We start from the raw sequence: 60,948 nt of genomic DNA on the forward strand, positions 1-60,948 counted from the left end.
ACAATATTGGCCTGATTGGGAAGCCATAGGGGGATCAGAAAGCCATCTCCACATACACTATTCCAGAAGACCGACAGTGCAATCGAGAAAATATTGTAGAAGCCATTATCCACTCACCTGGGCTTATCAGGGTACAACTTATTACATGTGTCCATCATACCATCAAACATAAATATCCAAGCTGCTGGACTGCCATTGTGGACGAGATTGGTTTTTATCTTCAGTCTGATAACAGTGCTTGTTGGCTGGGAATTCTTCTTTGCCTTTATCAGCTTGTGAAAAATTATCAGTACAAGAAACCAGAAGAGAGAAGTCCATTAGTGGCAGCCATTCAGCGCTTCCTGCCAATTCTGAAGGATCGCTTTATCCAGCTGCTCTCTGATCAATCGGACCAGTCTGTTCTCATCCAAAAGCAGTTTTTCACGGTTTTCTATGCTCTTGTTCAGTATACACTGCCCCTGGAGCTGATAAATCAACAGAACCTGACTGAATGGGTGGAAATTTTGAAGACTGTTGGGAATAGGGGTGTACCTAATCAAACACTGCAAGTTGAAGAAGATGATAGACTAGAGCTACCCTGGTGGGAATGTAAAAAGTGGTCCTTACATATTTTAGCAAGACTTTTTGAAAGATATGGAAGCCCTGGAATGTTTCTGAAGAGTATAATGAGTTTGTTGAAGTCTTTCTGAAGACATTTGCTGTTGGTGTCCAGCAAGTTTTATTCAAAGTGTTATATCAGTACAAGGAGAAACAGTATATGGCCCCTCAAGTTATACAGCAGACATTAAATTATATTAATCAAGGAGTTTCCCACGTTCTTACATGGAAGAACCTGAAGCCTGACATACAAGGCATTATCCAGGATGTTATTTTTCCATTGATGTGCTTTACAGATGATGCTGATGAAGAACTCTGTCAAGAAGATCCTTATGAATATATATGGATGAAGTTTGATGTGTTCATGATTTCATTTGTCTTACTACTGCCACTCAAACACTTTTGTTCACAGCCTGTAGTACAAGGAAAGAGGTACTGCAAAGGACTATGGGATTTTGTTACCAGATTCTTACTGAGCTGAGTGCTGAACCACGTGTCCTCATTTGTGGTGACTTTCAGTGTAACAGCATCATCTGACCAATAGTTCACACAGACGCAAGGTGTAACTGGTACTTGAAACAGATTATGTTAACAAAATAACCGAGACTCAAAGATTATTTTGGTACACTTTCTTTTTAGTGTCTTATCAGTGGGTTGATTCATCTTCTACATAAATCAGTGTTTTATGACCAAGAATATTGCTTGGATTGTTTTGAAAGTACAAAAGAACCACATAGTTTCTACTGATAGGTTTCAGAACTCCAAAAGATTAATTTCCAACTTTGAGGTCTGTTTTTATTTTCAACCTATGACTTGACTGGTCCTAAAGCTTCTATTTGATTAATACGTTGTCATTGATAGAAGCCTGTTGGTTCCGCAAACTGAAATGATTGCCGCAGACACTGTTTCCTTTTTCTTGTTGGTGTTGCTGATTTGTGAGCATGCTTTCTGATTACAAAAGCGTGAGTGGCGACCTCCGTGAGTCACGGCATCAGTTCGTACTCTGCTGTCCTGATTTAAGCTGCCTAGTATAGTGCTATTACAGTTTTGTTCAGTTAACTTTCTTTTTAAAAAGTTGTTTGCACATTTTTAGGGTGCCCTTACTTCAGTAAAGGAGACGGAGTAGGAGAGCCTTAGAACTTTTGAGGGGAAAATAAAAAGCTATAACATATAACGTACTGTATCAAACTATTTTACATGAATGACACAAATATTCTGAATAAAAAATTGAACATTGTTAGAAATAAGGTGTTGTGTAATAAATTTATTTTTCATAAATCAAAAAAAGATGGAGCTTTGCATATAATTGCCTGTTTAGCTAAAATACTTCTGAAGAAAAAGAAGTACAAAGATCAAAAGGAATACATGCTGCAAAATCATGTATTTCCTTCCTTGAGCAGTGAACTAGGCTACATGAGAGCAAGAGCTTTCTGGGTCCTTCACTATTTTCTGAAGTGAAACTCAGAAGTGATCAAACCTCCAAACAGCTTTAGAACTGACAAGAAGATGTCTGATTGATGATTGAGAAATGCCTGTAAAAGTGGAAGCTGCCATTGCACTACAAGTGTTGATCAGCAATCAAGAAAAAGCTGAAGAATACATCACTCCATTTATCAGACCTGTAATGCAGGCTCTTCTTCATATTGTAAGAGAAACAGAAAATGATGATCTTACAAATGTAACTCAGAAAGTGATCTGTGAATATAGTGACTCATGGTCTTAATGAAGAGCAAAGAAAACTGTTATAAGATGTAGCAACTCTGACTGATCAAAGAAGAGCAGCGCATGAATCCAAAATGAGTGAAAAGCATAGAGGATATAAATTCAGTACTCTGGTTGTGCCAAGTTCTTTCAATTTTGGAGGCCCCACACCAGGGATGAATTGATCTTCCACTTTCTTTCCTGCTGTGTGAGTGTAGTGAAGAGCTTGTGTTCCTTCTAGTAGTGGTTCCAGAAACGGTTCATGTTATGTACTAACTGATCAATAGAAGGACAGAAACCCCAGGAGGTGGGAGCTGATCCTGTAACCTGGCACTGGATGAGAAACTACAGGGATTTGGGGAGGGGGTAACTTGGCGGGTCATTTTCTTTATTTTTTGAAGAAAGTAAGACCCTGACTTTGAACCCTCAAGAGACACTGGGGAAATCTGAAATGAGGGGATGTTATGAAAACAGCTTTTCTTTTTCTGAGGAAAAAATAGGCATGGGCTACAGGACTGTTTAATATGTCTCATTTACAGTATAAAGTTCAAATGTAGATGTAATTTTATACCTCTAAGTATTTGTCTTATTTCTGTCTCTTCCTTACTATTGGGTATCCTTCGTATGTGAATAAGACAAGGTAATCAGATAGCCTTATTTGGTCTTTACCATTTTCATCCACCAGATTGTTCCTATGTAGATTGGGCATTTATAGTAGCACTACATAACTAATTTTAAAATCTACAAATGAACTAGTGCCTTCATATTGAAACAAAACCTGCTAGCCTAGGTATAAAAGCAAAACTGTTTGCTGTTTATAAAGAGATGTAATGCAGTTGGGGCAAGGGGTAATTTCAGGTTTAATTATTCATTTAAAAATGAACTGGCAATTTTGTATCTGGTGACTTTCTGGTGCACTCACCTCTGGTAGTGACTTGAATTTGGTTTGTAAAAAGAGTTAGTGATGTTTCATTGCTGCTAAAAATGGCAACTCCCTCTGTGTCCTTTTTGGTTCCTTAAAGCTCTCAGTGTACAACTGGACATTTGAATACAAGACCATATGTAACAAGCAGAGGTGATACCTGAAGCATGTAAATTGGATATAAAATTCTACTCTTAAAGAGTTGATCTAGAGTATGACTAAACATTGATATATGCAGTCTATTAAAAGAACTTAATTCAACAATTATGTCTTGATATGATTGCAATTTAGTCCTAATTAATACCATCTTGTACCAGACAGAGTGAAAATGTACTTAAGAGTAATACCTGTCCATTCCCCATTTCTTCTCCTGTCTTGATTATGGTACCTTATTATAACTCTGAAGACTGAAGGCACATGGTTCCCTCTAAAAACCACTATTGCTACCACTGCAGAAATAAGCCAGCAACAACAGGGTAGCAGGGTGGGCTTCTCCTCTCTCTTCCTAAATGTATGTTCAAAAACTTTATTGATCTTAAACATCTGTCAGATAAGTCATACATTGGATTATTTTTATATACATGTATACACAATATTTCAAATTGAAAGCAACACCTCAGTGGACTCAAAACTACTACATACTGTTGTCTAAAACAAAATTTATAATTGTCCAAATGAAATGCACATATTGGTAATTAAAATACATAATTAAGGGGATATAGAAGGACATACATAACTTGCTTAAGGAAATATAGGACAACACAGGTAAGCAAGTAGAAGCCCTTAGAGAGGAAACACAAAAATCTGTTAAAGAATTACAGGACAACACCACTAAACAGGTGAAGGAATTGAACAAAGGTACCCAGGATTTAAAAGTGGAAATAGAAACAATAAAGAAAGCACAAAGGGAGACAACCCTGGAGATAGAAAACCTAGGGAAGAGATCAGGAGTCATAGATGCCAGCATCACCAACAAAACAAAAGAGATAGAAGAGAGAATCTCAGGGGCAGAAGATACCATAGAAAACATCAACATCAACCATCAAAGATAATGTAAAATGCAAAAAGCACCTAGCACAAAATATCTGGGAAATCCAGGACTCAATGAGAAGATCAAACCTGAGGATAATAGGTATAGAGGAGAGTCAAGACTCCCAAATTAAAGGGCCAATAAATATCTTCAACAAAATTATAGAAGAAAACTTTCCTAACCTAAAGAAAGAGATGCCCATAAACATATAAGAACCCCACAGAACTCCAAATATGTTAGACCAAAATAGAAATTCCTCCAATCACATAATGGCCAAAACACCAAATTCACAAAACAAAAAAGTATTAAAATTAGTAAGGGAAAAAGTCAAGTAACATATAAAGGCAGACCTATCAGAATTACAAAAGACTTCTTACCAGAAACTATAAAAGTCAGAAGATCCTGGGCACATTTCATAGAGATCCTAAGAGAACCCAAGTGCTATCCTGGGCTACTATAACCAGCAATAATCTTTACTAACATAGATGGAGAAAACAAGATATTGCATGATAAAACCAAATTTCCACAATATGTTCCTACAAATCCACCCATACAAAGGATAATAGATGAAAAACTCCAGCACAACGAGGGAAACTACACCCTAGAAAAAGCAAAAAAGTAATCTTCCTGGAACAAGCCAAAAGAAGACAACTAAAGTAACATAATTCGATCTCTAGCAACAAAAATATCAGGAAACAATCAATATTCCTTAATATGTTAACATCAATGGAATCAATTCTTCAATAAAAGGACAAAGACTAACAGACTGAATACTGAAGGAGGAAAGGGTATAACATTTTAAATGTAAATAAATATCCAATTAAAAAAAGTGATTGGAACAATGTAAAAATAATAATAAATAATATATAAAATGCCTTTAGTACATAATCCCTGTATAATTTCTTATAATTTTACTATATCCCCCATTTTTTCTTTTCAATTTCTTTCCCTTTATCTAAGAAAGAAAGATAGAGAAGAGGAAAGGAAAGAGAGAAATCCCTGAGTCTAAGCCCTCTATTTAGTTTCCTTCCTGTCCAAAAGTATAATTATTTGTAAATTTTCCCTTAAAATGACAACATATATATAATTCATAAAATGACCAAAACCAATTATCTATCTATCTATCTATCTATCTATCTATCTATCTATCTATCTATCTATCTATGCATTCATATCACATGAAAGTATGGCATGATAAATTTTGAGGATTCTGCAACCAACAAGATTTATAGACTATTTATAGCTGAAGTTTTGCCTAGAGACATTTTTATGTCTCAGCCAGTTTCAGGGCTATTCCCATGTAGAAGGATCAGCAAATCATGTTTTCTGTCCTGTTTGGTTTTCTTGAATTCTTTCCTTCCTGTCTGTAGCTAAGATCTTTGGGGAGAGTGGTCTTCATTTATCAAATCTAATCCTTATTAGTTTAAAGGAGTCCAAAGCCTTTTATTCTTTCTGTCAACTTAAATACAGAGCCTCTTTCCCAATATAGCATGTCCATGCTCCAGCAGCTCAGAGAAATCAAAAGTATAGATTAATACAATTTGGCAGTCTGTTTTTTGTTTGTTTGTTTTTGTTCTTTTTTTTTAATTTAGGCTTTGACCTCTGTCCTAGAGGATATGTAATACCTTTATAGCCACCAAACTTATGACCGCCTTTATTTTGATAATTAAAACAATTTAAAACAATTAATATATTTATTAAAAAAGGGTTTCTCTGTGTAGCATAAGCTGATCCAAATTCGTTTATAGATTAGGTTGGCATCAGACTCATAAGAAACCTAACATTGTCCATCCCTTTTTCTCTAAGCAATTGACAGGTTTAGGTTTGTAGCCTGTGTTTATTTTCGTTTTTCATTTTTGCTCGTGTGTGTTTGTGTGTGTGTGTGTGTGTGTGTGTGTAAGTTTCATTAATGTCAATTTTTTCATTTACTTTTTTGTATAAAGTGAGATATAAGGCATTGAATCCATTTTCCATCCTGTGTTTACTCTAAGTAATACCTTGGGGATTTTTATACTCTTTGCTTATTGTTACTTATTGAAAAATAAATATAGTATATAAATATAAATATAATGTATAGTTATATAAATTAGATACTTTAAAGCATATGGTAGAAATTGTTAAGTGGCTCACAGTAAGTTCCTAGTAAATACTAGTTGTCATTATTCGTTTGGTTACAATCTCTATATCAGTATAATTTATTTTTACTTTATTAACTTTTGTGTGCCTTAAATCTTGTAATTTCTGTAAGGATTAATTTTTCCTGCTTACCTTTTATTCCATTCTAGTTCTAAATAGCATACAGGGTACATAATGGGAACTTCTGAAGCATTTGTTGAAAGTATGTGTTATAATTGGCACATCATTATCAGTGGGATGATGCCATTACTGTTCATATTTTTTTTCTGCTTCAAGGAAAGACTCAAAGTATTATTTAGAGATTATGTTCTAAAATTCAATCATCATTCCACGAACATTCAGGCACTGAATTTCAGGCACTAAGCTGCATTTATTTTCATAACCTTTCCCATGCTCCTTGTATGCTTTGGAATGAGTAAAGAAGCATGATGCTTACCACCTTCTATTAGGTACAACACATCTTCAGTTATTTTTATTTTCATGGTCTAAATGAGCAAATCTGTATGGACAGAGTAAAGTGCTTGCTTAGGGTCTTGGAAGTTTTAACTGAATTGTGTTAGTGAACTTCACAGTCTAATAAAATTCATACATAAGACTACTAATTTTTTAAACAGTATATAAGAATTCTAATGAATAATTTAGAAGAATTTCAAGAAATAGGGTTACAATAATTATAATTGCATAGCCATATCAGAGAGAGAGAAAGAGGAAGAGAAAGGGAGAGAGAGAAAAAGAGAGAGAGGGAGAGCATAAGAGAGAGAGAGGGAGAGAGAGAGAGAGAGAGAGAGAGAGGGAGAGAGAGAGAGAGAGAGAGAGAGAGAGAGAGAGAGAGAGAGAGAGAGAATCATCTCTACCACTACTGAAACAAAATGTGGTATGGATTTAATGTCAACAATAAACAATAAGACCTGTATAAGGAAACTAGAGGGGGAAGTGTTTAGGGCCTACCATTAGGCAGTGACTATGGGATGGCATTAAAATAAATATCTATGAAGTACAAGTAGACACATTTAATACTATCAGATTAGTAAATTAAGAATGACAGTATGAAAAAATGAAATAATAAATGTCATTGGATGAACAGGATGATCAGAATATTTAAGTAAGTGTTTATAAGCAACTTGGTGAACCCAGACTACAGTCTGTGGGCAGTTTACACTTAACTGCAGAAAGGAATAGATGAAGCATCTAAAACACACATTTTCTACAGATCTCAAGATGATTGGGGAAATGAGATTCTATCTTTCTATGTCCACTGTGGGATGGATTTACCATAGAGTGAAGAGAAAATACACGAGTCCCTGAAGATCTAAAGACAAATCATCACCCAGGCTGTAACACAACTTCCCAAGTTCACTCTTCTGTTTAAATGCTATTCTCAGGGGAAGAGGCAGACACATCTCCACACTGTTTATAAACAACTGTATTCTGCAGGTAAGCCCACACAAAACTCTCTGGGTCTTACCATTGGCAGTGGGATGATATCATTACAGTTCATATTTTTTCTGCTTCAAGTAAAGACTCAAAGTATTAATCAGTGATTATGTTCCAAAACTCAACCATCATTCCAGGAACATTGAGGAACTGAGTTTTGATTACATCTTCTTACACTGACAAGATATGGAATGGATCCATGGAATCAGAAGTAATTCTACCAGGTGCATATGTATAAATAGGAACTCAGGAAATCTTCAAGGTTTGGATTGAGACATCTAACAGTAGGAGTGGGTGTTTCTCTGACTCTTTAGCTGCTTCTGGGACTCCTTTCCTCATATTGTACTGCATCATTTAGCCTGTATAAGACTTTTGCCTTTTCTTATTTATCTTGTTTTGTCATGTATGCTTGTTATCTCTTAGAGGCTTCTTCTTTTCTAAGGAGGAAATAGGAGATGAGTGAATCAAGTCAGGAGGGTAGGTGTAGGAGAATTGGGAGGAGTGTAGAGAGGGGAAATTTTCCCCAAATGTATTGTAATAGGAAGTTTATTTTAAAAAATATATAACACACACAAGTGGAGGAAGGGAGAGAGAAAGAGAGAGAGAGGGAGAGAGAGAGAGAGAGGGGGGGGGGAGAGACAGAGAGAAATAATGAGGTTCTGAATACCAAGTACAGTAACAATAGTTCTTGGTGTATGAAGGTCTTTAGCAACAGTTTCTTTTTTATCCTATATAACTGGAGAGACTAAGAGAAAGGAGCAGAAGAAAGCCATTGGGTAATCAGAGATTGGTCATAGGCCTAAGTAGCCACTGGAGTTGCAACATCTGTATTATGGTTCTTATGAATGCTCAGGACCCAGACTTCAAGATTATTCACTCTGTGACATAGGGTAGTAGTTACACCACTCTTGTTCTTATAGTTTTTGACTAAACATGTTTTTCACTCAGACCATAACAGGAAAATTTGTCACTGCGAAAGATAACTCTGCAGTGCCAAGATATCTGCTTCAGATTTCATTAACGTAGAGAGGGCTCTAGTGAAAAGAAAAATTAGGTGGGAAAAGTTGAATCGTATTTTGTACTTTTTCTTCTTCATCCTTTGCATGTATTTTGTTTTTCAGGAATAATATTGAAATGTGGTGCCACGGGCCTTGTGACTGTAAGGCAATTTTCTTGTGACTACACCAGCTGAATCTGTAGACACAGTGGGAGCTAGAAGAAACATTCCCAGCATTCACATCACAGGTGGTATTGACCCATGACTGAATGTGGTTCATCTCTAGCATAACTCCTTTTCCTGATTTGACAGATTCCCTTAGAATATCATGGACTTAGAAAATGTCACCTTGGTGACTGATTTCATTCTAGTAGGGTTAACACAGCAGCCTGATTTCCAAATACCCCTGTTCATTCTTTTCCTAGCAATGTATCTAGTCAGTGCGTTGGCAAATTTGGGTTTGATGATTCTAGTTTTGCTGAATTCACATCTTCACACACCCATGTACTTTTTCCTCTTTAACTTGTCTTTTATAGATTTTTGTTACTCTTCTGTGTTCACTCCCAAAATGTTGATGAACTTTACATTAAGACTGAATGTCATTTCCTATATGCAATGTATGACTCAGCTCTACTTCTTTTGTTTTTTCGTTTCTTCTGAATGCTATGTGCTGACTTCAATGGCCTATGATCGATATGTGGCCATCTGTAGGCCACTTTCATATAATGTTGTGATGTCCCCTCAAGTGTGTTTAAACCTAATGATTGGTTCATATTTGTTGGCACTTTCTGAGGCTGTAGCCCTCACTGTGTGTATGTTGAGACTGACCTTCTGTGATTCAAATATCAATTATTATTTCTGTGACATCCTTCCCTTGCTTCAGCTCTCCTGCACAAGCACTGATGTTAATAAGCTCGTAGCTTATGTAATAGTTATCATCAACATCATTGTTACCACTCCTACCATCTTTATCTCTTATGGTTTTGTCCTCTCCAGCATCTTCCACATCAGTTCATCTAAGGGCAGGTCCAAAGCCTTTAGCACCTGCAGCTCCCACATCATTGTTGTTTCTCTGTTCTTTGGTTCAGGTGCATTTGTGTATTTCAAACCCTCCTCAGCTGGGTCTATGGATGGGGCAAAAATATCTTCTGTTTTTTATACCAATGTGGTTCCTATGATGAATCCATTAATCTACAGTTTGAAAAATAATGATGTTAAAATTGCCCTAAGAAAAATGTTTACAAGGTGGACAGTTTGATTGGAAACAAGTGTCTTCATGCTTGTACTTTTTGTTTTAAGTATATCTTGTATTTAGTGACCATATTTAATTGGTAACTCTGTATTCCTTATTTACTTCTTGTATTTTTTAATTTAATTTTTACAATTTATCGAATTAGCCAAAAATAATGCCATAAAGAAAAAATTTGAGATACAGCATTATATGTTGAAATGTGTATGTATGATATAACAATAAAAGACTTGTCTTTTCTTTTTAATCATATTATGAGGCTGAAATTAATTAAGAAATCACAGAAGGGGACTGATTCCTGGTCTTAAGCAATCAAGTGGTGCATCTTCTGTTGTCAGAACAAGGTCAAGGAGAAATCTGAGTGCTCGTGAGAAAAATCCAAGGCAAGATAAGACAGGACAAGAAAAAGACAAAGGTCGTCTGACACCAGTTTCTTCAAAAACATTGAATTGTTCTTAGAATATGCTGTTGTGCCTCTCCCAGGTATCGCAGATAAGAGTGAGTTATATTGTTATCTGTTTATATGACTCTATGAAAAAACATTTTTTGCCCCATGTGGCTTGTCCTTGTGATTATACATTTTACTTATGTAACACTTCTTAAACATCAAAGTATAAATTATCATAATAGTGGTTATTGCATGAGACTTTATTCCACCTTAGTTTAAGGTCCATTCTCCCGGCTTCCACTATGTTAAAGCATCAGTAGCAACAGATGGAATAGAAAGCCTATAAACAAGATCTTAGGTGAACGTTTCAGAAATATTTGAAGAAGGTCCTAAGACCGTCTATCAGGAGAGAATGGACAGTGTCTTCAATTGGAAAAATTGAATGTAGATAGGCAATGAAATTATACTGAGGTTTTACAGAAAATGTACATCATACCAAGTGGGACGAATCACCAGAGTCAAGATTTAAAAATAAAGAAAATACCAGGCCAACAATTCACAGTACCACATGTGGTGATGACATCTTTACAATAGCATGAAAAACACAGGCAGCCATAAAAAATAAATAAAAAAAGGGCTCTCACTGTTTTCTCATGTGAGTAAATACTGTCCGTTTCTGAGGGTTAATAGTGTCAACTGGTCAATACAATCTTGAGTGAGTCTATAACCACCTGAGAGGAGTTTCTAGATTAAGTTAATGGAGGTGGAAAGATGCACTATGACTTTAGTTTGCATTGTTTCATGGGAATGAAATGACTTTTAACGATATTATCGTAGACCAGATTCTAGCATAATGGTAATCAGAGAGGCTTTATCCAGCAATATATAAGAGCAGATACTGAGACTCATGGTCAAACATTAGACAGAGCTTGGGGAATCCCATGAAAAAGAGGGAAGGATTGTACAATTAAATAGGGGCCAATGTCACTACAAGTAAACTACCCACAGAATCAATTTAGCATGGGTCCTAGGAGCTGACAGAGCCTGAACCTACAAAGCAGAAAACATGAATAGGTAAGACCTAGGTCCTCTACATATCTGTTATGGTTGTGTAGCTTGGTGTTCCTGTGAGACTACTAGTAGTTGGGGAGGGGCCTTTTCTGCTGCTTTTGCCTGCTTTTGGGAGCCTTATCCTATCAGATTTCCTTAACCTTAATAGAGGTAAAGTGTCTATTCTTAATGTAACTTGATATATAATGTTTGGTTGGTAACTATGGGAGGCCTACCTTTTTCTGAAGATAAATAGAGAAGAAGTGGATCTGGCAAAGAGAGGAGGTGTCAAGGAGGGACTAGGAAGAGAGGAGTGAGGAGAAACTGCAATTAGAATGCAACATTTGGGAGAAAAATAAATTGAAAATATAAGAAAATAAGCTGAGCAAAAATAATATCCTTTCTCTTGCCTGTGGACACAGTATCTGGTCAGCTATCTATCACTTCTGTACCCTCAATTCCTTACCAGAATTCTCTTTAATGTAGTCTGTAAGACAAGATACATCCCTTTTCGCTAAGTGGTTCCTGTTGCAAATTTTGCCACAGCAATGAAATAGTAACTGCTGAAGCACCAAGGAGGAAATACTTTGCAGTCATAGAATATACAGATATCTCTTCTCACCTCACAGTTGATGACTTACCGATGAAAGGACCCATGGGTCACACATACATATCTACAAAGACACATGTAAATTTTCAATGAACTCATTAGCATTGCTCACCATAATTAGTCACTAGGAATATTTATATCAAAAGTACCATCAGATTTTAATTCTGAAGATCTTGGTGTATATTGAAAAAAAATCAAGCAGATGAAACAAGTGTTGGTGAAGATTTAGTAATTTAGAACCTCATCTCAATGTTTACAAGTGTATAATTGGTACAATCATAGAAGCTATGCAAAAATTAAACACCAGAGATGGAGAGATAACTGGATGGGAGAAGAGTTCTGCAAGAGTTTAAGATCCCAAGTTTTATACCCTGTATCATAAAAATTAAAATATAAAGGATTATACATTTTCTAGCAGTTTGTTCATGATAGACAAAAAGAAAAAGAAAAAATGGGAGAATACTGTATATTCTTTCATTAATAAGTTAGGAAAAATATATAAAATGTAATATTTTACAGCCTTAAAGATCAATAAAATTTTATTTTTAATATCTGTGTAGTATACTAATGTATGTACATACCATGTTTTCACTATTTATCAGGTGATTAAAATCTAGATTGATTACATTTCCTAACTATGTCAAAAGAGGGACAATGAATGTGAATTTACAGGTATCTCCCTAGAAAGAAATAAACATCTTCGGAAAAACACCCCGAGGTTTTATATAATCAGTCATATTATGTATCTGTGTCTAGTCTGATGAGAAACCTTCTGACTATTTTGCACATTGCTTGGTTAGAGTTACAAATGTTATAAATAGTGATCATATATTCTGAAAGATGTTTAATTGCTGAGGACAAAGAGAAGAGTCAGAACTAACCTGACAAAAACTTTTTAGACACCGTAGATTTGGACGGATCCAGCACATATACATACAGCTACCAAACACAGACAATATTGATGATGCCAAGAAGTGTATGCTGACAGGAGCCTGATATAACTGTCTAATGAGAGGCTCTTCCAGAACATGACAAATACAGAGGAAAATTCTCACAGCCAACTATTGAACTGAGAAGGAGGTCCCCATTGGAGGAGTTAGAGAAAGGATTTAAGAAGCTGAAGGGATTTGCAACTCCATAAGAACAACAATGCCAAGCAAACAGAACTCCCAGGGACTAATCCACCATCCAAAGAGTACACATGGACAGACCCATGACTCCAGCTGCATGTGCATAAGAGGGTGGCCTTGTTGGGCAACAAAGGGAGGAGAAGCCCTTGGCCCTGTCAAGACTGGAATCCCCAGTGTAGTGGGATCTCAAGGGTGGGGTGGCTGGGTGGGAAAAAGGAGATAATATTTGAAATGTAAATTTAAAATATCCAATAAAAAATAAAAAACAAACAAAAACAACAAAAAGAAGAAGAAAAAGAAGAAGGATGAGGAGAAGGAGAAGGGGAAGAGGAAGAGGAAGAGGAAGAAGAAGAGCAAGAAGAAGAAGGAGAAGAAGAAGGAGAAAAAGAAGGAGAAGAAGAAGAGGAAGAAGAAGAGGAAGAGGAAGAGGAAGAAGAAGAGGAAGAGAAAGAAGAGCAAGAATAAGAATAAGAATAAGAATAAGAAGAAGAAGAAGAAGAAGAAGAGGAAGAAGAAGAAGAAGAAGAAGGAGAAGAAGGAGAAGAAGGAGAAGAAGAAACCTCTCCCTACTTATTCAACATAGTTCTCGAAGTTCTAGCCAGAGCAATCAGACAACAAAAGGAGATCAAATGGATACAGATTGGAAAGGAAGAAGTCAAAATATCACTATTTGCAGATGATATGATAGTATATTTAAGTGATTCCCAAAGTTCCACCAGAGAACTACTAAACCTTATAAACACCTTCAGCAAAGTGGCTGGGTATAAAATTAATTCAAATAAATCAGCAGCCTTCCTCTACACAAAAGAGAAACAAGTCGATAAAGAAATTAGGGAAATGACACCCTGCATAATAGTCTCAAATAATATAAAATACCTTGGTGTGACTTTAACCAAGCAGGTGAAAGATCTTTATGACAAGAACTTCAAGCCTCTGAAGAAAGAAATTGAAGAAGATCTCAGAAGATGGAAAGATCTCCCATGCTCATGGATTGGCAGGATTAATATAGTAAAAATGGCCATTTTACTAAAAAAGATCTACAGATTCAATGCAATCCCCATCAAAATTCCAACCCAATTCTTCATAGAGTTAGACAGAACAATTTGGAAATTCATCTGGAATAACAAAAATCCCAGGATAGCTAAAGCTATCCTCAACAATAAAAGGATTTCCGGGGGAATCACTATCCCTGAACTCAAGCAGAATTACAGAGCAATAGTGATAAAAACTCTATGGTATTGGTACAGAGAAAGCAGATAGACCATTGGAATAGAATTGAAGATTGAGAAATGAACCCACATACCTATGGTCACTTGATTTTTGACAAAGGAGCCAAAACCATCCAATGGAAAAAAGATAGCATTTTCAGCAAATGGTGCTGGTTCAACTGGAGGTCAGGCTGTAGAAGAATGCAGGTTGAACCATGCTTATCACCCTGTACAAAGGTTAAGTCTAAGTGGATCAAGGACCTCCACATCAAACCAGATACACTCAAACTAATAGAAGAAAAAGTGGGGAAGAATCTTGAACACATGGGCACTGGAGAAAATTTCCTGAACAAAACACCAATGGCTTATATTCTAAGATCAAGAATTGACAAATGGGATGTCATAAAACTGCAAAACTTCTGTAAGGCAAAGGACACTGTTGTTAGGACAAAATAGAAACCAACAGATTGGGAAAAGATCTTTACCAGTCCTACAACTGATAGAGGGCTTATATCCAAAATATACAAAGAACTCATAAAGTTAGACTGCAGGGAGACAAATAACCCTATTAAATGGAGTTCAGAGCTAAACAAAGAATTCATAGCTGAGGAATGCCGAATGGCTGAGAAGCATGTAAAGAAATGTTCAACATCTTTAGTCATAAGGGAAATGAAAATCAAAACAACCCTGAGATTCCACCTCACACCAGTGAGAATGCTAAGATCAAAAACTCTGGTGACAGCAGATGCTGGCCAGGATGCGGAGAAAGAGGAACCCTTCTCCATTGTTGGTGGGATTGCAGACTGGTACAACCATTCTGGAAATCAGTCTGGAGGTTCCTCAAAAAAATTGGACATTGAAAAAACCTAAGGGCCCAGCTATACCATTCTTGGGCATATACTCAAAAGGTGCCCCAACATATAACAAAGACATATGCTCCACTATGTACCTAGCAGCCTTATTTATAATAGCCAGAAGCTGGAAAAACCCAGATGCCTTTCAACAGAGGAATGGATACATCTACACAATGGAAAACTACTCAGCTATCAAAAACAATGACTTCATGAAATTCATAGGCAAGTGGATTAAACTAGAAAATATCATCCTGAGTGAGGTAACCCAATCACAGAAAAAAAAAAACATGGTATGCACTCACCTATAAATGGATACTAGCCCATAAGCTCGAATTTACCAAGATACAATCCATAGACCTTATGAAACTCAAGAAGAAGGATAACCAAAGTGTGGATGCTTCACTCCTTCTTTAAAGGGGGAACAAAAATAATCATAGTGGGGGATATGGAGGCAAAGTTTGGAGCAGAGAATGAAGGAATTGCCTTTCAGAGCCTGCCCAACATGTGGCCCATATATATACAGCCACCCAAACTAGATAAGATTCATGAAGCTAAGAAGTGCATGCTGACAGGAACCTGATATAGATGTCTCCTGAGAGACACACGTCAGAACATGTCGAATACAGAGGCGAATGCTAGTAGCAAACCACTGTACTGAGGAAAGGACCATTGTTGGAGGAATTAGAGAAAGAACTGAAAGAGCTGAAGGGGCTTGAAACCCCTTAAGTACAACAGTGCCAACAACCAGAGCTCCCAGGGTCTAAACCACTACCCAAAGACTATACATGGACTGACTATGGCTCCAGTTGCATATGTAACAGAGGATGGCCTTGGTGGGCACCAAAGGAAGGAGAAGCCCTTGGTCCTGCCAAGGTTGGACCCCCAGTTTAAGGGAATGTCGGAGGGGGGCAGGAAGCGGTGGCAGATTGGGAGGGGAACACCCTCATAGAAGAAGGGGAGGGGAAGGGAGAGTGGGCTTATGGACAGGAAACTGGGAAAGGGAATAACATTTTAAATGTAAATAAAGAAATATCTAATAAAAAACGTGATTGGAACAATGCAAAAAAACAATAAATAATGTATAAAATGCCTTTGAGTAGATTTAGTAATCCATGTATAATTACTTATAATTTTACTATATCCTCCATTTTTTCTGTTCAATTCTCTTCCCTTCACCTAAGGAAAAAAGAGATATAGAGAAGAGGAAAGGAGAGAGAGAAATCCCTGAGTGTAAGCTCTCTCCCTATCCAAAAGTATAATTATTTGTAAATTATCCCTTAAAATGACAACATATCTATAATTCATAAAATGACCAAACCAACTATCCCAACTTAAGGGAATAGGAGTTACAGTCTTTGCTTCCTGTTGAAAGGAGGAAAAGAATTTCTACCCAAAAGGAAATTGAAAAAAATGGTTAAGCCATAATAAAGCTAGCTGGCGTTAGTTATTGTCTAATCTTTATGTGTTAAGAAAGTTCAGGACTTAACTGAAATACTGACTGGAACCATCTGAAAGGCTGGATGAACCTAAATCCCTGGGGATTTGCAGCCGTTTTTGAAGCTATTTTCAAATCAAGTCTTAGGAAACAGCATTAGTTGAAGAAGGATCAGATAGGAAGATGAGAAATCAGGTCATTTTAGCATCCCCATTGGTGAATCTTGTTAGAGGTGCATTTTTGGTATTCCATTATATAATATATAAACCTTATAATTAATATATAGTTCCATAAACGTATTTGTATGGATTAAGCAGGTGAATAGATCAGTTAAGGATGAATTTTTGTTCCTTGTTTGAGCAGGTGAAAGACAACTGTCTTTTTAAGAATTAGTTCGATCAACCAAATTCTGATATAAATATACATTCATATCGCATGAAACCATGGCATGATAAATTTTGAGGATTCTGTAGCCAACAAGATTTATAGACTATTTATAGCTGAAGGTTTGCCTAGAGACATTTTTATGTCTCAGCCTGTTTCAGGGCTATTCCCATGTAGAAGGATCAGCAAATCATGTTTTCTGTCCTGTTTGGTCTTCTTGAATTTTTTCCTTCCTGTCTGTAGCTAAGACCTTTGGGGGGAGTGGTCTTCATTTATCAAATATAATCCTTATTAGTTTGAAAGGAGTACAAAGTCTATTTTTCTTCCTGTTAACTTAAATATAGAGCCTCTTTCCCAATATAGCATGTCCATGCTCCAGCAACTCAAAGTCATCAAAGGTATAGATTAATGCAATTTGGCAGTCTGTTTTTTGTTTGTTTGTTTTTGTTCTTATTTTTTTCCTTTAGGCTTTGACCTCTCTCCTAGAGGATATGTAATACCTTTATAGCCACCAAACTTATGACCACATTTATTTTGATAATTAAAACAATTTAAAACAATTAATATATTCATTAAAAAGGGTTTCTCTGTGTAGCATAAGCTGATCCAAATTCGTTTATAGATTAGGTTGGCATCAGACTCATAAGAAACCTAACACTGTCCATGCCTTTTTCTCTAAGCAATTGATAGGTTTAGGTTTGTAGCCTGTGTTTATTTTCGTTTTTCATTTTTGCTCATGCGTGTGTGTGTGTGTGTGTGTGTGTGTGTGTGTGTGTGTGTAAGTTTCATTAATGTCAATTTTTTCATTTACTTTTTTGTATAAAGTGAGATATAAGGCATTGAATCCATTTTCCATCCTGTGTTTACTCTAAGTAATACCTTGGGGATTTTTATACTCTTTGCTTATTGTAACTTATTGAAAAATGAATATAATATATAAATATAAATATAATGTATAGTTATATAAATTAGATACTTTAAAGCCTATGGTAGAAATTGTTAAGTGGCTCACAGTAAGTTCCTAGTAAATACTAGTTGTCATTATGCATTTGGTTATAATCTCTATATCATTATAATTTATTTTTACTTTATTAACTTTTGTGTGCCTTAAATCTTGTAATTGCTGTAAGGATTAATTTTTCCTGCTTACCTTTTATTCCATTCTAGTTCTAAATAGCCTACAGGGTACATAATGGGAACTTCTGAAGCATTTGTTGAAAGTATGTGTCATACTTGCCACATCATTAGTGGTGAGATGATGCCATTATAGTTCATATTCTTTTCTGCTTCAAAGAAAGAAAGTATTAATTAGAGATTATGTCCTAAAATTCAGCCATCATACCAGGAGCATTCAGGCACTGAGTTTCAGGCACTAAGCTGAATTTATTCTCATAACCTTTCCCATGTTCCTTTTGTGCTTTGGAATGAGTAAAGAAGCATGATGATTACCACCTTCTATCAAGATACAACACATCCTCAGTTACTTTTATGTTCAAGGTCCAAATGGGCAAATCTGTTTGGACAGAGTAAAGTGGTTGCTTAGGATCTTGGAAGTTTTAACTGAATTGTGTTAGTGAACTTCACAGTCTAATAAAATTCATACATAAGACTACTAATTTTTTTAAATAGTATATAAGAATCCTAATGAATAATTTAGAAGAATTTCAAGAAATAAGGTTATAATAATTATAATTGCATAGTCATATCAGAGAGAGAGAAAGAGGAGGAGAGAGGAAGAGAGGGAAAAAGGGAGAGAGGGAGAGCAGGAAAGAGGGAGAGAGAGAGAGAGAATGAATCATCTCTACCTCTAATGAAACAAAATGAGGTATGGATTTAATGTCAAAAATAAATAATAAGACCTAGAGGGGTAAGTTTAGGGCCACCATTAGGCAATGATTATGGTATAGCATTAAAACAAATACTTATGAAATAAAAGTAGATAAACTTAATACTATCAGATTAGTAACTTAAGAATGACAGTATGAAAAATGAAATAATAAGTGTCATTGGATGAACAGGGTGATCAGAATATTTAAGTAAGTGTTTATAAGCAACTTGGTGAACCCAGACTACAGTCTGTGGGCAGTTTACACTTAACTGCAGAAAGGAATAGAGGAAGAATCTAAAACACACATTTTCTACAGATCTCAAGATGATTGGGGAAATGAAATTCTATCCTTCTATGTCCACTGTGGGATGGATTTACCATAGAGTGAAGAGAAAATACACGAGTCCCTGAAGATCTAAAGACAAATCATCACCCAGGCTGTAACACAATTTCCCAGTTCACTCTTCTGTTTAAATGCTATTCTCAGGGGAAGAGGCAGACACATCTCCACACTGTTTATAAACAACTGTATTCTGCAGGTAAGCCCACACAAAACTCTCTGGGTCTTACCATTGGCAGTGGGATGATATCATTACAGTTCATATTTTTTCTGCCTCAAGTAAAGACTCAAAGTATTAATCAGTGATTATGTTCCAAAATTTAGCCATCCAGGAACATTCAGGCACTGAGTTTTGATTACATCTTCTTACACTGACAAGATATGATGTGGATCTATGGAATCAGGAATAATTCTACCAGGTACATACGTATAAATAGGAACTCAGGAAATCTTCAAGGTTTGGATTGGGACATCTAACTGTAGGAGTGGGTGTTTCTCTGACTCTTTTGCCTGCTTCTTGGACTCCTTTCCTTGTATTGTACTGTCTCATTTAGCCTCTATAAGACTTTTGACTTTTATTTATCTTGTTTTGTCATGTATTATTGCTGTCTCTTGGAGGCTTCTTTTTTTCTAAGGAGAAAATAGTAGATGAGTAAATCAAGCGGGGAGGTTAGGTGTAGGAGAATTGGGAGGAGTGTAGAGAGGGAAAATGTCCTCAAAATGTATTGTATGAGGGAGTTTATTTAAATAAATATAGCACACACAAGGGGAGAGAGAGAGAGAGAGAGAGAGAGAGAGAGAGAGAGAGAGAGAGAGAGAGAGAGAGAGAGAGTTAAATAATGAGGTTCTGAATACCAAGTATAGTAACAATAGTTCTTGGTGTAGGAAAGTCTTAGCAACAGTTTCTTGTCTAACCTATATAACTGGAGACTAAGAGAGAGTAGCAGAAGAAAGACATCAGGGCAATCAGAGAGTGGTAATAGGCATAAGTAGCCACTGGATTTGCAACATCTGTATTATGGTCCTTATGCATGGTCAGGACCCCAGACTTCAAGATTATTCACTCTGTGACATTTGGTAGTAGTTACACCACTCTTGTTCTTATAGTTTTTGACTAAACACGTTTTTCACTCGGACCATAACAGGAAAATCTGTCGCTGAGGAAGATAACTCTGCATTGCCACGATATCTGCTTCAGATTTCATTTACATAGAGAGGGCTCTAGTGAAAAGAAACATTAGGTGGGAAAAGTTGAATCATTTTTTGGACTTTTGTTCTTCATCCTTTGCATGCATTTTCTTTTTCAGGAATAATATTGAAATGTGGTTCCACTGGCCTTGTGACTGTAAGGCAATTTGCTTGTGAACTGAATCTGTAGACATAGTGGGAGCTAGAAGAAACATTCCCAGCATGCACATCACATGTGGTTTTGACCCATGACTGAATGTGGTTCATCTCTACTACAACTTTTCCTGAGTTGACAGATTCTTTTAAAAATCATGGACTTAGTAAATGTCTCCTTGGTGACTGATTTCATTCTAATAGGATTAACACACCAGCCTGATCTCCAAATACCCCTGTTCCTTCTGTTTCTGGCAATGTATCTAGTCAGTGCGTTGGCAAATTTGGGTTTGATGATTCTAGTTTTGCTGAATTCACATCTTCACACACCCATGTACTTTTTCCTCTTTAACTTGTCTTTTATAGATTTTTGTTACTCTTCTGTGTTCACTCCCAAAATGTTGATGAACTTCACATTAAGACTGAATGTCATTTCCTATATGCAATGTATGACTCAGCTCTACATCTTTTCTTTTTTCGTTTCTTCTGAATGCTATGTGCTGACTTCAATGGCCTATGATCGATATGTGGCCATCTGTAGGCCACTTTCATATAATGTTGTGATGTCCCCTCAAGTGTGTTTAAACCTAATGATTGGTTCATATTTGATGGCATTTTCTGAGGCTGTAGCCCTCACTGTGTGTATGTTGAGACTGACCTTCTGTGATGCAAACATCAATCATTATTTCTGTGACATCCTTCCCTTGCTTCAGCTCTCCTGCACAAGCACCTATGTTAATGAGCTCGTAGCTTATGTCATAGTCATCATCAACATCATTGTTACCACTCCTACCATCTTTATCTCTTATGGTTTTATCCTCTCCAGCATCTTCCACATCAGTTCATCTAAGGGCAGGTCCAAAGCCTTTAGCACCTGCAGCTCCCACATCATTGTTGTTTCTCTGTTCTTTGGTTCAGGTGCATTTGTGTATTTTAAACCCTCCTCAGCTGGGTCTATGGATGGGGCAAAAATATCTTCTGTTTTTTATACCAATGTGGTTCCTATGATGAATCCATTAATCTACAGCTTAAAAAATAAAGATATTAAAATTGCCCTAAGAAAAATGTTTGCAAGGTGGACAGTTTGATTGGAAACAAGTGTCTTCATGCTTGTACTTTTTGTTTTAAGTATATCTTGTATTTAGTGAACATATTTAATTGGTAACTCTGTATTCCTTATTTACTTCTTGTATTTTTTAATTTAATTTTTACAATTTATCGAAATAGCCAAAAATATTGCCATAAAGAAAAATTTTGAGATACAGCATATGTTGAAATGTGTATGTATGATATAACAATAAAAGGCTTGTCTTTTCTTTTTAATCATATTATGAGGCTGAAATTAATTAAGAAATCACAGAAGGGGACTGTTTCCTGGTCTTAAGCAATCAAGGGGTGCTTCTTCGTTTCTACGATAAAACATTGGCCAAGAACAAGTTGGAACGGGCACTGCTCTCTTTGCTTACAAGTTGCAATCGGTCAGTGAGGGAAGTACAGAAAATAGAGAGGTGCTTCTCACCGGCTTGAATTCATCACTTTTCTCTGCTTCCTCTTGCTCAGGACAAGCTTCCTACAGTGGGCTAGATTCTCACACATAATAATGTACCTAAAAATTTCCTCCAAAGTCAGCCAATATGATGGAAGTTAGCCGCCAGTTGAGATTCTCTTTTCACAGGTGACTTTAGTTTGTGTCAGGTTGATATAAAATAGCCAGCATATATTAATTACATAATTATAGATGTTGCTCATGCAACTATACACTAAATAAGGGATTCTTAAACTTTATCCGAAAAAATTTTTTTACACAACTGTAGACATATATGTATATACAACATATAACCTAATATTAATAATTGCAGTGGAATTGCTGGTAGTTAGTTAAAGAAATTTATTTTAATACAATTTGTTTTTTTTTTTCTTTATGTATGTGGTTCTACTATGTGGGTTGAGAAAGAGAAACAGGGAGAGAGAGAGAGAAAGAGAGAGAGAGAGAGAGAGAGAGAGAGAGAGAGAGAGAGAGAGAGAGAGAGAGAGAGAGAGGTGCAAATGCATCATGAAGTACTCATCGAAATTTATAGATATTTGGTAGGTCAGTTTTCCTTTGCCACCTTGCTTGGGTATAGGATTTCTAATGTTTACTGATGGGTTTCCCAGACCAGTGGCCAATTCACTTCCAAGAGTTGTTCTCTCTTCTCTCCTCTCACTTCCCCTTCCCTTAGGAACATTGAGATGACAGATTTGAGTTACACACCCAGCTTTATATAAATTCAGGTGATCAGAACTCAAGTCCTTACCCTGAGCAGCAAGGGCTTTACTCACTGAACTAATTTCTCAGCCCCTGAAGCAGTTCCCAGAAGATAAATATACTATTCTTCTCAGTTTTAAAATGGCAAATTCACATATTTATGACAAAGGTATGTTCATTTACATTACAAAATGAATTATACCTTGAGTAAGTAGTTTCTATTCCAAGACAAGGCATCGTCAACACATTAAGGTGTATAAGTATTTTTATTGTAAAATAATCACCTTTTTATTTAAAGTCTACAAGTTTGCCAAAGTTTCTCTAAATCATGTTCAGAAATTGTTTGAAATTCTACCTAAAATCCAAGCCAATGTTCATTTATATTATTTTACATAAGTATATATGGAAAAAGGTGCTCATGGGTTTTCTATTTTAATGAATAATTTCAGTTGAATTTTGATTGGGATTTCACTGAATCTGTAGGTTGCTTTTGGTATGATGGCAATTTTCTTAATATTAAAGCTAATAATATCTGAACATGGGAGGTCTTTTCATTGTTTGGTAGTTCCATTTTGTCTTCATGTTACATATTACATGCAAAGATGTTAAATGTATAACATAATGACATAAAGATTTTAATCTTTAAAACCAGAATCATATACAGAAACATGTGACATAAGATTTTTATGTATTTCTGGGTAGGCACAGGAACGCTTAGAGGAAGAAGAGGGAGCTGAGTAAATGATGAAGTTACATTTTACATTATTTTATTTTTGTAAAAGCTTTTAGAGTTTTATTTATATATTTTAACTTATTTTACTTTATATTTATTTGTATTTTAATCTATTTTGTTTTATTTCTTGAAATAAAAATATAATTGCATATTTTTCTTTTTTTCCTTTCCGGCCTCCAACCGTTCACATACACTCCTTTTGTTGTCTCTAAAATTCAGGGTCTTTATGCCTTTAATTGCTGTTACATATGTATCTCTATTGACTCCTAAATATACAAATACAACCGTTTGGTTCATATAATGTTACTTCTTTGTATAGGAGTTCACAACTGAACACTTGGCATTGTTTAACTACTTTGGGTAGTTTTCATTCACACAAGGCTATTTGTTACAATACAACCTTTCCAAGTTGTCTTCACTCCTATAGGTTTGAGGCCCCTTATTCTGTTAACATTTCTTCTGCCGTCATAATTGCTAATATATATATAATTTCTAATATTCATATATATACATATATGTATATATATATATATGATTTGACTTGATATAATACTTTACAACTTTCAGACACATAATTCAAAGGTCAGGAGCAAGACTTATGCATGATAACTGCAGGAAGCAAGAGAGAAAGAACTCTAAAGTCAGATTTCCCATCTGAGCTCAGTTAATTGGTGATGCACGAGTCCATCTATACTGTGTGTGTGGACTCTCTAGAGTGATTGGAAAGTATGAGTATAATTGTGGGTCCCTGAGGAAATAGGGATGATGATCCAGGTTACAACACAACCCCTTAGCTCCGTTTGTAAAGTAAATACTCTCCTCTGTGGAAAAGCCTAACCCTGAATATAAGCATACATATCCCACATTTAAAGAACCATTTTCTCTTCTTCCAGGAAAGACACAGAGCCTTAATCCCAAATAATGCTGTGCTTCAGAAAAATTAAATTTTGTGTATTTGTGTATATCTTTGAATTGCAAGATCTGAATCCTTTGTATCTGAAATATTTATCCAGATAAACAAGGATGAATGATATAGTAACAGACCTTTAATATTTGGAGTGAAAATTGCGACTCTCTGAATTCCAGGTATACTAACACCTATCTTTTATTCTTCCTGTTTTTTAACAATGAATATTTGGTTTTTATTTTTGTTTTATTGACAAGAGTTTTTTTTTTCATATAATATATTCTGATTGAAGATTTGTCTTTCCCTACACCTAGGAGATCCTCTTCAATTCTGTTTCTATCTGAATCCACACTCTCTCTTGCTATATGATGGGTTTCAAAAAGTTTCTTCTGCACAAAATGAGACCCAAATGAAACTATCAGAAGAAAGATTTTTGGGGATCAGAGCATATTAAGAGGTGTTGGTGGCCACTGGAGTGTAGCATTTCCATTAGGGTTCTCCTGCATGGCCAGAACTCAATCCAGTCTTCCAGCTTCATGACACAGGGGCAGGAGATAGTCTCTTCCATCCATCATTCTTGTTCTTTTAGTTTTAGCAAATGCGCATGTTTTTCATTCATAAAACAGGAAAGACAAATCTGCAGCAGCAATCAGCACTGTACTGTGTTGCTGAGCTTTTAAGGCTCCCACCTGAAGGTTAATAATAAAGACACAGAGGCATCTATATAGATTAACTGTCTTAACCATTTTGCTAAGGGCAGTCTATTGAGCTAACCATTCAGACTCAACCTGACTGACTCTCTTACCACTTTGTCTGCATGGCTCTCAGTCTGCCTCCCTACTCTGCCTTCTCCCAGGTAAGCCTCAAGCTCTTGTTAATGTTACACAAAAGGCCTCTTTAGCAAGTCAATTTATGCATACCAAAACATTTTATCTTATCCAGGAGTTGCCTGGAAAGACCTATCACCTGGGATTGTCTTGGGCATAGGTTATGCAAAGACCCTGAAACTCTTTCATAAGAATAACCCCATAAAAATCTCAAATACTCACTGACAAAAGGCTGCTTCAAAGCTTAGGTGACATCATTTCAGATTCATGTCAGATACAGCTGTTATTCTAAAATTCTGCTACAATACTGCCCAGGTACTTATTTCCTATTTTATTGTTATAGGGAGAGCTCAAGTGAAGGAAGGCAAGAGATGGAAGACAGTTGAGTCTTTCTTAGATTTTTATTCTCCGCTCTATCTTGTGATATTTTTCATAAATCATCCTGAAATTCAATCAATGGCTTTCGTAAGACAAATTGTGACTGTACCAACTGATTCTGCATACATATTTGTGGCTAGGAGAAACATTTCATCACAGGTGGGAATACTCATAACTGAGTGTGGATTGTCTTCTAATACAACTCTTTTTCTTGTGTCCACAGATTCCTGTAGATAAGAATGGACTCAGTAAATGTCTCATTGGTGACTGAATTCATTCTCGTAGGATTAACAGAGCAGCCTGATCTCCAAATACCTTTGTTCTTTCTGTTTCTTGCAATGTACCTGGTCACTGCATTGGGAAATTTGTTTTTGATAACTATAACTGTGTTGAATTCTCACCTTCACACGCCTATGTATTTTTTTCTCTTTAACTTGTCTTTCATAGACCTCTGCTATTCTTCAGTGTTCACTCCCCAAATGCTAATGAACTTTATAATAAGGAAGAATACAATTTCTTACATGGAATGTATGACCCAACTCTATTTCTTTTGTTTTTTTGTTATTTCTGAGTGTTATGTATTGACTTCGATGGCCTATGATCGCTATGTGGCCATCTGTAACCCACTGATGTATAATCTTGTCATGTCCCCTAAGTTATGTTTGCACCTTATTCTTGGTTCATACTTTGTTGCATTTTCTGATGCTGTAGCTCACACTGCATGCATGCTGAAATTGAAGTTTTGTGATGCTAACACCATCAACCACTACTTCTGTGATATTCCTCCTTTGCTTCAGCTCTCCTGTACAAGCACATATGTCAACGAACTTGTAATCTTCATTGTTGGGTGCATTAACATCATTGTTCCTTCTTCAACTATATTCATTTCCTATGGTCTCATCCTCTCCAGCATCTTCCGCATTAGATCCTCTGAAGGCCGATCCAAAGCTTTCAGCACCTGTGCCTCCCACCTCATTGCTGTTTTTCTGTTCTTTGGTTCAAGTGCATTTGCATATTTCAAATCCTCCTCAGCTGGGTCTTGGGATGAAGGAAAAATCTCTTCTGTCTTTTACACCAATGTGGTTCCCATGATGAACCCCTTAATCTACAGTTTGAGGAACAAAGATATTAAAGTTGCCCTCAGGAAATCTCTGAGCAGGAAGAACATTTGACTGTTCAGTGTTTTCTTCTTAAATTTTATTTTTGCATAGCGATAATTTATATTATTGGGCAATACAGAAGATATCTGTGTTTGTCTCTCTTAGACAATATTATCCTATTTTAAAATTTCAGATTTTGAACATGCAGAAAATTATGGTGTAATCCTGAAAGCTACTTATTTTTCTCATCAAAGGAAGTTTGAGGCTTCCATATTTGGTTTTAATATTTCCAAAGTTTATCTTCTTTTGTCATTTCTACAGTTTTCTATGCTCTGTCTTATTTAAAAGCAATATCTTAAAGCAATCTAACTTTTCATTCCTCTCATTGCCAACTTAACTTTTTCTTTCTAATAATACTGTAAAACCGGCTATTATAAATAAGGCTGATATGAACATAGTGGAACATGTGTCTTTGTTATATGTTGGGGCATCTTTTGGGTATATGCCCAAGAGAGGTTTAGCTGGGTCCTCAGGTAGTTCAATGTCAAATTTTCTGAGGAACCTCCAGACTGGTTTCCAGAATTGTTGTACCAGTCTGCAATCCCATTAAAAATGGAGGACTGTTCCTCTTTCTCCACATCCTTGCCAGCATTTGCTGTCACCTGAGTTTTTGATCTTAGCCATTCTCGCTGGTGTGAGGTGAAATCTCAGGGTTGTTTTTATTTGCATTTCCCTTATGACTAAAGATGTTGAACATTTCTTTAGGTGTTTCTCAGCCATTCAGCATTCCTCAGCTGTGAATTCTTTGTTTATCTCTGAACTCCATTTTTTAATAGGGTTATTTGTCTCCCTGCAGTCTAACTTCTTGAGTTCTTTGTAAATTTTGGATGTAAGCTCTCTATCTGTTGGAGGATTGGCAAAGATCTTTTCCCAATCTGTTGGTTGCTGTTTTGTCCTAACCACAGTGTCCTTTGCCTTACAGAAGCTTTGCAGTTTTATGAGATCCCATGATCTTAGAGCATAAGCCATTGGTGTTTTGTTCAGGAAATTTTCTCCAGTGCCCATGTGTTCGAGATGCTTCCCCATTTTTTCTTCTATTAGTTTCAGTGTATCTGGTTCGATGTGATCTTGATCCACTTGGACTTCAGCTTTGTACAGGGTGATAAGCATGGATCGATCTGCATTCTTCTACATGTTGACCTCCAGTTGAGCCAGCACCATTTGCTGAAAATGCTATCTTTTTTCCATTGGATGGTTTGGCCTCCTTTGTCAAAAATCAAGTGACCATAGGTGTGTGGGTTCATTTCTGCGTCTTCAATTCTATTCCATTGGTCTATCTGTCTGTCTCTGAACCAATACCATGCAGTTTTTATCACCATTGCTCTGTAATACTGCTTGAGTTCATGGATAGTGATTCTCCCTGAAGTCCTTTTATTGTTGAGGATAGTTTTAGCTATCCTGGTTTTTTTGTTATTCCAAATGAATTTGCAAATTATTCTGTCTAACTCTTTGAAGAATTGGATTGGTATTTTGATGGGGATTGCATTGAATCTGTAGATCGCTTTTGGAAAAATGGCCATTTTTACTATATTAATCCTGCCAATCCATGAGCCTGGGAGATCTTTCATCTTCTGAGGTCTTCTTTAATATCTTTCTTCAGAGTCTTGAAGTTCTTATTGTACAAATCTTTTACTTGCTTGGTTAAAGTCACACCGAGGTACTTTATATTATTTAGGTCTATTATGAAGGGTGTCGTTTCCCTAATTTCTTTCTCGGCTTGTTTCTCTTTTGTGTAGAGGAAGGCAACTGATTTATTTGAGTTAATTTTATACCCAGCCACTTTGCTGAAGTTGTTTATCAGCTTTATTAGTTCTCTGGTTGAATGGAAATATATAAATGAACATGTGTGAATCTGTAAATGAATTTATGTGAGCTTATGCATATTTTCTTAAGTAAAACTTTTTCCTTCTGCAAGCATTTTTCTCTTCTCTTGGTTCAGTGGAAGTTTATTTCTCCAAATGTTCCCTAGTCTGACAATCAACAGGCATCTCGCTAAAAGGGATAAGCTTCTAGTAATTAATCCTTTAATTAATCTCCAATTGTTTTAGGATAAGGGACTAAGTGCCAGAGATTGCAGTGTCTTGTCTCAGAGAAACACAAAAGGCAGGTCAGCTATAGTAGCAAAGTAACTTAGACTTAGACAAGTAAACTTTTTATTATTTATACAGCAACCCTAAATATCTTGCAAGACAAATTCCTACTTCCATATCTTGAAAGAAAAAAGTCTCATCCTCTGCTGATGCTTTTCCTCTTCCTCTGCATAAAAACAAACAAACAAACTAACAAACAAACAAACTAACAAACTAACTAACTAACAAAAAAGTTAGCAAGATAGAAGACTCTACCTGGGGATAGGCCCTGGCAGAATAAGTCGGGAGAGTTTGGGCAGCCTTGTCTCACTGGTGATTTTAGTGGAGTTGTTTAAGTTTCTCTCCATTTAATTTGATGTTGGCTTTTGGCTTGTTGTATATTGCTTTTATTTTGTTTAAGTATGTGCCTTGTATCCCTGATCTCTCTGAGACCTTTAAGAGGAAGTAGTGCTGAATTTTGTCAAAGGATTTTTTAGTGTCTATTTAGATGATCTTGTAACTTTTAAGAACTCAAAGTGAAACTGGATACACTAAGTTTAATAGAGCAGAAAGTGGGGAATAGCCTTCAACTTATTGGTACAAGAAACAGCTTCCTAAATAGAATATCAATAGCTCAGGCTTTAATATAAAATATTAGTAAATGGGATTCATAAAACTGAAAAGCTTCTGTAAGGAAAAAAAACAAAATAGAAGCGAACCAACTGGAAAAATATCTTCACCAACTGTAGATCAGACAGAGGACTAATATCCAAATTTCATAAAGAACTCAAGACATGAGATACCAACAATCCAAAAAAAACCAATTAAAAATTGGTTGTGGAGATAAACAGAATTCTAAACAAAGGAATCTCAAATGACCAAGAAGCACCTAAAGAAATGTTCATCAGGGAAATGCAAATCAAAACACCATGAGATTCCATTATATACCCATCAAAATGGCTAAGATCATGCTAGCAAGGATGCTGAAGAAGGCGAACACTCCTCCATTGTTGATGAAAGTGCAAACGTGTACAACTACTTTGTAAATCATTTTGGCAGTTTCTCAGAAAACGGGTAATATCTCTCCCTCAAGACCCAGCTATAATACTCCTCGGTATATGCCCAAAAGATTCCTCAGTATACCACAGGGAAACATATTCAATTATGTTCATAGCAGCCTTATTTGTAATAGTAAGAAAATAGAAACAAACTAGGTATTCCTCAGCTGAAGAATGGATAAAGAGGATGTGGTACATCTACGCAATGAAATCGTATTCAAATATTAAAAACAGAGATATCATGAATTTTGCAGGCAAATAGAAAGACACTTGTGTTCTGTGCTCACCTATAAGTGGACATTAGTCATAAAGTACAACCATGTTACAATACACAGAATAAAAGAGACTGGATAATAAGGAGGTTTCAAGGAAGGATGTGGAAATCTCTCTCAGAAGTGAAAACTAGTCATCAGAGGTTGATGGAGGGAGGGAAACGGGTAGGGAAGGAGGGGAGAAGATGGCCAGGGATGGCAAACAGGTATGGGTAGAGGGTGGCAAAGTGGGCTAGGAGTGAGAATGGAAGTGTTAGGGTGGGGGTTGGCATCTCTGGTGACTATCTGGAAGCCTGGTTTGAGAGTGGATACAGGGAATCTATGAGCGATAACCCTAGCTTAGGTTCCTACCAGAGGGTAATATAGAGACTGAAATGACGACCTCCTATACCCAGGCAGGACTTGTGTAGGAGGGAAGGGGACACTAATCCACCCACAAAACCTTCAGTCCAAAATGTATCTTGCCTACAAGGTTTAAAGGGATAGCAATGGAGCAGAGTCTGAGGAAATAGTCAACTAACGGCTTTCCCAACTTGAGATCCATCCCATATGAGAAAGGCAACCTCTGACACTTTTAATGATACTCTGCTATGCTTGCTGACAGGAACCTAGCAAAATTTGTCTCCTAGATGTTTAATATAGCAGGAGATAGAAGCAGATTCAGATACCCAAGCCAAACATCAGGCAGAACTAAGTGACTCTTGTAGAGGAGTTGGGGATGGAAATGAGCAAGTCTGAGGGGTCAAGAATATCACAAGAAGGTCCACAGAGTCAATCACCCTGATAACGGGTATTTTCAAAGCCTGGACAAAAACATTCAGGAGCTGGATCTAGATAGCCTATACATTTTTAGTAAATATGCATAATGGTGTTCATATGGTTCCCCTAACAAGTGGAACAGGGGCTGTTTTTGTCCTGGACCTGCTGGGACTGCATGCAACTGGATAGGGTGCTACACAGAGAGTCTCCTTCAATGAGGAGAATGGGTGGGAGCAGTGGGAGGAGGTATTTGTAAAGGTGGGAATGGGAAGAAGGGAAAGAATGGGAAAAACTGTAATGTGGAATTTTCTGTCATATTTAATTTTTTATATAAGCTCAAAAATGAAAAGAGTATAGACCTGACATTCAGACAATCACCTGAATAAAAACAGGACTTCAGATAAATATAAAAAGTAACCAAAAGAATGTGCGATCTTACTTTTCTTTATAATAGTACATAATAATGAACTGTCCCAATAATTTTTTCCTTGCAAGAAAAAAAAATGTTGCTAATAGGGGTATAACATTCCTTATCCAAACTGAGCTCCTGAAAAAGTTGTGGAAATTTGTAGAAATATTCATAATCTTTTCTACACTATTGTTATAATTTTGAATAAGTCTATAATTACAATGTTTTCCATGCATTCTTTTAGTCACTATACCGTGTATTCAGGAATATTATATGTTCAATGTTCATGAGCATAGCAATTTTCCAGACAGTAACATTGTCTAGTACTGGAACCCCATCTATACACTAGGCTGGACTCAAATTAAAGGGACCTGCTTGCCTTTGCCTCCAGAGTGGTGGAATTAAAGACATGAAACACCATGCCCAGTGGAATGTTGGAACCGAGTAACCTAGTACATGATTCAACTCTCAAATACTGAGTCAATTGATTTTGAAAACTATATGTAAATAATAAGATTTTCAAATGATAATGGAATAAATATAAACCCTTATAAAAACCAGAAAGAGTACCTGACTCACGTCTTAAAAAAATTTCATACAGTGAGTTTCTATGTAAACGTGAACCCTGGAATTCAAGACTTACTGAAGATAACAAGAGAGGAAAATTTGTGGTTTAGGGTTAGGCAAAAATAAGGTAAGATACTAAAGAAAAGATTTATAAAAGAAAAGTACTTAAATTGTACTTTATATGATAAAAATATTTTGTTCTAAAAGAAAGTATTGAAACCGTGGAATTATAACCTCGTTACTAACTGAAGTTTCAGAAATGTCTGGTGGGTGTTTAGAAGTAACAACTACACGCAAAAAAATTGATCCTTTAAATTTGTTTAAAAAATACCTATCATCTCTATCTCTATCATCATCATTATTTATCATCTATCTTTCTAGATATATCCATGTAATGTAATTAGGGAGCTTGTAGTATATTCAGAAATTCTTAATTAAGATGAAAAATAAACAACAAACCAAGCAGTAGATACATCTACAGAGATCAAGATAATTGGGGAAGTTGGGAGTTTACATTTCCATATCCACAAGAAGGCATATTTTCCCTAAAGAGAAACTTGCAAACAATTTTAAGTCCCAAGGGAACTAAAGGCATATCATAATCCAAGCTGTAAATTCAACCACCTCAATTTCTTTTTATATTTTCATGCTATCCTCTTGGGCAGAGAGTAATTCTACTACTACTGCATTTATAAGCAAGTGGGTTAAGTCATTTAAGTCACAATAAAAACTTTATCTTATTTAGTGGCAGTGTGAGGATCATAATAAAGTTAGTTTTCTCTGCTGTTGGATAACACTCCAAATTCTAATAACAAAATATCACCTGTAGTTCAGAAACATTATTAAAGTATATCAGGAATTAAGTCTTTACTATATATTCTTAATATAATAAAAGCATACAAAACCTTGGAATCCAAAATTTCTCTTCTACATACACTGAATAGGAAAGGTAAGAAATCTCTGAATTTTTGCTATGTTGATTTTCTGAATCCCATATGTATGAACATCCTTATTAATATGAGACTTCAATATGACATTTCTTCTTCTGCCAAAATTTCCTAGCCTTATTCCTAGCTCTACTAGAGATAAATTGATATCCATGGCCACCAGTAAGTAGATAAGGCCTCAGCCTCCCATTTTATGTGTGGAAAGAACTCTGTTGAAGGAATAAATAAATGAGAGAAAAGTGTTCCTGTCATCTATTCTCATTTAACTTCCTTTCTAGAAATTATATTTATGTTTTTATCACTGTCCTCTCTATAATTTGCTGATGCACTGTAGACTTTAATATATGTGCTCAGGTGGGTCTATTCTCACACATATTCAACCAGCACTTCACTAGTGGGGAAAGAATCGTGATAGGAAGAAAGGTCATTTTTCTAATGAGAACATTTTACTTTACCTACAGATTCTCTTAGAGAAAAAAAATGGCCTCTGCAAATGTCTCTTTGGTGACTGAATTCATTCTGGTAGGTTTAACAAACCAGCCTGATCTCCAAATTCCCCTGTTCTTTGTGTTTCTAATAATGTATATTGTTACTGCATTGGGAAATTTGTGTCTAATAATTCTTATTGTACTAAATTCACATCTCCACACTCCTATGTACTTTTTCCTCTTTAACTTGTCCTTCATAGATCTCTGCTATTCTACTGTGTTCACTCCAAAAATGCTGATGAACTTTATATTGAGCAAGAATGCAATTTCTTACATGGGATGCTTGACCAAGCTATATTTCTTTTGTTTTTTTGTCATTTCTGAGTGTTATGTGTTGACTTCAATGGCTTATGATCGCTTTGTGGCCATCTCTAATCCACTTTTGTACACTGTTGCCATGTCCCCTAAATTGTGTTTGAACCTTATGCTTGGCACATATTTAATGGCATTTTCTGGTGCCATGGCTCACACAGGATGTATGCTAAGACTGACCTTCTGTGATGCTAACACCATCAACCATTACTTCTGTGACATCCTCCCTGTGATGCAGCTCTCATGCACCAGCACCTATGTCAATGAACTTGTAGTTTTCATTGTGGTAGGCATCAACATCATTGTGCCCAGCATCACCATTTTTATCTCTTATGGTTTCATTCTGTCCAGCATTTTCCACATCAAATCTAATGAAGGCAGGTCCAAGGCCTTCAGCACCTGCAGTTCCCATATAATTGCAGTTTGTCTGTTCTTTGGATCAGGTGCATTTATGTATCTCAAACCATCTTCTTCTTCATCGATGGATCAAGGAAAAACCTCTTCTGTATTTTATACCAATGTGGTTCCTATGATGAATCCCTTAATCTACAGTTTAAGGAACAAAGATGTAAAAATGGCCCTGAGAAAAACTCTGAGTAGACGGAAATTTTGAATGGAGACAACATGTATCTGCCTGTGACTAGAGGTCATCTGATACTTTGTATTTATTAAAATGATTTTTCAGGATGACCTTTTATTTTATTTTCCTCCCTAGGCATCATTGTGTTTTTAAATTTAGTTTTTAAAATTTAGCACATTATGCCTTGGAATGTAAATGCCTTGCATCTTGATTAATGCAACATTTATTTTATTATCGTCTAAAAATAAAATTTGAATTATTTTAAAATTTATTTCTCATAATTTTAAAGTATCTTTCTTTTCCTTACCTTTTCAAGATTATTAATGATTTTTGCCTTTTGTTTAATTATTCCTAATATTAAACAATTTTTCTTTTCTATTGTGATTATGAAGTTCTGGGGTTTTTTTTTTGAAAACATAATGGTTCTACAATTGATCAAATAGAGTAATAGAAGTCTGATCATCTGTCATTGGTTGTAGGATTTTTTTTTTCATTTACACACATAATGTGTCTTTGGGAATGAAAGTCAGAACAATGCCTTTCCTCCTTTCTGTGTGTTCTCCATTGTAGTGTAAATAAAATTTTAAACTACTCACAAAATCTGTCAGACAGATCAAAGTTTTCACCTACACCCTATGCTTTCTGCTTCTACTGGGAATCAACTCTATCAGCCTATCTTAGGTTTCTTACATTCACTTATAGTGTGCACTGAATACTGATGCCCAGAGAAGACAATGATTACTGACAATAAAATAGACTGAAGTTCTTTTTTTTTCTTTCCTGACTTCAAGTCAACTGCTCCTAATATATGTATTCTTAATTCATATTATTGTTTTTTTTTAATTTGAGGAATTGTGACTATACAGTAATAGTTCCATTTTAAAATATGATTATAGTTTTTTTCTTTGTGATATATAAAAATCACGCAATGACAGGAATGAAAGAAGGTAGGCATTGAAAGCCCCTCCTCACCGAGAATTTTAAAGGAGGATTTGGAAATCATCCTATCTCATAGTTTATGAATGTCTTATGACAATAACAATGCCTACTGATTACAGATCAGCAGAGCTGCAGGTAGCAAAGATGCTTACACAGGAAGATAGATACTGATTGTATTTGTAGCAGCATAAAGATAGCCACGGCGTGAGAGCTGTAAGTGGCCATGGAGACTCTAGGTAGGAAGATCAATTTTAGTCCTTCATTGTTAGGAAAATAGTTCTCCCGTTAGCCCCAGTGTTTTTCTGAAAATTGCTTGAAACATCATTAAGGTAATTTCTTTTGACAGGATGCAGGCTCAGGTTATTGGATAGCAAATTTATACTTAAAGCAGGCCTGAAGCCAAATCATGCCTAAATTGGTTGGATTTTATGAAACCAAATAATTTCTAATTGGCTGGCTTTTATGTACTATGCATATATGGAATTTAAGTTGGAGAATAAACCAGGTTCAATTAGTTAATAAGGTGGCCTTTTTTTTCTTTTCTTTTTTCTCGTTTCTTTGAATTAAACTGTTGGTGATGAGACTGTCCTTTTTATTTTATTTTATTTTATTTTGTTTATGGTTTTCCAGGTAGGGTTTATCTGTGTAGCTTTGTAGTCCTGGCCATAATAGGACTCACTCTGTAGACCGGGCTGACCTCAAACTCACAGAGATTCACCTACCTCTGTCTCCTGAATGCTAGAATTAAAGATATGTGCTGTTACCACCTGGCTAAGCCAATGTCTTTTAAAATAAAAAAGAATTGAATGATTTTCTTTTAATGGACAAAAATAGTTGGCTATTTATTCAGAATCATAAGCTACCCTGGTATATAGAGCTATCGACCACTGTGGTGGACCAATATGATGTGGGCATGTTGGATAGTCTTCAGAAGGCTTCTAGTGTTTCCCCCAAAATCCAACTAAGAAGGCTGGTACTAGGTAAACTCTTACTAGTATTAAGACCTGACTTCTTTTTTTTTTTTTTATTAACTTGAGTATTTCTTATATACATTTCGAGTGTTATTCCCTTTCCCGGTTTCCGGGCAAACATCCCCCTCCCCCCTCCCCTTCCTTATGGGTGTTCCCCTCCCAAACCTCCCCCATTGCCGCCCTCCCCCCATAGACTAGTTCACTGGGGGTTCAGTCTTAGCAGGACCCAGGGCTTCCCCTTCCACTGGTGCTCTTACTAGGATATTCATTGCTACCTATGGGGTCAGAGTCCAGGGTCAGTCCATGTATAGTCTTTAGGTAGTGGCTTAGTCCCTGGAAGCTCTGGTTGCTTGGCATTGTTGTACTTTTGGGGTCTCGAGCCCCTTCAAGCTCTTCCAGTTCTTTCTCTGATTCCTTCAATAGGGGACCTATTCTCAGTTCAGTGGTTTGCTGCTGGCATTCGCCTCTATATTTGCTGTATTCTGGCTGTGTCTCTCAGGAGCGATCTACATCCGGCTCCTGTCGGTCTGCACTTCTTTGCTTCATCCATCTTGTCTAATTGGGTGGCTGTATATGTATGGGCCACATGTGGGGCAGGCTCTGAATGGGTGTTCCTTCAGTCTCTGTTTTAATCTTTGCCTCTCCCTTCCCTGCCAAGGGTATTCTTTTTCCTCATTTAAAGAAGGAGTGAAGCATTCACATTTTGATCATCCGTCTTGAGTTTCGTTTGTTCTAGGGATCTAGGGTAATTCAAGCATTTGGGCTAATAGCCACTTATCAATGAGTGCATACCATGTATGTCTTTCTGTGATTGGGTTAGCTCACTCAGGATGATATTTTCCAGTTCCAACCATTTGCCTACGAATTTCATAAACTCGTTGTTTTTGATAGCTGAGTAATATTCCATTGTGTAGAAATACCACATTTTCTGTATCCATTCCTCTGTTGAAGGGCATCTGGGTTCTTTCCATTTTCTGGCTATTATAAATAAGGCTGCGATGAACATAGTGGAGCACGTGTCTCTTTTATATGTTGAGGCATCTTTTGGGTATATGCCCAAGAGAGGTATAGCTGGATCCTCAGGCAGTTCAATGTCCAATTTTCTGAGGAAGCTCCAGACTGATTTCCAGAATGGTTTTAGCAGTCTGCAATCCAACCAACAATGGAGGAGTGTTCCTCTTTCTCCACATCCTCGCCAGCATCTGCTGTCACCTGAGTTTTTGATCTTAGCCAATCGCACTGGTGTGAGGTGAAATCTCAGGGTTGTTTTGATTTGCATTTCCCTTATGACTAAAGATGTTGAACATTTCTTTAGGTGTTTCTCAGCCATTCGGCATTCCTCAGCTGTGAATTCTTTGTTTAGCTCTGAACCCCATTTTTTAATAGGGTTATTTGTTTCCCTGCGGTCTAACTTCTTGAGTTCTTTGTATATTTTGGATATAAGGCCTCTATCTGTTGTAGGATTGGTAAAGATCTTTTCCCAATCTGTTGGTTGCCGTTTTGTCCTAACCACAGTGTCCTTTGCCTTACAGAAGCTTTGCAGTTTTATGAGATCCCATTTGTCGATTCTTGATCTTAGAGCATAAGCCATTGGTGTTTTGTTCAGGAAATTTTTTCCAGTGCCCATGTGTTCCAGATGCTTCCCTAGTTTTTCTTCTATTAGTTTGAGTGTGTCTGGTTTGATGTGGAGGTCCTTGATCCACTTGGACTTAAGCTTTGTACAGGGTGATAAGCATGGATCGATTTGCATTCTTCTACATGTTGCCCTCCAGTTGAACCAGCACCATTTGCTGAAAATGCTATCTTTTTTCCATTGGATGGTTTTGGCTCCTTTGTCAAAAATCAAGTGACCATAGGTGTGTGGGTTCATTTCTGGGTCTTCAATTCTATTCCATTGGTCTATCTGTCTGTCTCTGTACCAATACCATGCAGTTTTTATCACTATTGCTCTGTAATACTGCTTGAGTTCAGGGATAGTGACTCCCCCTGAAGTCCTTTTATTGTTGAGGATAGCTTTAGCTATCCTGGGTTTTTTGTTATTCCAGATGAATTTGCAAATTGTTCTGTCTAACTCTTTGAAGAATTGGATTGGTATTTTGATGGGGATTGCATTGAATCTGTAGATTGCTTTTCGTAAAATGGCCATTTTTACTATATTAATCCTGCCAATCCATGAGCATGGGAGATCTTTCCATCTTCTGAGGTCTTCTTCAATTTCTTTCCTCAGTGTCTTGAAGTTCTTATTGTACAGATCTTTTACTTGCTTGGTTAAAGTCACACCAAGGTACTTTATATTATTTGGGTCTATTATGAAGGGTGTCGTTTCCCTAATTTCTTTCTCGGCTTGTTTCTCTTTTGTATAGAGGAAGGCAACTGATTTATTTGAGTTAATTTTATACCCAGCCACTTTGCTGAAGTTGTTTATCAGCTTTAGTAGTTCTCTGGTGGAACTTTTGGGATCACTTAAATATACTATCATGTCATCTGCAAATAGTGATATTTTGACCTCTTCTTTTCCGATCTGTATCCCTTTGATCTCCTTTTGTTGTCTGATTGCTCTGGCTAGAACTTCAAGAACTATATTGAATAAGTAGGGAGAGAGTGGGCAGCCTTGTCTAGTCCCTGATTTTAGTGGGATTGCTTCAAGTTTCTCTCCATTTAGTTTAATGTTAGCAACTGGTTTGCTGTATATGGCTTTTACTATGTTTAGGTATGGGCCTTGAATTCCTATTCTTTCCAGGACTTTTATCATTAAGGGGTGTTGAATTTTGTCAAATGCTTTCTCAGCATCTAATGAAATGATCATGTGGTTCTGTTCTTTCAGTTTGTTTATATAATGGATCACGTTGATGGTTTTCCGTATATTAAACCATCCCTGCATGCCTGGGATGAAGCCTACTTGATCATGGTGGATGATTGTTTTGATGTGCTCTTGAATTCGGTTTGCCAGAATTTTATTGAGTATTTTTGCATCGATATTCATAAGGGAAATTGGTCTGAAGTTCTCTTTCTTTGTTGTGTCTTTGTGTGGTTTAGGTATAAGAGTAATTGTGGCTTCGTAGAAGGAATTCGGTAGGGCTCCATCTGTTTCAATTTTGTGGAATAGTTTGGATAATATTGGTATGAGGTCTTCTATGAAGGTTTGATAGAATTCTGCACTAAACCTGTCGGGACCTGGGCTCTTTTTGGTTGGGAGACCTTTAATGACTGCTTCTATTTCCTTAGGAGTTATGGGGTTGTTTAACTGGTTTATCTGTTCCTGATTTAACTTCGATACCTGGTATCTGTGTAGGAAATTGTCCATTTCCTGAAGATTTTCAAATTTTGTTGAATATAGGTTTTTATAGTAAGATCTGATGATTTTTTGAATTTCCTCCGAATCTGTAGTTATGTCTCCCTTTTCATTTCTGATTTTGTTAATTTGGACACACTCTCTGTGTCCTCTCGTTAGTCTGGCTAAGGGTTTATCTATCTTGTTGATTTTCTCAAAGAACCAACTTTTGGTTCTGTTGATTCTTTCTATGGTCCTTTTTGTTTCTACTTGGTTGATTTCAGCTCTGAGTTTGATTATTTCCTGCCTTCTACTCCTCCTGGGTGTATTTGCTTCTTTTTGTTCTAGAGCTTTTAGGTGTGCTGTCAAGCTGCTGACATATGCTCTTTCCTGTTTCTTTCTGCAGGCACTCAGCGCTATGAGTTTTCTTCTTAGCACAGCTTTCATTGTGTCCCATAAGTTTGGGTATGTTGTACCTTCATTTTCATTAAATTCTAAAAAGTTTTTAATTTCTTTCTTTATTTCTTCCTTGAACAGGTTATCATTGAGTAGAGCATTGTTCAATTTCCACGTATATGTGGGCATTCTTCCCTTATTGTTATTGAAGACCAGTTTTAGGCCGTGGTGGTCCGATAGCACGCATGGGATTATTTCTATCTTTCTGTACCTGTTGAGGCCCGGTTTTTGACCAATTATATGGTCAATTTTGGAGAAAGTACCATGAGGAGCTGAGAAGAAGGTATATCCTTTTGCTTTAGGATAGAATGTTCTATAAATATCCGTTAAGTCCATTTGGCTCATGACTTCTCTTAGTCTGTCTACATCACTGTTTAATTTCTGTTTCCATGATCTGTCCATTGATGAGAGTGGGGTGTTGAAATCTCCCACTATTATTGTGTGAGGTGCAATGTGTGTTTTGAGCTTTAGTAAGGTTTCTTTTACGTATGTAGGTGCCCTTGTATTTGGGGCATAGATATTTAGGATTGAGAGTTAATCTTGGTTGATTTTTCCTTTGATGAATATGACGTGTACTTCCTTATCTTTTTTGATGACTTTTAGTTGGAAATTGATTTTATTTGATATTAGAATGGCTACTCCAGCTTGCTTCTTCTGACCATTTGCTTGGAAAGTTGTTTTCCAGCCTTTCACTCTGAGGTAGTGTCTGTCTTTGTCTCTGAGGTGTGTTTCCTGTAGGCAGCAGAATGCAGGGTCCTCGTTGCGTATCCAGTTTGTTAATCTATGTCTTTTTATTGGGGAGTTGAGGCCATTGATATTGAGAGATATTAAGGAATAGTGATTATTGCTTCCCGTTATAGTCATATTTGGATGTGAGGTTATGTTTGTGTGCTTTCATTCTCTTTGTTTTGTTGCCAAGATGATTAGTTTCTTGCTTCTTCTAGGGTATAGCTTGCCTCCTTATGTTGGGCTTTACCAATTATTATCCTTTGTAGTGCTGGATTTGTAGAAAGATATTGTGTAAATTTGGTTTTGTCATGGAATATCTTGGTTTCTCCATCAATGTTAATTGAGAGTTTTGCTGGATACAGTAACCTGGGCTGGCATTTGTGTTCTCTTAGGGTCTGTATGACATCAGTCCAGGATGTTCTGGCCTTCATAGTTTCTGGCGAGAAGTCTGGTGTGATTCTGATAGGTCTCCCTTTATATGTTACTTGACCTTTTTCCCTTACTGCTTTTAATATTCTTTCTTTATTTTGTGCGTTTGGTGTTTTGACAATTATGTGACGGGAGGTGTTTCTTTTCTGGTCCAATCTATTTGGAGTTCTATAGGCTTCTTGTATGCCTATGGGTATCTCTTTTTTTAGGTTAGGGAAGTTTTCTTCTATGATTTTGTTGAAGATATTTACTGGTCCTTTGAGCTGGGAGTCTTCACTCTCTTCTATACCTATTATCCTTAGGTTTGATCTTCTCATTGAGTCCTGGATTTCCTGTATGTTTTGGACCAGTAGCTTTTTCCGCTTTACATTATCTTTGACAGTTGAGTCAATGATTTCTATGGAATCTTCTGCTCCTGAGATTCTCTCTTCCATCTCTTGTATTCTGTTGGTGAAGCTTGTATCTACAGCTCCTTGTCTCTTCTTTTGGTTTTCTATATCCAGGGTTGTTTCCATGTGTTCTTTCTTGATTGCTTCTATTTCCATTTTTAATTCCTTCAACTGTTTGATTGTGTTTTCCTGGAATTCTTTCAGGGATTTTTGCGATTCCTCTCTGTAGGCTTTTACCTGTTTATTAATGTTTTCCTGTGCTTCCCTAAGTGTGTTCATGTCTTTCTTGAAGTCCTCCAGCATCATGATCAAATATGATTTTGAAACTAGATCTTGCTTTTCTGGTGTGTTTGGATATTCCATGTTTGTTTTGGTGGGAGAATTGGGCTCCGATGATGGCATGTAGTCTTGGTTTGTGTTGCTTGGGTTCCTGTGCTTGCCTCTCGCCATCAGATTATCTCTAGTGTTACTTTGTTCTGCTATTTCTGACAGTGGCTAGACTGTCCTATAAGCCTGTGTGTCAGGAGTGCTGTAGACCTGTTTTCCTCTCTTTCAGTCAGTTATGGGGACAGAGTGTTCTGCTTTCCGGCGTGTAGTTTTTCCTCTCTACAGGTTTTCAGCTGTTCCTGTGGGCCTGTGTCTTGAGTTCACCAGGCAGCTTTCTTGCAGCAGAAAATTTGGTCTTACCTGTGGTCCCGAGGCTCAGGTTTGCTCGTGGGGTGCTGCCCAGGGGCTCTCTGCAGCGGCAGCAACCAGGAAGACCTGTGCCGCCCCTTCCGGGAGCTTCAGTGCACCAGGGTTCCAGATGGTCTTTGGCTTTTTTCTCTGGCGTCCGAGATGTGTGTGCAGGGAGCAGTCTCTTCTGGTTTCCCAGGCTTGTCTGCCTCTCTGAAGGTTTAGCTCTCCCTCCCACGGGATTTGGGTGCAGAGAACTGTTTATCCGGTCTGTTTCCTTCAGGGTCCGGCAGTGTCTCTGGCAGGGGACCTGCCGCTCCCCCACGGGAGCCCAGAGGCCTTATACAGTTTCCTCTTGGGCCAGGGATGTGGGCAGGGGTGAGCAGTGTTGTTGTTCTCTTCCGCTCTGCAGCCTCAGGAGTGCCCACCTGACCAGGCGGTTGGGTCTCTCTCTCACCGGGTCTGGGAGCAGAGAGCTGCTGCGGGCCGGGATCCGCGGGTGTGGGACTTCCGGTAAACACAGAACGTGCCTGGTCCTAGAGAAATTCTGCTTCCGTATGTCCCAAGCTCACCAGGCAGCTTTCTTGCAGCAGAAAATTTGGTCTTACCTGTGGTCCCGAGGCTCAGGTTCGCTCGTGGGGTGCTGCCCAGGGGCTCTCTGCAGCGGCAGCAACCCGGAAGCAAGACCTGACTTCATCAACAAATCCATCTATGTCTTTTTCTGTTGTCATTGTTTCTGAAGAGATCCTTCCTTACCCTCATTTGCAGACTTTGGACAGATCTAACAAAGTACTCCCAATCTCTTATTAGTCGCCATTTTTATGTAGGACACATTAACTTCACTGTAGCGTCTACATCTCCTAATAACTGGGCTTTATCAGCCAGGGCTAATATTTAACACACAGCAGATTTCTTGTTTACCATATCTGTTATAAAATTTAATTACCAATTCGAGTGAAGTGTTACAGTTCATATTCAAGTTTGTAAACACTCTTTATGTTGTCTTGAGTCACATAATACTGGATTAGAGCATTTTGCAACTTATTTCCTAGAGACCCAGATTCATATAAGTGTAAAGGTACAGCCTCCACATACATGCACACATATTTCAAAGTCTACTTGCATATACATGTGTATGCACATGGATGTATACACATGCATAAACAGACACACACAAGTACATACCCCACAAGCACACATAAAACAAGTACATAGACTACAATTATGTATAGGCATACACATTCACACAAAATGGAGAGAGAATGGTTCATCTTTAGTCTTGTCTGTGTAGATTGAGAGTGGGACATTCATATCCCTGACTGTTAATAGCATGAATCATTTAACAATAAATGATTAATTAATAAAATTTGTCTTTAAATGTGCTGAACAAAGTGTTCTATAAATAAAGAGTGGTAAGTTTGAAAACACCATTGTAAAGGGGATGCAAAAATTATAAGAAAGAATGAAGGCATTATGTCACAAAAGGACCAAGAAAAATAATTCATTCAACACTAACTCTGGAATAAATATTACATTGATAAATCTTTTGGAATTTCTATTCAATGTAGTACTGAAAGTTCTAGAGAGAGTCATTGAGACAAGAAATCATGAAGTATAGAATTAATATTTATTAATGAATCTTGAGCAGGGTCACTATTGCCTCAATGGTTTATGTTCCCAAACAGAAAACACACACACACACACACACACACACACACACACACACACACACACACACAGCTTTTATATTTTGTTATGCCCTAAGTAGCACAATCTCTGGGAAACTTCCTAACCTTGAAGCTGCTAGAATCTACCTCCCACTGATAATTCCAAGTTACTCTTTACTAATTTCTATGCTCCATCTTGATTGCTCTTAATTCCAAATAGTCAGCCATCTGGGCCACATGTTTTTGATCCAGAGCTCAGGATGCTTTCCTTGCTTTTCTACCCCATTCTCCCCTCTCTCCACAGTCCCCTGGCATGGTAAATTTTTTCTTCTTCCTCCTCATGGTTCCAAGCCTGGGAATCCTAAACACCTGACTATGTCTCTCATCCCCAACTGTTAGCTGTTGGAATCTTTATTTACTAATCACAATAAAGGTAGGACAGGCTCTCACAAGCTATGTGCAGGCCCACTCATACAAACTATTTAGGAGGACCACATTAGCATTAAAATACAAACAGCTACAATGAAGAATAATGAATCTTCTTCACAAAGGATGTGGCCTTCTATGTCAAAAGTTCTAAAGATTCATCTTATTGTGAACACAAACATTCATTAAACTTTAAGTGTCAACACATATATGTCACTTACATTTTAATATAGTAACAATGAATAATATGAAAAGGCAATTAAGAAAATTAGCATATATACAAATGAATCCCAACAGGGAGTAAAAAAAGTGTACAAAAATATAGCCAACTTTATTTGAAAATTAGTGAGAAATAAATATGAGGAAAAGATTGGAAAACAATATTGATAAAATTTATGTCCAGACTAACCTATACTTAGCTGGAAGGAAAAAATTAAAATATAGTCATTGGAGTAGCTATATATTTGTTTGACTATTTTTTTTGATTTTAGTTATTTGACTTATAAAATGATTTTTTATCTTCAACATTTGGGAAGAGTTTGAAATCTATTGGTATTAATTATTTTTGAATGACTGAATATAGCATTCACTTTTGTTTTGTTTTGTCCAGGTTAGCTTCCAGATGTTCAGATTGATAGACTCCTTCAGAGCTCTGAGAGAACAGAGACTGAAACCAACTCCAGAGCAGTATCCAAATGAGTTGCATCATGACATATTAAATACTTCTTTCTACTCTGGGGATGATGCTACGAGATAATGTGTCTAGGGATTTTCATATTTTATGCCTTTGAAACATTTTCAGGTAGGAAGAGTGGTGATCTCTTTTCCCCATCCCCATATCTATTCTTATTGTTACTGAAAATGCATCTTAATTCCTATTAGCACTTGATGATAGCTCAACATTCTGCTCAGTAGTCAAAGATCTGGTTAACTCATAGAAAAGTTAGGGCATTGGAAGTGCCACACTCACCATTTATCTTTTAATTGGGAGAAATTATGGGTGAGATTTTTCAACTCTTATTCCTATATTGACTTGAGGGTATTAACTATACAGCTGCCTACTGTCACCTATGACTCCTTTCTTACTGGCATTTGGGATCAAAGTATGTACTGTGTTGTTCAGAAATACCTGTGAGACAGTCTACATAGGAAATCATCTTATAAATAATAGGTAAAGACAATGTGACAGTAAATGTGTGTGTGTGCATGCTACATTTGTTTCCTACGAGGGTGTTTTCATCCTTATTCTGTGTTGCTATGTCTGGAGTAGTGCATGGCTTGTTTTTCCCTTTCAATCCAGTGTGGCTGATGTCATGGCCAACCAGGATGCAGGAACTCCTGCATTTTTAGAATCTTTACAGATTGATGAGTACATAATTGTGGCTCAGATACTGTGTTAATTAAGAAGGATTCTGCACTTCCTATTCTATTACATCACTGGATTAGAAACTATGTAGTTTTCATTTTCCTTGGAGGATTTCCAATCCCTCAAGTGAAAAAGAAAACTTGAGAGAAATATCAAAGTTCCCTAAGGAAATAATGACAGATTGAAAGTCGAAGTTATACTTATAAACTATGTATCTCTCTAATACACACAGAAACTATTCCTCTGAGAGGTCTGCGTGATCATCTACCCTGTTTATTTGGGAGTGCATGATAATATTAGTAGCACATTGAAACTCTTACACATGAAAGGAAAGGTGATAATTTTATCCTGCTTCTTGAGATGGCTTTACCTTATGATACTAAGTTATGAGTTTAGTTTGAGATTCTGGCTGAACATCCTGGAAATATGATATAACTCCTCATTCAAAACCAGCTAAGTAAGTAAAACAATGAAGAAACTGTATTTTTTTAACTTGATAAATGTGATAAATGTGGCTTTCTGAATTCCATTCATAATATTGTTTTCTTTTGCACTTAATGTTCAGAGATCTAAAATAAAAATCACTATTTTCCATATTTTGCAAATTTAAATGAAAGGTTTATAAAGTTCTGCTGAAAATGGGGCATGAAAACTGTTCAGAGATACTGGGGATGTTAGAGCAAGCAGAATTTTGAAGTTATTATTTCTTCTTGGATAAAACCTTACTGTTCTATAGTCATGGATTTTTTCTATAATATGATAGTAACTAAACCATTTTTGACTTTTTTAGAACAGTGTACTGATTTCATTTTATCAAAGTTTTACCTTTGTTAGCAGTCAACAAATGTTGCCAACGTATATATCTCTGATCTCATCAATGAGTGAAAGCTTTATGACCAGGAAAAACTGAATATGATTCTATCTTGGTTCAGTTCCCTCCTTCTTTATTCTTTGAATTTCAGAAGACATATTTTCATATGGGATAAGATTGATATTGTACAACATTATTTGTCTTGTTAACAATTAAGGTCAGAAAGATTAGAAGAGCCAGAGGTTGGATTAATATGAAAAAAATGTATCTTTTGAACACATAATGGAAATTACACATGCAAACTTACAATAATTGTGAAATCATGCATAAGACTTGTGCAAACCCAACACAGACCAAATCCTAGCATAGGAAGGGGAGAGCATTTACAAGTCTCTTCCTTAAAATTGTAGGTTGCTAGGAGGAGAGTCAGTTTTCTCTGAGTGTAGTCCCTGATGAGTCAACAATCTCTACAAGAAGGCCACAGTTCCAAAAAGATATTAGCAACAGAAATTAGCGTGCTCAAGAGTAAAAATAATATAAAGTTGATTACATAGAGAAGGGAGGCTAGAACTGGGAAAAGATGAGAGAATAATGGCCAAAATTATCGAAAGCTGTATGAAATTGTGTGTGTGTGTGTGTGTGTGTGTGTGTGTGTGTGTGTGTGTTGTGTGTGTGTTATAAAGTATTTGAGCACAAGATAATAATTATATCAAAAAAATTATTTCTGAGGATGATGCTCTATGTTTTATGAAAGACTGTTGTGAGAATGGTTGTGTTTTCCTCTAACGTGACTTCTCTTGGCCTGTGCTCACAGATTCCTTTAAAGAAGAATGGGTTCTGCAAATGGCTCTTCAGTGACTGAGTTCATTCTTATGGGATTAACCAAGCAGCCTGATCTCCAGTGCCCCCTCTTCATCCTGTTTCTAGTGATGTATGTTGTCACTGTGTTGGGAAATCTGGGTTTGATTAGCTTAATTGAGCTGAATTCTCATCTCCACACTCCAATGTACTTTTTCCTCTTGAACTTGTCCTTTGTTGACCTCTGGTACTCTTCGGTGTTCACACCCAAAATGTTGGTCAACTTTAGATCAGAGAAAAACATCATTTCCTATAGAGGATGCATGGCCCAGCTTTTCTTTTTCTGTTTTTTGTCCATTTCTGAGTGCTATGTTTTGACCTCAATGGCTTATGATCGCTATGTGGCCATCTGCAATCCACTCCTGTATAATATTGTCATGTCTCCTAAACTGTGTTTGAGCCTTATGTTTGGTTCATACATGATGGCATTCTCTGGTGCCATGGCTCACACAGGGTGCATGCTGAGACTGACCTTCTGTGATGCAAACACTATCAATCATTACTTCTGTGACATCCCTCCTTTGCTTCAACTCTCCTGCACCAGCACCTATGTCAATGAGCTGGAGGTTTTTGTTGTTGTGGGTATCAACATCCTTGTGCCCAGCATCACCATCTTCATCTCCTATGGTTTCATTCTCTCAAATATTTTTCATATCAGCTCCAAGGAGGGCAGGTCCAAAGCCTTCAGCACATGCAGTTCCCACATAATCGCGATTTCTCTGTTCTTTGGATCAGGTGCATTTATGTACCTCAAACCATCTTCTGCTGAATCTATGAATGAGGGCAAAATCTCCTCTGTCTTTTACACCAACACAGTTCCTCTGCTGAATCCCTTAATCTACAGCTTGAGGAACAAAGATGTTAAAACTGCCTTGATAAAGACCCTGAGTACGAGAAAGTGTTGATCTGAAAGAGTGTCCTTTCTCATGTAGTTACTGCACTTGGAAAGTTAGTGTCATTAATTTCATTTGTGTGGTCATTATTTTTGTTAGTAGAATTAAGTAAAATAGGTTTCCTTTCAATAATTTATCTCCACTTATTATAGATAAGGACTTCCATTTCTTCCATTTATCTTTTTATTTCACATGTTTATTGGACGCACACACACACACACACACACACACACACACATATATATATATATATTTGAAATGATATTTTTACCATTTCTTCTGGTCCAAAAAGATTAATAATTAATAATGATATATAATGACAATGCTACACAATGTGTCAAGGACATGAAGGGACTCAGTTGGCACAGGCCTTCAGAAATGTAACAGTATGCTTCTATTCTGGATGTTCCTTACTTTATTGAAGATTATCACCTTTACAATTTGCAAATGGAAGGTTTCATAGTAAACTCAAGTTGCATGCTCATATAAGCAAGCACTGTGATCTAAAAAAATTAGCAAAGATTTCTCTTTAATCTGTCAAGTTAAAACTTTTTTCCCTCAGATATTATGGCCAGATATTTTTGGAGCCAGAAACATTTGGACATGACTCAACCTAAAATGAAAATTTAAATTACAAAAATTTATTTGGAAAATAACCAAAGCTTTGATAATATCTTTCATGTAAGAAGATCCTAATTATTATTCCTTTGAGAAAAGGACAAAACATAGTCAAATCTAATGTTATCAAATTACAATTTAAATATCTTAAACATAACTTGTAAATGTTTTGTTATTTTTTCTAAACTTCATTAAATATTTTGACTGTTTGAAATAGAATAAGCAATTGATTATGGTAGTTTTAATGACAATATAAAATCCAGAACTTTTAGAAAGACCTATTATTTACCCATTTGAAAGCAATATTAGTCACCTAGGTTTTTCTTAACAATTCATTCATACATATATTTATATAACTTAGATATATAGTATGTGCATATATTTGAAATTATTGTTTAATACTTTTCTCTTATTTATAATTTTTTAAATGTGTAGTTTATGTATTTAGATTTCAAATGTTATCCCCTTTCCCGGTTCCCTCCTCTCTTTTTTCCTCTCCCTCTGTTTCTATGAGGATGCTCTCTCTCCCACCCACATACTCCACATCAACACCCTGGCATTCCCTTACAATGGAGTCTTCCCAGGACCTAGGGCTTCTCCTCCTATTGCTGCCAGATAACACCATCTTCTGCTACATATGCGGCTGGAGCCATGTGTCCCCCATGTGTATTCTTTGGTTGGTGGTTTAGTCCCTGGGAGCTCTGAGATGTATGTTTGGGTTGGTTGATATTTTTGTTCTTCTTATGGGATTGTTTATCAATTTTACTTAATAAGGTGTGTGTGTGTGTGTGTGTGTGTGTGTGTGTTTGTGTGTGTGCGCGCGCGCGCGCGCACGCGCGCGTGCTTATATGAGTTTATCACACCATGGGCATACAGGAGCTCACCGAGTCCAGAAAAGGACACTAGAAGTATAGGACTAGAGTTAATCATGATGTGAGCCTCTATGTGGATTTCCTGAAATCAATCCATGTCTTCTGAAAGAGCAATAAATATGTTCAACAACTGAGCCACGTCTCTTGATTCAATAAAATGATTTGTTTTTGTTGAGAAAAATGTATCTAGTCAGTAATATCAGTGCTATCTTACAGGTATTACACTTTTTAATATTTGATCCACATATTTACCTTATTCTGATTGCATTCTTTTTTGTTCTGTTACATTGCTGGATATATCTTTAGATTGCCTGAGGCTTGGTGAAAGATTTATGGGTTTTTCACTGTATTGATTATGTTTCTCATTGTAATACATGTTGCAGTTTACTATGAAATCCATATGTATGTGTATATATATATACATTTATGCACACATATATATGTCAATATGTCAATAAAGTACAGCTAAAAGCTAATCTTTGTACATTTGTAAAGAGAAATCTTAAGGATATTACTAAAGAATATTAAAGTGACAAAAAGAATATTGCGTTGTACTCCTAATATAAACAAATAAGGGAATTGGTAGGAAAATGTAATAAAAATTAAAAATAATTTTGTGGAAGACAAGACACAGATAATGAGGAATGATATTAACTGAAAACTCTGAGTTATCAGTACACTTACGTTTTCTTTTTAAAATTTATTTATTAATTTTTATTGGCTATTTTTTGTACATACATTTTAAATGTCATCCCTGTTCCCCCCTCACATAACTGCTCACCCTGCAACTATAAAGATGCACCCACTCCCGCCCGTACACTCCCACCTCAACACCTTTGCATTCCCCTACACTTAGGAAACTAGCTGTCACAGGACCAAGGGCTGTGCCTCCTATTGATGCCAGACTATGCCATAATCTGTTAAATATGCAGCTGGAGCCATGGGTTTTTCATGTGTACCCTTTGGTTGGTGGTCTAGTCCCTAAAAGTTCTTGGAGGGCGAGGCTCTGAATGGTTGATATTGTTGTTCTTCCTATGAGGTTGCAAACCCCTTGAACTCCTTCAGTCTTTTCTCTAACTCCTCCATTAGGGTCTCTATGCTCAGTCCAATGTCTATGTGCAAGCATCCTCATCTGTATCAGTTAGGCTCTGGCAAAGTTCTCAGGAGGCATCCATATCTGGCTCCTGTCAGCAAGCAGTTCTTGGCATCTGCAATAGTGAATGTGTTTGGTGTCTGCATACAGGTTAGATCCCAAGGTAGAGCAGTCTTTGGATGACCTTTCCTTCAATCAGTGCTCCACACTTTTTCTCTATATTTCCTCCTGTGAGTATTTTGTTTCCCCCTCTAAGATGGACTAAAGCACCCACATTTTGGTCTTCCTTCTTCTTGAGCTTCATAGGGACTGTAAATTGTTTCTTGGGTATTTCAAGCTTTTGGGCTACTATCTACTTATCTGTGAGTATATACCATGTGCATTCTTTGTAACTGGGTTACCTCACTCAGGATGATGTTTTTTAGTTCCATCCATTTGCCTAAGATTTTCATGTAGTCATTGTTTCTAATAGCTGAGTAGTACTCCATTGTGTAAATGTACTATATTTTTTGTATCCATTCCTCTGTTGAAGGACATCTGGGTTCTTTCCAACTTCTGGATATTATAAATAATGCTGCTACTAGTGGGAAATGTGCTTTGGTTATATGTTGGAGCTGCTTTTGGGTATATGCCCAGAAGTATTATAGCTGAATTCTCAGGTGAAACTATGTACAATCTTCTGAGGAACTGTCAAATTCATTTCTAAAGTGGTAGTACCAGTTTGCAATCCCACCAACAATGGAGGAGTGTTTCTCTTTGCATCCTCACCATCGGCTGTCACCGGGGTTTTTGATCTTAGCAATTCTGACTGGTGTGAGGTAGAATCTCAGGGTTGTTTTGATTGCATTTTCCTGATGACTAAAGGTGTTGAACATTTCTTTAGGTTCTTCTTGGTAATTCAATATTCCTTCTTTGAGAATTCTTTGTTTAGATCTGTATTCCATTTTTTAATGGAATTATTTGGTTCTCCGGAGTCTAACTTCTTGAGTTCTTTGTATATATTAGATATTAGTTCCCTATTGGATGTAGGATTGGTAAAGATCTTTTCCCAACCTGTTGGTTGCTCTTTTGTCCTAATGACAGTTTCCTTTGCCTTACAGAAGCTTTGCAATTTTGAGGCCTCATTTGTCTATTGTTGATCTTAGAGCATAAACCATTGGTGTTCTGTTCAGGAAATTTTACCCTGTGCCCATGTGTTTGAATCTCTTCCCAACTTTCTCTTCTATTATTTTCAGTGTATTTGGTTTTATGTGATAGTCCTTGATACAAAGGTACTTCAGCTTTGTACAGGGCAATAAGAATGGATGGATTTGCATCCTTCTTCATGCTGACCTCCAACTGAACCAGCACCATTTGTTGAAAATGCTGTCTCTTTTTCCACTTCATGGTTTTAGCTTCTTTGACAAAAATCAAGTGACCATAGGTGTGTGGTTTCATTTTGGATCTTCAATTCTTTTTCATTGGTTGTTCTATAATATAGCTTGAGTTTAATGATTATGATTCCCCAAGATGTTCTTTGATTGTTGAGAATAGCATTCACTATACTTAGTTTTATATTTTTTCAAATAAATTGACAAATTGCTCTTTCTAACTCTGCAAAGAATTGAGTTGGAATTTTGATGGAGATTGCATTGAATCAGTAGTTTGCTTTCAGCAAGATGGCCATTTTAACTATATTAATCCTGCAGTCCATGAACATGGGAGATCTTTCCATCTTCTGAGATCTTTGATTTCTTTCTCCAGAGACATAAGTTCTTGTCATACAGATCTTTCACTTGCTTGGTTAGTCACACCAAGGTATTTTATATTATTTGGGACTATTGTGAAGGGTGTCATTTCCCTGATTTCTTTCTCAGCCTGTTTATCCTTTGAGTAAAGAGAGGCTACTGATTTGTTTGAGTTAATTTTATACCCAGCCACTTTGCTGAAAGTTTTTATCAGGCTTAGTAGTTCTCTGGTGGAACTTTTGGAGTCACTTAAGTATACTATCATATCATCTGCAAATAGTGATATTTTTGACTCCTTCCTTTCTAATTTGTTTCCCTTTGACCTCCTTTTGTCTTCTGATTGCTCTGGGTAGGATTTCAAGTATTATATTGAATAAGGAGGGAGCCTTGACTAGTCCCTGAATTGCTTCAAATTTTTCTCCATTTACTATAATGGTAGCTACTGGTTTGCTGTGTATTGCTTTTAATATGTTTAGGTATGGGCCTTCAACTCCTGACATTTCCAGGACTTTAATCATGAAGGGGTGTTGAATTTTGTCAAATGCTTTCTCAGAAACTAATGAAATGATCATGTGGCTTTTTCTTTGAGTTTGTTTATATTAGTGGACTTCGTTAATGGATTTCCATAAATTGAACCATCACTGCTTTCACGGATGAAGCCTACTTCATAATGATGGATGATGGTTTTGATGTGTTCTTGGATTCAGTTTGCAAGAATTTTATTGAGAATTTTGCATTAATATTTATAAGGGAAATTGGTCTGAAGTTCTCTTTCCTTGTTGGGTCTTTGTGTGGTTTAGGTATAAGAGTAATTGTGGCTTCATAGAAGGAATTTGATAGTGCTCTGTCTGTTTCTATTTTGTGGAATAGTTTGGACAGTATTGGTATGAGGTCTTCTATGAAGGTCTGATAGAATTCTGCACTGAACCCATTTGGTCCTGGGCTCTTTTTGGTTGAAGACTTTAAATAACTGCTTCAATTTCTTTATGAGTTATGGGGTCATTTAGATGTTTTAACTGATCCTGATTTAACTTTGGTACCTGGTTTTTGTCTAGAAATCATTTCCTCCAGACTTGCCAGTATTGTGGAATATATGTTTTTGTAGTAGGATCTGATTATTTTTTGAATTTCCTCAGAATCTGTTGTTATATCTCCCTTTTCATTTCTTATTTTGCTAATTTGGATACTGTCTCTGTACCCTCTGGTTAGTCTGGCTAAGGGTTTATCTATCATCTTGATTTCTCCAAGAACCAGCTCCTGGTTTTTTGATTCTTTGTATAGTCCTTTTTGTTTCTACTTGGTTGATTTCAGCCCTGAGTTTGAATATTTCCTGCCTTTTAGTCCACCTCTGTGTATTTGCTTTATGTTCTAGAGCTTTTAGGTTTGATGTCAAGCTGCTAATGTTTACTCTCTCCTGTTTCTTTACGGAGGCACTCAAAGCTATCAATTTTCCTCTTAGCATTGCTATCACACTGTCCCATAAGTTTGGGTATGTTTTGCCTTAATTTTCATTAATTTTTAAAAAGTCTTTAATTTCTTTCTTTACTTCTTCCTTGATCAAGTTATCATTTAGTAAAGATTTGTTCAATTTCCATGTATATGTGGGCTTTCTGTTGTTTTTGTTGTTATTGAAGACTACCCTAAGTTCGTGGTGATTTGATAGTATGCATGAGATTTTTTCAATCTTCTTGTATCTGATGAAGCCTGTTTTGTGACTGCTTATATGAACAATTTTGGAGAAGGTACTTTGAGGTACAGAAAAGAAGGTATCTTCTTTTGTTTTAGGATGAAATGTTCCATAAATAACTGTTAAGAAAATTTGGTTCATAACTTCTGTTAGTTTATCTATTTTTTTCTTTAATTTCTGTTCCCATGATCTGTTCATTGATAAGAGTGGGGCATTGGAATCTCCTACTATTATTGTATGAGGTGAATGTAGGATTCAAGCTTTAATAAGGTTTCTTTTACGAATGTAGGTACCCTTCTATCTATAGATATTTAGGATTGAGAGTTCATCTTGTTGGATTTTTCCTTTGATGAATATGAATTGTCCTTCCTTATTTTTGGATGACTTTTGGTTGAAAGTCAATTTTATTCAATATTATAATGGCTATTCCAGCTTTTTCCGTTGGACCATTTGCTTGGAAAACTGTTTTCCAGCCTTTTAATCTGAGGTAGTGTCTGTCTTTATCTCTGAGATGTGTTTCCTGTATGCAGCAAAATGCTGGATCCTCTTTACATATTCATTCTGTTACTCTGTGTCTTTTTATTGGTGAATTGAGTCCATTGATGTTAAGAGATATTAATCAATAGTGATTGTTTCCTGTTATTTTGTTGTTAGAGTTGGAATTCTGTTTATGTGTCTCTCTTCTTTTGCTGTTGTTGCCAGTAGATTACTTTCTTGCTTTTTCTAGGGTGTAGTTTACTTCCTTGTGTTGGGCTTTGCCATTTATGATCCTTAGTAGGGCTGGATTTGTGGAAAGAAGCTATGTAAATTTGGTTTTGTCATGGGATATCTTGATAGTTTTGCTGCATATAGCAGCCTGAGCTGGCATTTATTTTTTCTTAGGGTCTGTATGACATCTGTCCAGGATCTTCTTGCTTTCATAGTCTCTGATGAGAAGTCTGGTGTACTTCTGATAGGTCTGCCTTTATATGTTACTTGACCTTTTTCCCTTACTGCTTTTAATATTCTTTCTTTGATTTGTGCATTGGTGTTTTGAGTATTATGTGACGGGAGGAACTTCTTTTCTGGTCCAGTCAATTCAGAGTTCTGTAGGCTACTTGTATGTTTATGAGCATCTCTTTCTTTAGGTTAGGGAAGTTTTCTTTTATGATTTTGTTGAAGATATTTACTGGCCCTTTAAGTTGGGAGTCTTCACTCTCTTCTCTACCTATTATCCTTAGGTTTGACCTTCTCATTCTGTCCTCGCTTTCCTGGATATTTTGGACTAGGAGCTTTTTTCTGTTTTACAGTTGTGTTTATGTTTTCTATGGTATCTTCTGCTCCTGAGATCCTCTCTTCTGTCTCTTGTATTCTGTTGGTGATGCTCATATCTATGACTCCTGATCTCTTCCCTAGGTTTTATATCTCCCGGGTTGCCGGGTTGTCTCCCTTTGTGCTTTCTTTATTGTTTATATTTCCATTTTTAAATCCTGGATGGTTTTGTCCATTTCCTTCACCTGTTTAATAGTATTTCCCTGTAATTCTTTAAGGGATTTTTGTGTTTCCTCTTTAAGGGCTTCTATTTGTTTACTTTTGTTGTCCTGTATTTATTTAAGGCAGTTATTTATGTCCTTCTTAAAGTCTTCCATCATCATCATAAAATGTGATTTTAAGTTTAAATCTTGATTTTCTGGTGTGTTTGGATATCCAGTATTTGCTTTGGTGGGAGAACTGGGCTCTGATGATGCCAAGTACTCTTGGTTTCTGTTTCTTAGGTTCCTGTGCTTGCCTTTTACCATCAGGTTGTCTCTTGTGTTGGCTTGTCTTGCTGACTCTGAAAGTGTCTTGGCCCTCCTCTAGGCCTGTGTGTCAGCACTCCTGTAGATCTGTTTTCTTTTAGCTGGGACTGGGAACAGAGAGATGGGCTCTCAGGTGTGTAGGCACTCCTGGCACCTGGCTTTCAACTCCTGGAACAGGCAGAAACTTGAATGGTCCTACCCTTGACTGTGTCTAGGTCCCTGTGCCCAGGGAGCGCAGATGGCAGTAGGTGATTTCCTGTTGGGTCAAGAATGGGGGCAAAAAGCATTTGTCTCCTCTGGATTCTCTGGAGTGCCTGCACTTCTCTTTTTTTGGTGGGGGGAGTTATTACTTAATATCTTTTAATAAGATCATTAGGAGAAAATATGCAAAAATTTTGCTATGTTCATTTTATGCAACCTAAAACAAAATACTCACAAATGTACTAAATGTTGTAATTGAGACATGGTTCTACCTTCAAGAAAGTCACAAAATTTAATAAAATACATAAACAGGCAGTAGTTATAACACATCAGTTGTGATACCCAAGTTAGAGAGTGCCTGCACTTCTAAGCGTCCAGCTTTGTTTCCTTCGTGATTTGGATCCAGGGAGCTGTGGTTCTAGTTCAGTTCAGTTCTGGGCATAGCCTGAAACCAACCGGTTTCTGTTGCTGATTACTCCTATATTCCTGTATCCAGAGACACTATGCAGTTTCCTCTTGGACTGTCAGAAGTGTGCAGAAGTGGGCAGAAGAGGCAGTCTGTCCTGAGGTCTCAGGATTGTTTCCACTTTTGGGAGTTCAGTTCTCTACCCCATGGGATTTGGGTACAGAGAGCTGTGGGATTGGTTCAGTTCACTCCTGGACACAGACAGAAACTGGAAGTGTTCTGTCCCAGAGGACTTTTACCTTTGTGTGTCCTAAGTCTACCAGGCAGGTTTCTTGGAGCAGAAAAGTTGGTCTTACCTCTGCTCTCAGGTGTATAGACACTCCTGGTGACTGGCTTCCACCTCTTGTTGCAGGTAGAAACTCAGAGTCCTACCCCTGACTGCTCCTAGGTCCCTGTGCCCACGGGGTACAGATAGTTCTAGGCGATTTCCTCCTGGTTCAGGAATGTGGGCAAAAAGGATTTGTTTCCTCTGGGTTCTCAGGAGTGTCCACACTTTTCTCAGTCCAGCTCTCTTCTCCACATGATTTGGGTGCAAGGAGCTATATGACCGGTTTAGTTCAGTTCCGCTAGTATATTGTTGATGTACTTATCTACCAACAAAAATGACAGAAAATATAACATACCTAAAGCTCTAAAAGTCATTAATCTATGTGTAACATTTTTCAATTTATCTACATTGAACTCTATGTCTGGTACCATTTTAATTATATTCTCTAGGTTATTTATCTATGCATGTGTTTAAAATTCTCAGACTAACATCTGGAGAGGACAACTCTTGAGTATCCTTGTTGTTTATAGTGAGTTTATATTAAGGAAACTTAATATATTAAAATGAATAGGAAGCTTTAAGTAGCTCCTGAGAGTCTTAAAATTAAAAAAGGAAGCTCTGGTATTAAATTTGAAGCACATTTTAAGAGAGTAGTGTTGTTCAAGTTCTTACTGGGTATAATCATTGCCTGTAACATTGTATTACCTAAGAACACTTTTATTGAAGAACATTTCATAATGTATATAGCACTCTGTACTTTTGTATCTGACCTTCTCTACGACTCCTCTTGGAAGTCCCCTGTACATCCTTGAAAAGTTTCAATTCTATGTTCATATGCAGACTTATGTCTAGATATCTATATGTAATACAGGAATCATAAGTCCGAAAAAATATATCAGACTTGCTTTTCTAAGACTGTCTTAATTTGGTTGGTAGGCTTATCTGCAGTTATATCTCCTTTCCCACAAGTAATATAACTTTGTTTTTTCTTATGCCTGAAATACTATCCTCCGTATAAATACACCACACTTGCTTAGGCTATTTTTCTGCTGTTGGACATTTAATTTGTTCTATACCGTAGCTGTTATGCCTGGACTGATGTGGATGTATCTCTGTGATATTAACTTGGGATGCTTCATATAAATGATTTGGACTAGTGGGTCATACAGTAGATCTATTTTTCACTTTTGGACAAAATTCCATGCACATTTTATATTGGCAAGGCTAGCTTACATTCACACCCACAGTAGGATATAGGCCTCCTTTTTTCCACAATCTTGCCAGTATCTGAAGCTTCTTTTGTTCAATTTTTTTTTCTTTTTAAATTAAAAACCATACATTTCTATATATGGAAATAGAATTGCCAGATTAGACAGCAATAACATAGAAAATTTGACATAGATTAAAACAAAAGAGAGTAAAATTTTTTCAAGGTGTCAAACTTCTTGTCCCACCCTCAGATTTTTTAAAATATTCCAATGACTGCCAAACTAACTTAGGTTAAATAAAATCTCAGTGTAACTTTAATTTGAACTTCTCTAATATATAATTAAGTTGAACATATTCTCATATGTTTATTGGTATTTGCATTTTATCTGCTAACAAATGTAATTCATTTCCTTAGCACATTTATTCTTTTAAGTTCGTGAGTATTTTATGGTGAATTTTTATTATTATGTTTTTCTTTTCCAGATTTTTTTCACACTCCAGATTTTACTCCCCTCCAAGTCTACCCTCTGACTGTTCCACATACCATATCTCCTTCCCGCCCCTGTCTCCACAAGGAAGCCCCCACCCTACCCACCCCACTGAACCTCTAACCTCCCAGGAGTTTCCATTCTCTTGAGGTTTTAGGTGCATTTTCTTTGACTGAACCAGACCTTGTTATCCTCTGCTGTATGTGTTGGGGGCTTCATCTTAGCCGGTGTGTGCTTCCTGGTTGGTGATACAGTGTCTTTGAGATCTTGTGGGTCCAGGTTACTTGAGACTGCTTGTCCTTCTACAGGGTTGCCCTCCTCCTCAGTTTCTTCCAGCTTTTCCCCAATTCCACCAAAGGTGTCAGAAGCTTCTGTTCATTGGTTAAGTCAAATATCCGCATCTGAATCTTTCAGCTGCTTGTTGGGTCTTTTGGGGTGCAGTCAAAATAGGTCCCTGTTTGTGAGCACTCCATAGTCTCAGCAATAGTGTCAGGCCTTAGGGTTTCCTCTTGGGCTGGATCCCACTTTGAACCTGTTGCTGGACCTCCTTTTCTTCAGCCTCTTCTCCATTTCCCTCCCTGCAGTTCTTTCAGACAGGAATAATTATGGGTCAGAGTTTTGACTATGGGATAGCCATCCCATCCCTCACTTGCTGCCCTGTCTTTCTGCTGGATGTGGGCTCTAAAAGTTTTCTCTCTCCATTGTAGTAATTTCATTTAGGGTCCCTTCCTTTGAGTCCTGAGAGTCTCTCACCTACCAGGTTTCTGGTACATTCTGGAGGGTCCTCTCAACTTCCTACCACCTGAGGTTGCCTGTTTCCATTTTTTCTGTTGGCCCTCAGAGCTTCAATCCTTTTGACAATACCAGATCATGTTCCTCACTCCCCCATTCCTGTGCCCTTTTGGCTGTTTGAATTAATGTTTAGATTCTCATTTTTATCAATTTTATATGTAAGCTATCAATACTCTATAAATGATAAATTATCAATATGTATAAGCTACCTGTTTAGTTAATTCTTGTGCTGTATAGAAAATTTTAATTCACAAACTCCCATATTTTCAATCATGGGCATTATACTGAGTGACCAGAATCCTAGTCAGAAACTATCTCTATTTTCATATAAGATCTTCAGAGTTTCAGTCCTTAACTTAAGATGTTCAGTCCATTTGAAGTTTTCATTTTGAATGAGAGTTATTTTATCATCATAATACTATCAAGTTTTCTCAGCACCGTCTGTGGAATGGACTGATTTTCATTAAATGTATACTTTCAGCATATTTGCCAAAAATTAGCTTTGTGAACTTATATGTGTCCTTTTTATAGTTCCATTTTTTAACCAATTATGATGATATTTTAGTTTCTGTGGTGTCATAGTACATCGTGTAAGGCAGAAATGTTGACTTCATCAGTATTGATCTTTTTTGCTCAGGAGTACTTTGATTTCCCAAAGATATTTTGCTCTCCCATAAGAATTTTACAGTGCACTTATATTTCTTTGAAGATCACTTGAATTTGATTGGGATTGCATTGACTTTGTAGATAATTTTGGAAGTAAAATCATTTTGCAATACTAACTTTGTAAATAATGAATGGGTGAAGTCTTTCCATACACATTCATCTTTATTTTTTTGAGTATTTTAAAGTTCTCAATAGCAAAGTTTCCCAACATTCTGTTACACTCAATACAATTTTAAGGTATTATACATGGGTATGTTTTCTTCATCAATTTGATGGCATGAATGAATTAGAAAAGTTATTGATTTTTCTGGTATTTTTGCATGTCGTCAACTTACCAGACTATAGGGTTGTAGGCCTGTGTCTGCTCTGCCACTGGGCACTCCTGGAATGCAGGGAGTTCTTATCCCATACCACATCTGGGGCAGATATTAGACTTTAGAGAAGCACCATGACACCTCTCTGGGGGTGGGAAAGGATGGTCTGATATATGGGAAGGCCAGAGCTGGTTTAGGGGTCCCCAGGCCAGCAACAACGCCTGGGTGCTACTAGGAGTCCTGGAAGAGCCAAGAACAAAGTCAAGGGCCAGTGGGCTGGAGAGAGTGACTAGCCCCTGGGCCAGAGGGAAAAGGGGAGTTCCTTGTTGTCCCAACAGGGACGATTATCCTTAGTTTGGTGGTTAAAGACTTGGTGAAAGTTGTAGCTGGGAGCAGAAAGAGGCCTTTTATGGTAGATTAGGTTGCTATAGCTCTGAGGAAAAAGCCTTCTTTACGGCTTACCACAGAGGTCCTTAGAATAGACAATCCATGGTTCTAAACAGTTTATCTTCATGGCAAAAAAATGGAGGTGTAAAACCATACC

General features: G+C 36.8%; 5 protein-coding genes and 1 pseudogene across 7 annotated transcripts; all 6 read left to right on the plus strand.

Moving 5' to 3' along the window:
- Nucleotides 1-2,320, plus strand: part of Ipo7-ps1 (importin 7, pseudogene 1) — a 2,495-nt pseudogene extending 175 nt beyond the window's left edge.
- Nucleotides 2,321-9,145: 6,825 nt separating this feature from the next.
- On the plus strand, nucleotides 9,146-10,075 carry Or8b43b (olfactory receptor family 8 subfamily B member 43B). The gene has a single exon (NM_001000963.1). It carries the CDS (start codon nucleotides 9,146-9,148, stop codon nucleotides 10,073-10,075), a length of 930 nt encoding a protein of 309 aa, NP_001000963.1.
- Nucleotides 10,076-20,792: 10,717 nt separating this feature from the next.
- Or8b43 (olfactory receptor family 8 subfamily B member 43) lies at nucleotides 20,793-21,722 on the plus strand. The gene has a single exon (NM_001001013.1). It carries the CDS (start codon nucleotides 20,793-20,795, stop codon nucleotides 21,720-21,722), a length of 930 nt encoding a protein of 309 aa, NP_001001013.1.
- A 549-nt stretch (nucleotides 21,723-22,271) lies between these two features.
- Or8b51b (olfactory receptor family 8 subfamily B member 51B) lies at nucleotides 22,272-26,896 on the plus strand. Of its 3 annotated transcripts, none has more exons than XM_008762674.1 (2): nucleotides 22,272-22,288; nucleotides 25,963-26,896. In XM_008762674.1, exons 1-2 carry the CDS (start codon nucleotides 22,272-22,274, stop codon nucleotides 26,894-26,896), a joined length of 951 nt encoding a protein of 316 aa, XP_008760896.1. The 3 variants fall into 3 exon arrangements, with proteins under 3 accessions (XP_008760896.1, XP_017448426.1, NP_001000811.1); XM_017592937.1 differs by lacking the exon at nucleotides 22,272-22,288 and adding an exon at nucleotides 25,056-25,066; NM_001000811.1 differs by lacking the exon at nucleotides 22,272-22,288 and having other exon boundaries at nucleotides 25,964-26,896.
- A 6,549-nt stretch (nucleotides 26,897-33,445) lies between these two features.
- Or8b1b (olfactory receptor family 8 subfamily B member 1B) lies at nucleotides 33,446-34,378 on the plus strand. The gene has a single exon (NM_001000448.1). It carries the CDS (start codon nucleotides 33,446-33,448, stop codon nucleotides 34,376-34,378), a length of 933 nt encoding a protein of 310 aa, NP_001000448.1.
- A 12,926-nt stretch (nucleotides 34,379-47,304) lies between these two features.
- Or8b1c (olfactory receptor family 8 subfamily B member 1C) lies at nucleotides 47,305-48,237 on the plus strand. The gene has a single exon (NM_001000449.1). It carries the CDS (start codon nucleotides 47,305-47,307, stop codon nucleotides 48,235-48,237), a length of 933 nt encoding a protein of 310 aa, NP_001000449.1.
- The last annotated feature ends 12,711 nt before the right edge of the window (nucleotides 48,238-60,948 follow it).

This window comes from Rattus norvegicus, chromosome 8 (assembly GCF_036323735.1).
Source record: "Rattus norvegicus strain BN/NHsdMcwi chromosome 8, GRCr8, whole genome shotgun sequence".
Lineage (NCBI taxonomy): Eukaryota > Metazoa > Chordata > Mammalia > Rodentia > Muridae > Rattus > Rattus norvegicus.

Coding starts and splice junctions, on each gene's coding strand:
- Or8b43 (NM_001001013.1), top strand. CDS start 20,793: ATGGACTTAGTAAATGTCTCCTTGGTGACTGATTTCATTCTAATAGGA.
- Or8b1c (NM_001000449.1), top strand. CDS start 47,305: ATGGGTTCTGCAAATGGCTCTTCAGTGACTGAGTTCATTCTTATGGGA.
- Or8b43b (NM_001000963.1), top strand. CDS start 9,146: ATGGACTTAGAAAATGTCACCTTGGTGACTGATTTCATTCTAGTAGGG.
- Or8b1b (NM_001000448.1), top strand. CDS start 33,446: ATGGCCTCTGCAAATGTCTCTTTGGTGACTGAATTCATTCTGGTAGGT.